The following is a 71,144-nucleotide window of genomic DNA, read 5'->3' as shown; positions in this document are numbered from 1 at the left end:
CCCCCCCCCCCCCGCAAAACACACACGCACACACAAAGACAATTCAACAAAATCAGAAAACAATACATGAAAAAAATGAGCAGTTTAACAAAGAGATAAAAATCATAAAAGACTAAAACAAATTCTGGAACTGAAGAATTCAATGAATGAAATGCAAAATGCTATGGAGAGCATCAACATCACAATGAACAAACAGAAGAAAGAACCTGTGAGTCAGAAGACAAGAACTTTGATGTTATTTAGATGGAGAACAACAACAACCACAATAAAAACAATGGAAAAGAATGAAGAAAGTCTACATAATCTATGGGATATCATACGAAGAAACATTCTGAAAATTATCGAAGTTCCAAAAGGAGAAGAGAAGGAGAAGGGGAAGAAAGCTTAAAGAAATAATTGCTGAGAAATTTCTAAATCTGGGGATATTTGGATTTCCAAGTTCATGAAGCTCATAGATCACCAAAGACCTTGAGGTCTTTCATCCATTTTGAATTTATTTTTGTGTATGGTGTAAAAAAGTGGTCTAGTTTCATTCTTTTACATGTCGTCATCCAGTTTTACCAACACCATTTGTTGAAGAGACTGTCTTTTGTCCATGGATAATCTTTCCTGCTTTGTTGAAGATGAGTTGGCCATAAAGTTATGGGTTCATTTTTGGGTTTTCTATTCTGTTCCATTGACCTATGTGTCTGTTTATGTGCCAGTACCATACTTCCTTGATCACTACAGCTTTGTAATATAACTTGAAGTCCAAAATTGTGAAGCCTCCAGCTTTTTTTTTTTTTTCAAGATTGCTTTGGCTATTTGGGATCTTTTGTGGTTCCATATAAATTTTGGGATTGTTTGTTCTAACTCTGAGAAAAATGCTGGTGGTATTTTGATAGGGATTGCATTAGATGTATAGATTGCTTTGGAAAGTATAGGCATTTTAACAATATTTGTTCTTCCAATCCGTGAGCATAGAATATTTTCCCATTTCTTTTTTGTGTCATTTCCAATTCCTTTTATCAGTATTTTATAGTTTTCAGAATACAGATCTTTTATCTCTTTGGCTAGGTTTATTCCGAAGTATCTTAAGGTTTTTGGTCCAGTTGTAAGTGGGAATTATTTCTTGATTTCTCCTGCTGCTCGCTATTGGTGTATAGAAATGCAACTGATTTCTGGATATGGAATGTGTCCTGTGACTTTAGTGAATTCGTTTATCAGTTCTAGCAATTATTTTGTGAAGTCTTTTGGATTTTCTGCAAATGTCATCTGCAAATAGTAAAAGTTTGACTTCTTCCTTGCTGATTTGGATGACTTTTCTTTGTGTTGTTTGATTGCTGAGGCTAAGACTTCCAGTACTGTGTTAAATAAAGAGTGGGCATCCCTGTGTTGTTCCTGACAATAGAGGAAGAGCTCTGTTTTTCCCCACCGAGGATGGGTTTTTCATATGTTTTTGAAAATGAAAGGTCATTTTCATAATGACCTTTATTATGTTGAGGTATGTTCCCTTTTTCTCTACTTTTTTGAGGATTTCTGTCATGAATGGATGTTGTACTTTGCCAAATACTTCTGCATCCATTGAGAGGATCATATGGTTCTTTTCTTTTCTTAATGTGGTATATCACATTGATTGATTTGTGAATATTGAACCACCCTCGCAAACCAGGAATAAATCCCACTTGATCATGGTGAATGATTATTTTAATGTACTATTGGATTGATTTGCTAGTATTTTGTTTAGAATTTTTGCATCTGTGTTCATCAGGGATATTGGCCTGTAATTCTCTTTGTTTTAGTGGGGTCTCTGTCTGATTTTGGACTCAGTATAATGTTGGCCTCTAGAATGACTTTGGAAGTTTTTCTTCCATGTCTTCTTTCTGGAATAGTTTGAAAGAATAGGTATTGACTCCTATCTATTATCTATCTATCTATCTATCTATCATCTAGCTAGCTAGCTATAATTAATTTTATTTATTTTTAAAGATCTTATTTTTAAGTAATCTCTACACCCAACATGGGGCTCAAACTCATAACCTCAAATTCAAGAGTCATACGCTCCACTGACTGAGCCAGATACATGCCCCAGTATTGACTCTTCTTCAAATGTTTGGAAGAATTCCCCTGTGAAGCCATCTGGTCCTGGACTTTTGTTTGTTGGGAGATTTTTTATTACTTATTCAATTTCTTTGCTAGTTATTGATCTGTTCATATTTTCTATCTCTTCCTGTTTCATTTTTTGTAATTTATATGTTTCTAGGAATTTATCCATTTCTTCTACATTGCCCAATATGTTGACATATAATTTTTCATAATTTTCTCTTATAATTGTTCAGATCTCTGTGGTGTTGGTTGTTGTTTCTCCTCTCTCATTTGTGATCTTTTCTTTTTGATAAGTCTGGCTAGGAGGTTATCAATTTTATTTCTTCAAAGAATCAGCTCCTGGTTTCATTGATCTGTTCTGTTGTTTTTTTTTTTTTTTAAGTAGTTTCGTTATCATTTATTTCTGCTCTAATCTTTATTATTTCCCTTATTCTGCTGGTTTTAGGCTTCATTTGGTGCTTTTTTTCTAACTTCTTTAGTTGTAAGTTTAGGTTGTTTGAGATTTTTCTTGCTTATTGATGTAGGACTGTATTGCTATATGCTTCCCTCTTATGACCCCCTTGCTGCAACCCTTAGGACCATCGTGTTTTCGTTTTCACTTGTGTCCATGTATTTTTTTTTATTTATTCTTTAATTTCCTAGTTGAACCATTCATTCTTTAGTAGCATGTTGTTTAAGCTCCATGTATATGTGGTCTTTCCAATTTTTTTTATGGTTGACTTCAATTTTCATAACATTGTGGTCAGAAAATACGCATGGTATGATCTCCATCTTTTTGTCCTTGTTGAAGTCTGATTTTTGACTTAGTATGTGATCTATTCTGGAGGACATCCCATGTGCACTTGAAAAGAATGTATATTATGCTGTTTTAGGATGAATTGTTCTGAATATATCTGTTAAGTCCATCTGGTTGAGTGTCTCATTCAAAGCCCTGTTTCCTTGTTGATTTTCTGTTTACATCATGTATCATTGTTGTAAGATGGCTATTGAAGTCTCCTATTATTGTATTATTATCTATGAGTTGCTTTATGTTTGTTACTAATTATTTAACATATTTGGATGCTCTCAAGTTGGTAGCATAAATATTTACAATTGTTAGAATCTTATTGTATAGTCCCCTTTATTATGATATAGTGCGCTTCTTCATCTCTTATTATATAGTCTTTGTTTTAAAATCTAGTTTGTCTGATATAAGTATTACTACTCTGGCTTTCTTTTGACATCCACTTGAATGGTAAGTGTTTCTCTATGCCCTCACTTTCAATCTGCAGGTGTCTTTAGGTCTAAAATGAGTCTCTTGTAGGCAGTATATAGATGGGTCTTGTTTTCTCTCCAATATGATACCCTTGTCTTTTAATTTGAACATTTAGTCCATTTACATTGAGTAATTATTGGTAGATGTGTATTTAGTGCCATTTTATTACTTGTTGTTTTGTTGTTTCTGGAGATTTTCTTTGTTCTTTTCTAGTCTTTGTCACTTTTGGTCTTTCCTTCCCATTCAATTAGTCCGCTTTAATATTTCTTATAGGGCTGGTTTAGTGGTCAAGAACTCCTTTAGTTTTTGTTTTTCTGGGAAACTATCTCTCCTTCTATTCTGAATAATAGACTTCCTGGATCGAGTATTCTTGGCTATAGATTTCCCCCATTCATCATGTTGGATATATCATGCCACTCACTTCTGGCTTTCCTAGTTTCTATGGAGAGATCTGCACCTAGCCTTATGGGTCCTTCCTTGTAAGTTAGGGACTTCTTTTGTCTTGCTGCTTTAGGATCTTTTCTTTATCACTATATTTTGAAAATTTAAGTATGATATGTCTTGGTGTTGGCCTGCTTTTGTTGATCATGATGGGAGTTCTCTGTGCATCCTGGATTTGGATATCTGTTTCCTTCCCCAGATTAGGGAAGTTTTCTGCTATTATTTTTTCAAATAAACCTTCTGCCCCCCTTTTCTGTCTTGTTCTGGGACTCCTATGATACAAATGTTATTATACTTGATGGAGTCAGAGTTCCCTTACTCTACTCTTGTGATCCATCATTCTTCTTTCTCTCTTTTGTTCAGCTTTATTATTTTTCATAATTCTATCTTCTATATTACTTATTCATTCCTCCACTTCTTCCATGCTTTTATTTATTATGTCCATCTGTTTTGAATTTCAGCTATTGCATTTTTCTTTTCTGTTTTAATTCTATCTCTGCAGTAAGGGTCTCTCTGATGTTTTCCATGCTTTTCTCAAGCCCAGCAAGTATTCTTATGATTGTTGCTTTAAATTCTCCATCAGGCGTATTACTTATATCTGTTTCACTTAGATCCTTGGCCCTGACCTTTTCTTGTTCTTTCTTTTGGGATGAATTCCTCCATTGTGGCATTTTGTGTTTCTTGCTCCTGAGAGTGATGTCTTTATAAAGAAGGGGTCATATAGTGTCCAGGGCCTGGTGCTTCAGAGAATGTCTGATGTGTGCTGTGTGCACTCTGCTGATGTGTTTTGGCAGCCTGTCCCTCAGGTCAGTCATATGCAGAGGTTCTCCTTGCCGGGAGTGGGTATTTTTGGACCTTGGCCAGAGTATGATGAGTTTTAACTAGGGGTACTATGGTCTCCTTGTTAAATGAGACCTGATGCTACTTCCACTAGAACTGAAGCCTTGTAGAACTCTATGGTTGGTAGGCAAGGTGTATGCATGGTTTGTTCTATTCTTCTGGAGAAGGAGCCTGCTGCTCTAGTCCCTAGGCACACTTGCCTGAAAAAAGCAGTATCAACAGAGCACAGCAGGGCAGGACTTGCTGTAAGCCAGTTATGCAACCAGTGTTGGTGTTGTGCTGTTTATTGAAGTTGGTTGATGCTGAGGGGTGGGGAAGGGAAATGGCACCAGCCAGCTGCTTTGTCCCCTAGAGGGGAGCCCATGCTTCTTGCTCTCAGGGAAGCACTCCCAGAAGAGTGAATAATTTCCCCTCCTGCATCCCAGGCATTTTTCAGATCATTGTTTTCATGCTGTCTGTCTCTGGGTTGCTTGCCCACCTGAAGCAGAACAGTGCACTTTGGGCTCTATCCCAGCCAAGCCTGGTGACTTTATAACTCCAAACTTTAGGGTCCTTGAATGGCAGGGATACTTGCACTAGTCTTCTGGGGGTGGGTCTCACCATGCTGCAACTGATGCAGGTTTGACCAACAAGGGCAGTGGCACTCAAGTTCAGGGGTATGGGATTTGGAACAAAGCAGACTAAACAGCCAGTATCTGGGTTAGTGGTCCTCAGCAGGTCTCTGCACCTATTCTGAGGGGCAGGGGAGGGAAATGATGCCCCCCTCATTCTTTAGTCACAGGAGAGGCTTCTCTGTGAATGCTACCTCTCACAGATGCACTCCAAGCAGAGCAAACATTCTCTTCCCGCGCACCTTAGGAGATCTTCAGATCATGCCTTCTGCCCCGAGGTTGCTTGCATGCCTTCTCTCCTGGAGCAGGGCAACACCTTCAGTGATCTATCCCAGCCAAACCTGCTGACGTCTGAAACTCCAGTCTTTGACCCCACTGGTTGCAAAAACTCATGAAAATATCAGTGCCTCTCGTTTTCCCAGCCACTGGCTTTGGGGAGGTGTTCTCCTTATGCATATCCCTGTGCACTCCATTCTGTCTTGCCTTTCTCCTCGACCAGGGCTCCCCCCCCTGCCCCCCCGCAGCACTTACAATTTGTTTCTTCTCCCACTTCCTTCCTGTGGCTGACCTCTTCTCTCTGTCTAGTTGTGCAGTTTGTTCTGTCAGTCCTCAGGTCAATCTTGGATATTCAGCATTATTTGATAGTTATCTAGCTGTGTTTGAGATGAGCCAAGCCTAGGGTCCTCCTCCTATGCCGCCATCTAGCTCCCACCAGAAGTCAGCGGTTTTAGAAGAGGATAATGCATCTCAAAGGGGGTTTAGTCCAGAAATGTAGAGATAACTTAACATTTGAACATCAGTTAATGTAATTCATACTACATTGAGAAAAGGGATAAAAAGCACAATAATAATCTTGATTGATGTAGAAAAAGTACTCAATAAAACTTAACATGTAACTCAACAGTGGTAAAAATGATCCATAAATTAGGAATAGATGGTAATTTAGTAATAAACAGACACCATACTTAATACTGAAAAGATGAAAGCATTCCCTCAGAAATCAAGAAAGGATGCTTGCTGTCATCATTTTTATTCAGCATGATACTGGAGGTCATAGCTAATGCAACAAGGAAAGAAAAGGAAATAAGAGACATATATATATATATTAGAAATGAGGAAGTTATCACTATTGACAGGTTACATAAATACAATTGCAGAAAACCTTAAAATTGTACAAACCATTAAAAAGGAATTTAACAAGGTTGCCAGATACAAGGAAAATATTATAAATTGATCTCTATACAGTAAGAACATAGAAAATGAGAAACATTTTAATACATTTTAAAAATCAGATACTAGGAATAAATCCAGTGAAAAATATGCAAGACCTCTACGCATAAAACTATAAAACATTCAACCATTAAACATGAATATATATTCATGGAATGGAGGAATTCATAAGATGTGGTAGTGACCCCAGATTTTCTCATGGAAAGGTGGGAGTCTATGTCACCTTCCCTTTGAGAGGGCTTATAACTGCTTCCACCAATGAAGTACAGCAGAAGTGACACTGTAACGTCAAAGGTTAGATCATAAAAGGTCATGCAGCTTTCTCCTTGTTCTCTTGGAACACTGCTCCCCAGATGCTCCCTCTTAGAGCTGAGCTGCCATATTGTGAGAAGCTTAAGTCACATAGAAAGTCTTTTAATAAGTGCTCTAGTAGACAATACTTGTCCAGATGCCAACATCTGAGTGAATAAACCTCCTGATGGTTTAAGCCTCCAGTCCCTAGTTGCTCCCAACTGAGGCCTAAGTATCATGGAATAGATAAGCCATCCCTACTGTGCCCCATCCCAAATCCTTATCAACAGAATCCATGAGCATAATAAAAAAGGTTTTTCCTTTACACTACTTAATTTGGGGTTGTCATTCAACAATAAATAACCAGAACAAAAGATGTCTTTACTAAAACCTCTCTATAGATTCAATACAATCCCAATTAAAATCTCAGCAGAAGTGGAAAAGCTGACCCTGAGATGCATTTGGAATCACAAGGGACGTGAAGAGTCAAACTATCACAAAAGAACAAATTTGGAAGACCCATAATTCCTGATTTCAGAAGTTACTACAAAGCTACAGTAATCAATATAGTATGGTACTAACATAAAGCATGTAGATCTGTAGAATATAGAGTCCAGAAATAAACCTGTGTCTAGTTGATTTTCAACAAGAGTACCATGACCATTCAAAGGGAAAGAAAAGTCTTTTCAACAAACGGTGCAGGCCTGATCTTTAGAAGGGCTTGCTTACAAGATTGACCCTCAGCAGGCATCTAGAACTTGGTTTTGAAATTTTCTTTATGTGCAAAGGTTGTATAGGCTGTGCTAGCCTGATAAGACTGTTTAAAAACAATATGATTTATGGTGAATACTTGCTTTTCTTTTGGGAGATTAGGATTTTGGAGGGCAAAATGTGCCTATATGATTTAGTCTCCAATAAAAACTCTGGACTTTGAATTTTAAACAGGTTTCCCTAGGGAGAAACAGTGTGCCCAGGTTAATGCATTGTTGGAGGGAGTGCACTCAATGTGGCCCCTTCAAGGACAGCATAGGAAGCCTGCACATGGATTCCTCTAGACTCTAGTCTTTTCCTCTTTCTGATCCAGCTGTGTATCTTCACTGTGTCACTATAATAAATTTTAGCTAGGAGTATGACCACATGCTTAGTCTTATGAATTACATTGACACGTTGAATGTGTGGGTGCTCACGGGACTGCTAAAACGAGTGGGTCAGAAGTGCTAACACAAGTGGTGTCACAACTGTTTCTCATAATATGTATATTAAGAATTTACAATACTGTATTTCATACACAACTCATCGTGATCCTTTGCAGTAAAGAGATCGTCACACAAATAAATTATATGGGGAAAGCATAACTCAGAATAATAAAGGCAACTTCCTCCTGAGGTAAAAAAAGGCACATCCCTTCCTCTACAAGTAGAACCTAATAGAGTGCTAAAGTAAGTTTTTAAAGAAATATATCTTATTGTATAAAAATGCCTCCAAATGCTAATAGTTTTAGGTGAATATTCCCTCCTTCTATTAGTTCAATTCATTTATAATTTAAAACTACATTCTTATATATAACAGGATAATGGCAGCAGAAATTTAAATGTAATACAATACAACTAAGTGGTTTAATACTCAGGTTGTCCTGAAGATACTTTTACACTAGATTATTTCTACAACCAAAAACATCAGCTGTCCACAAATTTTTAATTATCACTACTACTGAAAAAACTTCTGGTGAAAGCACATCAATTGTGTAGGAAGTTTGCCAACATCACTCAACGCGCACACACACACACACGACTAGTTATCTATACATAGCAATTTTTACAAGTGAAATCAGATGAATCGTCTCTCATCTGTGCAACTATTAGAACTATTAGAGAAGCACTATTAAAAAAATGAGAACGGGGCACCTGGGTGGCTCAATCGGTTGAGCAACTGATTTCTGCTCAGGTTATGACCTCACGGTTCGTGGGTTCGAGCCCCGCATCAGGCTGTGCTGACAGCTCAAAGCCTGGAGCCTGCTTTGGATTCTGTGTCTCATTCTCTCTCTGTTCCTCCCCTGCTCGTTCTCTGTCTCTCAAAAATAGATAAACATTAAAAAAAAAAAAAATGAGAACTTTAGGGGTGTTTGGTGGCTCAGTCGGTTATGTGTCAGACTTCAGCTCAGGTCATGATCTCCCGGCTTGTGAGTTCGAGCCCGTGTTGGGTCTATTCTGAGGGCTCAGAGCCTGGAGCCTGCTTGGATTCTGTCTCCCTCTCTCTGCCCCTCCCCCACTCACATTCTGTCTCTCTCAAATTAAATAAACATAATAAAAAAAATTTTTTTTAAATGAGAACTTTCACAAATGACCTGCATTATCCTTTAGGGCTAATGAATTGCATTTAAGCCTCTGTTTTAAGCAAACATTTTTTGAAAATCCTACTTTGATAGAGTAGGATACTCTACTCTATCAAACCAACAATCTCTTTCATGACCAACAATCTCTTTTAATCTAAGAGGAAAATTAATATCCCAATCTTTCCATCTTAAAAATACAGAACTGTGAGAGCAGGATCCTGCATAACATCAATGACTGAATCATATACAAAGATAAACAGATCACTGTGATAAAGTAATAAAAGAAATGAAAAACTACGTGACATTTTTTTCAAGTTTTTTTAAAAGTTACTCTTTTGAATATTAACTTTCAGGGTTCCTCTTGTTTCTGTGTTTCTTTCTCACCTGATACCTTATGATTCTTTGCAATTTATAAGTAGTTGATCTACAAAGTAAATTTTTCACCTTCCTTAAATAGTTTAAGGATGGGGGGCAAGGGGATAACTTAAAGCAAAAATGAATAATCATATATGGTTTACATAGGTAGGTGTAAAGCCTGTACCACAGGAACCACATGCTTTTGAGTTAGTTGGGGGATGCAAGTCAGGTTACCCTTACAACTTGTATTACTGATTTACTATATGTGGCAGTTACAAGTGTCCAGAATCCAATTTGAATATGGTTTCCAACTGTCTTGGACCACCCAAGACTTCAAAAGGTTAAAATCCTAAATCTCCAAAGACTATTCATTTTCTTCACTCCAAAGCAGTCCCTAAATTAATGATTAATCCATGGAGGAAGTTCCCTGCTTTGAACTTGCAGTTGTACAAGGTAATTGATGCACTCTTTGTCAGCATTAAGCAAAAACAACATAACCAAAATGGTGACCTGGCTAATCATTATGCCACTGTTGAACTCTTAAGGTTTTTATTTAAGTATGGTAACTTGTGTTCACTCTTCCAGAATCTGGTCGTATAATTCAGATGTAAGCAAAGGCAAACAAGAGTTAGACAACTTTCAAAAACTTTAATAAAGAAAAAAAAAAGCCACTTCCAAAAATAAATGCCACACAAATCAAAGTTTTAAAAAAGTGGAAGATATTCAAGAAACAAAATCCTTTACTATCAAAATACACTAAATACTGAAATCTAATGATGTTGAGTGTTCAAATTCTGGATGAATGTAGCTTATAATCATATAGGTAGTAAAGCAGTGTTTTTCATGATATGTCTGTTTCAAGACATTACTTAATAGTACTTTTTAAGCCTCTATTTTCTTAAACATCCACTTCACAATTCATTTAATTATTTTTACATTCATTTATAAAAACACATTTTCTAACAACAGGTTATTTTGTACTTTAATAATGATCCATGATAAAATACTTAAGTGATTTAAATGCTTCGCTAATGACTACATCAATCACAGATTCTTGTACACTTACACAGCTACTGCAATAATCCAAAGAGCTACAACTCTTCTTAAAAATGACACCCACTCAAGTTTGGTAAGCATGCTAAATAATTAGAAATGTATTTTTTTCAAGTTAAAACATTAAACTTTCTAGCTTTCTTTAAAATCTGCAAAGATAACCTGTTTATTTAAATCACTTTTTAACTGGAAATTTATAAAAACAGAGGAAAGCATCATTTTAGAATTTTCTTTATAACATCTTTAGTAAAAACTGGATGTCCTCTTTCAAACTGTGATGACACCAAATGATAAAAATCCTAGCTTTTAAAATGTTAAGAAATACAATGTCCATTTCATCTAGAGGGGCATTTTAATGAATTAAACTAATGTATTTTTCAGGTCTATGCTTTCTTCAATGTGGGTGACACTGCCTTATACTCATCACAGTACTTTAGTAAATAATCCATTTAAAATGTGATCCAAGACAAACCTCAGCATATTCTAAATTCTCTTCTATAACAAGGGACCAATGTATATCATCCTCTAGACTTTTAATACAGTAAACAGATACAAACCTAAAGAAATAGAATTTTTAGAATCAATGGCAATTAATGCTAAATACAACAGACCTCATTTCCACAATTTGGAATTAATTTTCATGCAAAATTTTATAGTTTTTATCCTTACTTATAGATAATTTATTTCTTTAAGTAATCAAGACAAATAGTAGAAAAAGCATTTTATTTATATGGAAAAAGCTACATTAATATCTGTAAAAGATGTCAATATAATATTGCCTATACAGAAAAAAAAATTCAAATGTGAATAGCAACAAATAAAAGTTACACATCTTCCTACTTAGCAGTGCAATTAATTCACATTGCAATAAAGTTAAGTCAAGTATAACAAAATCAAAACAAGTGTTTCTCCATAATCAGGATACTGAGAATTACAGTGTAAAGATCATTTCAGGTTTAAGAAATCTGCACTCAATCTACAGAATACCCTAAAACAAGGGAGACAGACAGTTAATTCATTTAATTACCAGTTGTTGGGTTTTTTCAATACTGTTCACAGGAAAAAGGTAACGAGTTTAGGTACATGTACATAGAATATATTTAGTCTATACAGTAAAAAAATACAAATTATAAAGTGAGCTAACAAAGAATGAAATCTGAATACAGATTTATAAAACTGATAACATCTTAGACAACACATACAGTATTTCTCATGTAAAAACATCTAGTTTCAGCAAAAAATAATTTGGTTGCTTTTCAGATGCACTACAGATCTTGTAAGCTGAAGATGCAGATGTCCAAGTATCTTAAAAACCATAATAAATGTCTTTCTCAATGCATACAAAATGACAAATGCTCTCATCACAGTCTTAAGGGTATTTTTGGAAGTCTGTCTTGCTTCAGAAATACATGTAAAATGGATAAAAATCAAAGATTTCATGGTACAATGAAACAGTAAACAGTGCTCAATTTACTGCTAATGTTGGAAAAAACCTAGATTTTACAGTACTCTGGTATATATGAAATTTTTTTTTGTTTTTACATTGCATATTTCTGAGTCCATTCTCTTGCATGTCTGTTGTATCTGTGGGCATACAAAAGGGATATAGTAAAAACATACAAATTGAACCTTTTAGAAGACCTGTTTACATAAAACTGTATATTCTACCATCTTACACTTAATTGCAATAATCGTTCATATGCCAATTATTGGGTCAATGTGACTTAGACCATACATTAAATAAAACAGAAAACAAGTGATTTTTTAACTGATGGATTTCTCTACAACCAATATAAAAAAATACCTAAGTTATTAACAAAAAAATGAAGAAACCAATTTCTAACAAATCTATAAAAGCCAACCCTGAATGGGCATTAATCTGTAAACTGTAAATGAATCAATGGTACCAGCAAAATGAGGCAGCTTGAAAATTAGGTCAGGGTGGAGGCAGTTAGGGATATCTTCTCTTCTGGGGAGAAGATAAGGAATATAGTATTCAATGCTTTCCAATTATCAAATACTTTTATTTTAAATTTATTACCTAGAACTATGGATAGTTCTTTCTATCAAAAAACATGACATATCATGCAAATATAAACATGTACTATTAAATAGTAAAGGATTAAACATTATGTAGGAAGGAACAATATTTTTTATAAAAATATTTTTAAAAGATTTAAAAAAGATTTTAAAAAAATTTTAAAAGGAACAATATCTTCCATTGAAAAGATAATAAGCACAATTAAATGGACTTAAATATATTAATAATACTTATGTTTTGGCAGACTACCTAGAAATACTTCTAAGCAGAAACTAATATAAGTAAACACTTACTTTTCTTTGTCTGATTTATAGATTTGTGCAATATCTGGTACTAAGGGGTCATCAGGATTAGGATCACAAAGTAGAGAACATATGGACAATAAAACTAGATTGAAAAGAGAACATCACATTAGATAATGATCTATTTTATACAATCACATGTATGAAAATGACTTTACTGAATATAGACAATGAACTTACAAAGAAAACAAAATAAAATAAACATATTAAATTACATTTTAGATTATCTTTGGTTAGGAGCAAGTATTTTTAATATTTAAAATTATAAAATTACCATACAATGTATATAATAAAAAATTACTAAAACTTTTGAAGTTTTAAATTCTATTTGAATTTCTACTTATTTAAAAAATGTGCATCTCTAAAGTAACTATTAACAACATTTAAACTCAAGAGTTCTCTACAAAAATATTTTTAGGTAATATGTATACACCCCAAATATGGTACCTAATTCAAAACATTGTTAGAACGTATCCTAACTTTAGATATTTCTTAGAGATATTTTTGTATTTTAATGAGAAAATTATCTAATGCAGAAGATCTATGTTCTAATCAATTCAAATTAAAGCAATCAAATTACAGTTAACAGTCCAAAAACCATTTCGGACTCATGTTTATGCACTTTTTTACTTTGGTGCTATAGTTTGCCTACCAAGAAGAAACATTTGTCAGATTTTTTAATGAATCTTTTATTCCATACACATTTGTATCACTCATTTAAACATAATGTGAACAGTTATCAATACATAGCTTGTATAGTATATTAAAATATAAGTGAAAATTGAAAAAGTAGTTGTTTACTGCCATGTCAAAATACAAATTCAAATAGCTACATTTAAAAAAAAATCTAAGTATCTGAAAAAGTAAGGAACAAGGACTCTGGTTCCTCATTTTTCTGCTTCAATTGCATGCTACCACTTCTGAGGGGGTACAAGGAGTCTTTGGAACAATATTTCATCTTCACCCACCTCTATGTTCCTTTACCTTTTCCTACTCTTACAAATCCACAAGTGAATGTATAAAGCAGAGTTAATTCTTAAATGATACAGACAAGGGGTTGCTCAGGGCTAATGAGAAAACTAATATTTTATTCATCTTCCTTATCTGCCCAGTGAAATTTTATGCCTTGTATATTAAACCAATAGGGTAGATTATCTGGGCCCACATCCCTAGAAAGTTTCCATACTAAACTCATGATAAAAAGCAAAATAAACCATTTAAAATATTAAAAAGTGAAAAATGCACAAATGAACAAAAGTATAAGCTACCCTATAAAATAACCAAGAGGGAAGTTCTTCATTCCCCACTCTTGCTGTCAAGAGCCAGGTGCCCTTATTTCACGATCATGCACACAAATCAAATGTTTTAAGATAAGGAAAAAGGTAGTAATAGTTAACATTCATTTGAGTGCTTACTATGTGCCAGATGCATAGTGACCTTATATGGTAATACTATTATAATCCCCATTTTACAGATGAGGAAACTGAGGCTATTAGAAATTCTTCTTAAAGGATAGTTTCCAGAAGCCAACCATACTAATTAATATTTATAAAAAGCTGCAAGAGTTAGGAGATAAATGCTTAACATCTGGCAGTCTGCCATTTCTTTTATATGTGTAAGTACTTAAGCACTTATGCCAAATGAATTTCATTTTGTGATACCATTCCAGGAAAAGAGTATATTAATTTGAATAACCCTTCAACAGAAAATTTTTCCTACATCTACTGCATAACAGTTACACTATGTGAGATTTTTTAAAAAGGCACTAGAATCGACATGAACATTTTAAACAAATATTTTTGGTCAGAAAAGCTGCCAGTCATAATAACTAGCTGACCTGAAGGGCTACTACTTACCTAATATTTGAAATAATTATGGCTGTGGATGCTGCTTCCTATAATCCTTATCACTTTTATAAAAAATAAGTTAAACATTCAGATAGCATTTATTTAAAAGACATTTTAAATGACCATAGATTCCTCCCCTGAATCCTTCAAGAGAAATAAGTTTTCCTAAATTTTAAAAAAATTTTACAAAAAGGGAAAACTACCAAATTACTTCAGGGGCAGATGCTTCTAACTCAAAACAATATTTTGAACAGTCAGGTTCTCTTCTGCTAGAGAAACAAGACATGAATTAAGAGGGCTGGCACAGCAAATAGTATTGGCTAATAACAAAAAGGCTTCAGATAGTCTAGGGTACATATCTGATAATTTAGCAAAGAACAAAACTATATATCTGTGAAAGATGAGAATCCGCAGGGATTATGTTATCAGTCATTACAATAATGTTATTGATTATTCAAAGTTTAGAATAACATGCTAAATGTAGTGCATTATTCTAAAGAGTGAAATGTGTCATTCATTTTAAATCAGTTATCAGCCTAATCAGGTATTTCCTAGATGAAGTAAAAGATATAAAGCTTTACTCATTACATCAACAATCCCACATAATAAATGAGGCAGCTGGTCCCAAAATCTTATTTTTACTCTATCTCTGTCTCTCTCTTTAAAGCCCAAACTAAAGGGGCAAAATGTCAACAGGCTTATCCAAATTTCTAGCTCTAACATTTAAGATTTCTCTCATTTTATCATTTATATTTGCCCATCAACCCCTCCCCATAAGTTAATTGCTAAAAGCAAAAGAGTAATAGAAGAACTAGGTAAGAAAAGCAAAATCAAAGCAGGAGAAAACACAGATTTTTTTTTTTAACTTTAGTCCCTGAATACTTCCGCTAATACTTCCCTAAATATTTAGTCCCTAAATATTGTCTCACTGTTATCAGCTGTTATAAATCTGATAAATGAAATTACCTTTTGATACAGTCAGAGCTGGTGACCATTGTGACCTCAGGATATCAAGACAAATACTTCCATTACTGTTTATGTTTGGATGGTAAATTTTTGTTGTGAAAGCAATCTAAAAACAAAACAAAAATGTGACAATCCATGATAGCTGGTATGACTGGCTGAGTAGTACCTGAATAATTAACCATGGCTTCCATCATCCCTCAAAGTAATCCTTTTCTTAATTTGAAAATCACTGATACTTACAAGTGATGCCTGGATCTACAAATAGAGTGCTGACATTGTTCCAGAGGCAAGTTGAGGGGCCTCAGCCTATTACTTATCCTAAGGAATCTGCTAACAATTCTAATCTTCCACAAGAGTTATTGTTATATTGTTTCATAAATATAATGTTAATCAGGTGTTCTTAAAAATATAAAATAATTATTTCAAGTGACAGAATTTGTTAACAAATCTGTCCCTCCTTGATGTCACCATCATTTATTTTCTCTTCAGGTCTAGTCTAAATTTAATTTAATAAGAACATGTTTTTATTTTCCCTACCATACTTAATAAAGGGGCTGTGTCATATTTACTTTTGTAGTCCCCAATGTAACAGAACATTGGAGGTGCTCAATAAATTTTTGTTGAATACTTAAGAACTGAGAAATAAGGTCAACTTTGGAAAGATAATCCTCTGAACAGAAAAGTCTGATTTTTGGGGGCACCTGGGTGGCTCAGTCGGTTGAGTGTCCGACTTCGGCTCAGGTCATGACCTCACGGTCTGTGAGTTCGAGCCCCGCGTCGGGCTCTATGCTGACAGCTCAGAGCCTGGAGCCTGCTTCGGATTCTGTGTCTCCCTCTCTCTGCCCCTCCCCCGCTCATGCTCTGTCTCTCTCTCTCTCTGTCAAACATAAATAAACATTAAAAATAAAAATTAAAAAAAAAAAAAAAAGAAAAGTCTGATTTTTGACCATTAAAAAATTTCCCAAACTACATATATATCTAATGAGGAGGGGGGAAAAAAAGGTAAAGAAGCTAATTTATAGTATATCAGATACCACCTTTTGTTTTACAGATATAGTCCAATATTTGAGTAAGAAAGCATATTTTAGATACAGTGATTTTACAGAATAGTTTGAACATGCTAATCTACCCAAAGTCTCTGATATCATGAACATATCTTGGGGTAGAAAGTAAAATCCCTGATAAAGGAGTCACACCAATCATAAAACTAAAAATACCTTTGGTGGCTTAAAAGGATAGTCTGTCGGAAAATGTACAGTGAGAAAGAAGACTCCACCTTGATAGGCGCTATCAGGCTGAAATTACAAATATTTGCATCAGTGTTTGGTTATTATATTTATTTAATAACCTAAGATGATTTCCCCCCAAATATATTTGAAAAAAAAATGCCATCATTTGGTCATAAGTTCAAATCATTTACCTTGAAAACAGGTTTCCCTTTGCAGGTATGAAGGAAGACAACAATCATGATGGTTAAACATAAAAATCGCACACACACAGTGGTGTGACTTACTCAAACAGGTCTGTTTGTGAGTAAAGATTTTTAAAGATCAGTATACACGCAAGATTGCTTTGAGAAAAGAAGAATTTTCTGCAACAGTAATCAGTATGGGAAAAAAGGTTAGGGCTATGTTTACCTTTTTATTTATAAAACTTAAGTTCTGATGGTCCTATAAGAAAGGGGCAAGAATAGAGATAAACTAAAAAGACCAAGTTATAAAAAGGAAAGGCTAAGTAACACACAATGCAGACCTCCAATCTTCACTTAGTAACAGTTAAACCCTAAAATTCTATTTTGACTCCTTTATATTTAATTAAATTTATCATGTTAAACTACCACTTTGGTAATAACAGCAAGACTATCATTACTTCCTTAAGTTTCTGCATATACATTAGAAAACTGTACAGTGTAATTATTCTTACTAGTTTAATTCTAGTTCATCAAAAATTATAAGGAATGTGGAAAATGTAAGTAATTACAATCAACAGATATGGTCTGCTCAGATATTCAAATCATATTATAGAGTGGCATGTATGCATTACTAAAATAAAGGGGGGATGAGTAACATCATTTGTAACCATTTGCTACATGTGATTCACCTAAGAAATATCTGTGAAGGGCTATAATTCAAGTGGTTAGGGTGGGCCTTTTAATAATAGTATTTTGAAGGTTCTTAGTAAGCAATGAAAAACAAATACCTAGATTCTTACTGTTGTTATTTAAATAAATATATTGCATTTTACCCTTTGGTAAGCTAACTTAATATAACAATTTAGTAATTTGAGACATTTTCCGAGGACTCCAGCTCTGAAAATTCAGTAATTGCTATTGTTTTTAAAAGTGAAACACAAGGCAATATGATTAAAACCTCTATGGCTTACTAGATACAGCTCTTTCAGGGGAGGGAAGAGAGAATGATGTTCATGGAAACATGCTACTAGTATACTCTCACCCAGAAGGTTGTCAATGCCCATTCTTATGCAATCAGTTTTTTGTGCACGAAAGAAAAGCCTGTTTCAAGTCATAACTGCCTCTTAGGTATAGAAAGAAATAATCTTAACAAAGGTGGTTAAGTGTTAAGAAAAGCCAATCATAAAATCACAGGTAATTCTGAGTTCAGTACAATACACCAAAACTAAAAACAACCAATCGTGAGGTGGCAAAGACAGATCCATTGCAATATCTCATCCGTTCTCTCACACATGCGAACAGTGAAGAAAGTTATTGTAAACTGGTGCTTGTTACTTGCAGGTATTCCATTACTGAGTTAATGAGACTCATTTCTAACCTACAAAACTTGGTGATGTGAGAATAATGCTTAGTTCTGAACAACTGACTTTTGTGTTTAAAAACAGATGGGGCGCCTGGGTGGCTCAGTCGGTTAAGCGGCCGACTTCGGCTCAGGTCATGATCTCGCGGTCCGTGAGTTTGAGCCCCGTGTCGGCTCTGTGCTGACAGCTCAGAGCCTGGAGCCTGTTTCAGATTCTGTGTCTCCCTCTCTCTGACCCTCCGCCATTCATGCTTTGTCTCTCTTTGTCTCAAAAATAAACGTTAAAAAAAAATTTTTTTTTAAACAGATAAAGCAAACACACAGCTGGTTGCACTATGCATGATCCATGACTATGTGTAATGATCAAGGATGTGGCAAAGGAAAAATCACGGTGATCCTAGCAAGTATTTGCCACCATTGCTTTAGAAAATTATCATAAATCCTTTAACTGTATTTTTCTTCCTGAGTGATTCAGAGTACAAAAAAACTCCACCTTAGCTACAAACATCTGATCAAAGGTGAAATGGCAAGAATGAAGTATGGCTGAGAGAATTAATTTCATATTTGTGAATCATACTTACAGGTCCCATAATAGTTGCTTGCCAGTGGAACACTGAAACAAACAAAGGAGTTTTGGAGTCATTAACAAGTGTTCAAACCTATATCATTAATGGTAGCAAAATCCTAGCAAGAAAGCAATGCTTACAGTCATCTCCCACAGGTCCAGCTGAACAATGAGCAGGTGGGTCACGTTGTAGATCACTTAATTCCTGTAGCAAAGCAAAAATACTTAAGGTTAATTGTTTTTCCAGTGACACAATCATAATAATTCATGAAGACACAAACTATTGTCTTTGTATAGAATAGACACAAATTACTTCAAAATAATTTTAGGCAGTTCTATTCAAAATATGAAACAGCCAATGTACTGTTACTGATTGGTAGAAGAGGATGGGAGGTATGAAATTCCTTCGTGAGATAGCTCCAAACCTTGAAAAAATTAAATTGATTACAATAGTTTTTCTCTAATATTCCTAAGGCAAAAATATTTATGAGTATCTACTGTACGCAAAGTAATTTATGTAAGTGCTAGATATATAAGAATGCTATAGAGGTGTCTTGGTAACTCAGTCTGTTAAGCATTCAACTCTTGATACCAGCTCAGGTCATGATCTCATGGTCATGAGATTGAGCCCCATCCCTGCTTGGGATTCGCTCTCTGCCCCTCCCTTGCTCATGCAAATGCTCTCTCATGTAAAAAAAAAAAAAAGCACCTATACTATAAGAATATATGAAGAACGACTTCAGTAGGTTTACAATCTACTTTGGGAGTGATGGCTGACAGCCAAATGGATATTGAAAGAACAACCTGAAGATTAAATGGAAAGAAAGGAGAGAAGTCAGGCCATATTTGAAAGCCTGGCACATTGATTCATATGCTCTTTTCTGCTCTCAAGGAAGCAAATGAAGGATCATGGAAATGACAGTTGGCCAGTCCTGGGTTGACATTCTAGTTCTGCCATAACTAGCATCACAAGCCTTGGAGAAACTTCCTTACCTTCACCCCAAATTTGAAAGGTATAAATTCAATATAAAAGATTATACATTAGGACTGAAGTACCCACTTCAAGTTTGGAAGATCAGAATGTCTTTGAGGAAGTGGCATCTAAGTTGAAAAATAAGGATGAATGGGAATTTGTTTTGGGAGAAATGAGTGACACTGTGAGGTAGAGTGGCAAAAGATGAGGCTGAAAATGTAGGCCAGGCAGACAACTGAGAACAATACACATCATACCAAGGATTGGGGGTTTTAGGAAGCTGCATGACCTGATTTGAAAGATGGCTGACTGGTCTTTGTATAGAACAGATTAGAGATGCAAAAGAGGAGAAGCTATTAGTATAGGTGAGAAAAATGAGGGCTTGGGGTGGAGAAGTAGCAATGAGATAAAAGTGGATAGAAATGAGATGTTTTGAAGAGCTTACCTCTCACAGGGTTTCATGATGAAATTACATGTATAGAGTTAAGGAGAGAGGTCACAGATATTTATCATGAAGATTAGTGGCAGCTAACATGTACTCCATGTTTTATTGTCCTAACCACTTCAGGGGGTAGGTGTTATTATGGTACCCATTTTACAGGTGAAGAATAAAGGCAAACGTTTCACTGTGTCTCTTTATAACTAGTATAGGGTAGAAGTAGGATTCAAAACCTGGCAAACTTCTAGCTTTTTAGCTTCACAAATGTAGATTCCATTACTGAGATGGAATACTAAAAGACAAAGTTTGTTTGGAAAGTACACATATTGAAACAGGGATCCCTGTGGTATCAAAGGGAGATTCAGTTAATCATGCATGCAGATCTGGACTTTAAAAGAGAACTAGGTTAGAAACTGGAAAATCGTTGTCTCTACCTGGTACTTAAAACTGTTGGAATGATATAAACCTTTCCATGGGAACACATTTAAATACTGTGTTTCATCAAATCTAAGATGCCATCGAACATAAATTACATCCTTATTTTCTGTACCAACAATTAAGAAGAAATGCTACCAATTAAGATACCATCAATTATAAGATGAATCCAGATTTTAGACATGCTACAATGAAAAATATGTGCACCTTAGAATCACTGTATAATTACAGCAATGAGTTCAGTGTTCTAACAGAGACAAATATGGAAGAGGATGTGGTAGGAAAGGCCTTCCTAAGAAAGTGACATATGAGCTTAAAACTGAGCCAAATGCAAACTCTGGTCTCCTTCTTCCAAATCTTCTCCAGTATATCTTGGTACTTTCATTTTGTTTTTGTTGCTGTTATCTTCACAGCTGGTGCTATATTCTTCTTCCTGATAAGAATTTAACACAGTTAGCAGCTTCTTTGCTCCAGGTATAGTTGAACAATAAAGAGGAAGATTTCAGTCTTTGACTTAGCAAAAATGGTCAAAAAGCAAGGCTTGGAACTTCAAGTCCAGGTGCCATTACTCACTTGCCATATGATCTTGGGCAAAACATTTTTTTTTCCTCTCTAAACCTTAGTTTTCTTCAATGTAAAGTGGCATTTGTACCTTTATCCATAGTTTCTATAACAAACAAGAGAAATGATACATGTGAAATGTACAGCAATCCCTGACATGTAGTAAGCATTCAAGTAAATGTTACGTTAATATGGAATGGATAACTGTCCAATTCTCTAGTAGCAGAATGCAATTATTGAACAGTTTAAATGACTGGGGGAGGGGTGTTCCCAAGTCAAGATCCATTTTAGATGACTGTGCTTTATTTAATAGTTTTCTAATCTGGGCTTTTAGGAGATTACTTCTGAAAATATTAATCACGTTGAGTTTTCTAAACATTAGTGTAAATGGATAAATAGGACTAGTTTGCCCTTATCTTAACTACAAAACTAGTTATTTAGAAAATGAGTTTCCATAGTTAAAAAACTGGAAGTTATAAATAACTTCCATACAGCTTTTACAGAACTATTGTATGTGTGAATATATCAAATATATATAAATACACAAATTTATTTTGTATACTAACAACTCCATATTAATTTTATTTTTAATAGCCTTGAATCATGTTCAAATTTTAAATGTTAAACTGTTCTTCAAATCTCCTTAACATATTATAGAAAAATAAAGGTTATCTTGTTTTTATATTTTTGTGCCCTGATTCCACCTCCTGTTAGGAGCAGTTAGAGCTCAGGACAAGAGAGAAAATCTCACAACTGAACTGTAAAGGTTACGTTCTTAAGTTGTCTATTTAAAGCTCACTTATTATAGGAAAGAAGCAGCTGACAATACATCAAACATTCTTAACAGTGAGATTGATCATTAGTTACTAATAATGACACTAATGCTTAGGTGAGGAGACTAACACATCCTAGACTTTTTAGGTGTCTAAATATCTAAGGTTCTATACCTTTCTTAAACCACATCTCTAGAAATATGCCCTGATATATTTGGAAATATATAAATGAAACTATTTTGTCTAGCTACAGACAGAAACAACAGAAAACAAAAGGCTCAAAATATACTCTCCCTCACCCAGAAAACTACAGATTCCAAAACTGAATAAAGAAAAATGAGGAATTCTGAGACTTGCTAAGGGGGTGAAATATATAACAAACAAAAACTAAAACCAAAGAAACCAAAACCCCACCCTTTTGTTCTTAGTCTATTCAGCAGCCAGTGTACTTTTAAGATAGGACACACACACACACACACACACACACACACACACACACACACAAAACAAGAACCACTGATCCTTGTTAAATTGTCTCTTCTGATTTAGTTTACTCCAAGTTTTTCAAAAACTGTCTTATTATTGATTTATAGTTTTTCTGATTTAATTGGCATTCTTACTTATCTACTTCTATCATCACAGCCACATAAATTTTCTATTAAAAATAATTTAGTGATTCTTATGTTATTTCAAAAGGAAATTCTAGGATTAGTAATCTCTTCCTTTGCTCCTCTCTCCACTGTCTCTTTAAGAATCATCACTGAATTATACAAATTGCTCAAGTCCATAAGATCCTCATGTAAGAGCCAAAACCTAACTTCACATTTCTTACTGCTCATGGAAGCCACTCTAAAATACAGTTCACAACCCGACCCTGGCTCTGACTTCCTGAACACTTCTTCCTATTCCACCAAGTACCTCGAAATCTAGGATGTACACTATAGGTAGTCTCCAAATAACTGCTTCATTTTAATCCCTTGCCTAGGCCTCCTCATGGCCATGCTTTTACCTCACACTGACTAAAGGTAAAAGGTCTCAAAGACAAAGCATTTAAAACCATTTATTTTTTAAAAATATTTTTATTATTTATTTTTGAGAGACAGAGAGACAGACTGAGAGCAGGGGAGGGGCAGAGAGAGAGGGAGGGGCACAGAATCCAAAGCAGGCTCCAGGCTCTGAGCTGTCAGCACAGAGCCCAACCCGGGGCTTGAACTCACAAACTGCAAGATCATGACCTGAGCCGAAGTCGGACGCTTAACTGGCTGAGCCACCCAGGCGCCCACTTTTGTAACTTTTTAAAGAAAAAATAGTGAAATTTTACTCAGGTTCTTAGGCATTTTTAAAAAGATGAAAAGACACTTTTTTCCACTACACTTATAATAAACATCTTCTCTTTTCACTAAATAATTTTTATAAGAGGAAAACCGAGGAACTATCTTAGTACATATCTTAGTACATATACAATATATGTACTAAGGAGACATAACAAATAAATTCAGTGTGGGGTCCCAGAATGGATCCTCAAATAGGAAAAGAACAGTAGAAAAACTGGTGAAATCTGAGTTAGGTCAGGAGTTTAGTTTATAGTATTGTACTTAATGTTACTTTCTTCATTTTGATAGATGTACTATGGTTATGTAAGTTGTAGATATTAGGGAAAAATAGGTGAAGGATACATATGAATTTTTTGTATCATTTTTTGTAACTTTTCTCTAAGACTAAATTTATTTCAACGTAATAATAACGTAAAACATTTTTTTTGTAGATTTTGTACATTTTTCTAAAACTTAATCCACTACTTTCCTTCTCAAGCTTACTTCTTCTCCTGTGTTTCCTAGATCTACTAATAGAGTATTAGTCTCCCAGTCACAAGGCTCAAAAATCTCAGCATCATTTTGACTCTTTCTCTTGTCCTTCATGTATAGTCAGATGAAGAGTACAATATATTCTCAATATCTGTTACACTGCTTATCACAGTTACCTCAACAACCAATTATAGTACAACTACAATTGCTTCCCAAATCTATGCATTATGTGTAGAATAATCTTCTAAAAGCACAGCTCTATTTCATCTTCCCTTAGAAAATTTCAGTGGCTCCCACATTGTTTATTAAAACCAAACTTAACCAATGAACTCAACCCTACATACTCAATTGGGTTCTCTTTCACAAGCTTGCCCAATAATACTCCAAAGAAGTCCCATGGGTTTTCTAAAACACCTTCAGGAGGTCTATGCAGACAGCATTAATTTCATGATAAAACTAACATGTTATTTACCTTTTTTCACTCTCAATATCTCATGAGTATACAGTGGAGTTTTCCAGTTATATGGCATGTGATATTGTAACAGACTGAATTCCTAAGCAGATATGAGGATTCAACTATCATCTAATTCTTAGATTTTGATTTTTTTAATTCTTATTTATTTTGAGAGAGAGAGAGCACAAGCGGGGGTGGGGCAGAGAGAAAGACAGAGACCGAATCCTAAGCGGGCTCTGCACTGACAGTGCAGCTCCAATGTGGGGCTCAAACTCATGAACCGTTAGATCATGACCTGAGCCAAAGTCAAGAGTTGGATGCTTAACCAACTGAGCCACCCAGGTGCCCCTGGAAAAGTTATTTTTAATAAAAATGTTACTTGATGTTAATATGTAATGGTTTTGTTATTTCTAAATTACTATTTTTAAATTTGTTTTTGTTTCTCATATGGTAAATATTAATAGATATAACCCATACAAACAAAAAAGCTCTTTGAAGCCCTCAGTGCTTTTCATACAAGGAGGTCCTAAGAACCAAAAGTTTGAGAGCATCTAGTCAGGTTTCACCTGATTACTTGGTTGTAATAAGGCTAAATTTTCTGGCCTTCACAATTTTCTTTCTCCTAAAATAATCTTCTTTCTGTTTCCCTATGCCCAAAATTTACCCATTCTCCTTAATAGTGGCCATCTTCTCAACAGTCACTGACCACAAGTTTTGGGGTCAGACTTGGATGAAATCTGGCCTTGCACTAACCTTTACTAGTTGTGTGACTCTGGGCAACTTAACCTCTTTGAGTATCAAGTGCCTCATCTGGGGACATCACTGGTAACCCTGAAGAACTATATTGAAAATTGAATGAAAATGCAAAAGTACCTAAATATTTGGCATGTATAATAATAAGAACTTATTTCTTCCCTCCTTTTCCTCTTCTACCAGAATGTTTTTTTTTTTTTTTAAACTAGGGTTTTAGTGCATTTTATTGATGGATTCCTCCATAACCCTTAGCACAATGCCTTTCATATAGGGTGTGTGATATGATTTCAGCTAACCAATAAAATTTAAGGAAAAACATGATCAGCAGGGAATAGACAACTCAAATTTAAATCTTTTAGAAATACAAATGATTAGGGTGCTTGGGTGGCTCAGTCAGTTAAGCGTCCCAACTTTGGCTCCATTCATGATCTCATCTCCAGTTGGAGCCCTGCATCATGCTCTGTGCTGACAGCTTGGAGCCTGGAGCTTGTTTCAGATTCTGAGTCTTGCTCACTCTCTGCCCCTCCCCCGCTCATGATCTGTCTCTCTGTGTCTCTCTTTCTCAAAAATAAATAAAAACATTAAAGAAATGCAAATAATTAGACTTGGCAACAGAATCAGAATCAATTATTCCCTTAGGTAGCCATGTAGACTACATATAATAAAAAGAGTATTGTAATAACAGGTGTTAAGAGAGAAGAGTGCAGTTCACTTAAAAACACCGAGGTGAAAAAAAAAAAACAAAAAAAAACACCGAGGTGGCCTTTTAAGTAACATATAATCATACCTAAAAATGAATCTCAAAAGAATATTAATCATTAAAGTATTAAAAATCATGCTACTGCTGCAACTATTTTCAATTTACAGAATGTATGATATTCTAGTAAAATAGCCAAAGCCACACAAAATTCTCATTAGTAATTTTTGTTTTTTTTTTCTGGTTTAGAAGACCTCATAACTCTAAATATTCCATCCTTATTGTTTATTTAGGATGCTGCTGACCTAATGTCAGGATACAGCTTTTGGTTGCTTTTCTGACAGGAGTTAGGGGTTTGTGCTGGGTTGACCAGGCTCAAAGTAGGGTATCTTCCAACCACTGGCAATCCTTGGTGACAGAGCTGCCCAGGGATAGGGTCGCAGTTTGTGGCAATGACAGAGTTTTTTGTTTTTGTTGTTTTTTGTCCCATGATTAATTTAACCAGTGGACTAATTATAGCAAACGTTTATTAAGCAGTTCCACATCCTATCTAATAGGGATTATGATTCTGTTTTTATACTATTATCCCACCTTTACCCTCTCAATGTTTTAAAGACTTAATGATATCAGGTTATGATGCTAATAAAAATCCTCCTAAGTCACCAGTCAGGCATATTTGTTGATGATTAAACTGAGGCATGAAATTCAAGGAGAACTGATTTGTGGAAAAAAATAACTTCATAAGACACAGTTTAAAAGCTATAGTAAAGAGGGCCTCTAGATTCTTAGAAACTTAAAAATGGTTCTGTCTCCAAACAAATACATTTAAGAGTAGCCATACACCTCAAGAGTCATCTTCTGAATGTGTCTACTCAAGTTTAGAACATTCTAAGGATCTTAGAAAGTTTCTTCCTAGGACAGAAGTGTGATCTAGTAAGGAACTGGCATAGAATATCTGGACTGACACTAACTACCTTTTAAATAAAAAATAAGTACAAGTATGAAACATTAATAAATAAGGTTATATGATCTAGTAAATTCGGGAAAGCCACATATACTACCTCAAAGACTATCTCCTACTCTACCCCTTTAAACCTGTGGCACACTACAATACTATACTTAAATAAAAATAACCCTTATTTGCAAAAGGTGGATTGCTACAGCACAGAAAACTTAATGTATTTTGTTTTTGTATTAGCCAGTTATTACAAGTAGCAGTTAGGGCTGCCTCATTTTGCCCCACAGGGCATAAGCCAAATCCAGGGGGTATCTTTCACACACTTTAATGGGGTGGTATCTCCCTAGGGCTCTATAAAGTTTAACTGCAGAGAGTTGCACATGAAAGAAATGGACAATATATCCTTTAAACCCAACTTAGGATATTATCACTATTTCTGATAAACAAATAGCACTTTTGATGTAGAAGCAAAAGTGATGGTGTCTGACATATGAGTGGGACCATGAGTATTTACGTTATTTATCAATGTATTTCAAATGGAAAGAAAACAATGGCAAACCTAGCCTTCAAAAATTAAAAGTGAAGTCAGCAGGATTCTAGTGGAGGAAAAGAAAAATTTTTTCAATAGATGGTCATCTAAGTATCCATATGGGAAAAAAATAAACCTTGACCTCTCCCACTTCAAACCATATCTTTGGATATGGTTCTATGGATTCTAAATAGATCATAGGTTTACATTTAAAAGATAAAATAATGCTTTTAAAAGGAAACATAAAATGTCTTCATGACCTTGGAGGAGACAGAAACTTCTTAAGCAGGACACAAACAAAGAGCACTACCCATAAGGGAAAAAATTAAAAATTTGGACTGGACTAAAATCAAGAACATTTGTTCATCGAAAGACACATTAAAAGTATTACACGGCAAGCAAACCATCAAACAGAAGAAAATATTTGTAATATACATATCTGACAAAAGAACCACATCCAGAATACATAAAATCTTTATCTACAGATCAATTTTTAAAAGACAGATTCGAATAGGCACTTTATAAAAGAGACTGTGAAAGAAAGAAAGAAAGAAAGAAAGAAAGAAAGAAAGAGGAAAGGAGGGAGGAAGGAAGGAAGAAAAAAGAGAAGAGAAAAGGAAAGGAAAAGACAAGACAAGACTATCCAAACAGCCAATACATATATGAGAAGGGGCCTGGCTTCATTAGGCATCAACGAAAAATGTAATTAAAACCAAAATGTGATGCCACCACAAACCCAGCAGAATAGTTAAAGTGAAAAAGCCAGAAAAAATTTAAGTGTTGGCAAAGATGGTAGGCAACTGGAACTCTCATGCTGCTGGTGAATGAGGCAAAGTTTGACATTAACTACCAAAGGTAAACACAGGAATACTTAATGACCCAGCAAGTTTACTGTCAGGTATATACCTAACAGAAATATGTAGAAATCTTCTAATGTTAACAGATGTCTATCAAACAATGAGACTAGTTATGAATCCATATATGAAAAGAAATTCATTATAGTCAACACACTATGTTGTGTGTGTGTGTGTGTGCGTGTGTGTCTAATGTATGGGTGTATCTTCCAATTTCATTTCCAGTGACTTTTAAAATCTAAAATTGAAATACATAGTTGATCCAATTTCCTTCTTCTCCTTTGAGACAAAGTAAGCTTAAAACAAACTAACCTTATACCTAAACACAGATCAGGCAATAAATACCATCAAACTGGTGAAAGATGCTCCAGACAAAAGTAATCTGTCAGTGAAGCAATTTTCTATTCCAATGTGATTAACATTCAAATAAAAAAACTAATTGGGGTATCTAAATTTAAAGATAAAAATATAAGATATTGTATATGAAAGGCAGATTTTGACTGGAACTATAGAAGCATTATACGTCCACAAAAATGTGTACTTAATGGATTTATATAGCCTTACATGGCTAAGCACCTCTATTCCAGTTCAGATTTCTATAACCAAGTAGACACAAAGGAAAGTACTAAGAGGTCTGAAACTGAATTTTAAATTGATACAGATGGCATGTTTATAACACCCCCACAATATGCTGAGCGTTCTCCATAAAACCAACCTAGACACAGTCCCTGCCTCTAGGGAATTTAAAAATCTAAAAGTAGATGAGGCAGCCTAATTCAAAGAAAGTAAACAAATAAAAGGAAACAAAGAAGGGAATCTAAGAGAAGAGAGGCTTGCATTAATCTCTCAGTTCCCAGAAGGCTAAAAGTCCAACCTGAACAGTGGAGAATGAAAGCTAACAAGTCAGAGCTGCCTTATTTATTTACCATCAAACTTAATATGACACTATGCAGTAAATATTCTCTAAAAAATTATGCTGACCAGACTGAAAAAGCTTGGTTGTTCTCTAGCTTCAATGTTCAGAAGGTCTAAATCTCTGTAATAGATACAATATATACCCCCACTGGATGTGTATAAAGGACATTAATGCACAGCCTGTTCATAGGGACTGATTTACAGTCCAAAATCTAAATTACTGAACCCAAAGCATATGAAAACATTATTTCATAAACCCTGGCTCAACAGGCAATTAATTCATGTGACACAACTATCTTTACCTGAAAACTCCTAAAACAAGACAGTGATTCTTACCACACTGTATTTTTGATGTTGTCTCTAAAGGGATATATGAGCTATATTTGATTTGTCTGTAAATAAACATTCACAGGCTTACAGTTCAGACTCTGGTCTCCTTATCCAGCTGACTAGAGCTATTTCAATAGAGATATCAAACAATTGTCAGAAAGGTCTCCATATACAGAACCTCCTTAAACTCTTGAATTAAAGAACAGCTTTATTATTAACCATGCAGATTTTTCCTGGAAGACTTCAAAACGCTGATGGCATCCAATTGATTAAGTCATAGGAACTACTCATTTCAACACAATGGTCCTAGCTGCTTCACTGTCTCTGGATCAGATATATCTGGTAAAGGCTATTTATTAAAAAATCAGTCAATCAATCAATAATAATAATGCAGCCAAATTCTGCACAAAAAAAGATGAAGAAAGCAGTTATGCTACTGACTTTGTTACATCAAAATAGTATTTATTGAACCAGAGTTATAAAGAGCATAATTTGGAATAAATGTTTGAGGTCAAGATTAGGGACATCATCTACCCAATATCTCAGATCTGCAACCACTTTTTCCCAGTGATTTCTACAGCAGTCATAATGACTTTCAATTTCCCACGATATTATCTTGCCTGTAGGTTAAAACATAGCTTCCTCTTAAAGAGAAGACTCCCAGTCACCTCCTTTACATATATTTCCATCACAGGAATTACATAAATAAAAATGCATCTCAGATAAATCTAAGATATCCCAGTAAAAACTGTATTTCAGTCTTCTTTATGAAGTATTATGATAAAAATATACTTTTTCCAGTAATCCAAACTCTAAACTTTAGAATCACCATCTGATTCCTTCATCATATCCCACCCCACTCTCCCATCCCTCATATTAATCAGTACAAGTTGTTCAGATTCTCCTTCAGTCCAAATCCCTCCCACTGAAAGGGTCCCAGAATATAAAAAACTGAGGTCCAATGGACAAAAAAAGTCTGAGAAGAGCAAGATGAGACATTTCAGCATAAGAAGCCAAAGGTTCAAATCAGGGAGACACTATTAAAGTATCTGAGAACAGATTGGGTAGTAGGGGTCTGAAGAGACTGCCTTGACCACCAAGCCTTAGAGATCTGATCTGAAAGGCCAAGTAGGCATGGGTGGGTCAGACCAACTCAAAAAGGCCAGGGTTTCTCATATAACCCTCTTTCCAAATGTCTTCTGCCACCATCCTAGGTCAGACCCTCTTTGGATCTCACTTAAACAAGTGTAGTGGGTTAACTGACTTGTCCTATTTCTATACCAAGACACTGTAGTTAAAATCATCTTCTCAAAGTACCAAGTTGAACCCTTTCAATATTTTTCATTAGCTTTAACATAAAATTTATAAATCCTTAAAATGGCTTATTACCAGGCCTTCTAGCATCTGACTCCTTCTCTCTGCAACCATTTTCCCCCAATGCTCTCCATACCAATCATAACTTTAAAGTCCCCAAATGCTATTTTGTCCCTTGTTTCCTTTTAGATAGAAGACTCCTAAGCACCTCCCCACCACACACACACTCATTCACTTTACCTACTTTCCTTTTACCTTTAAAGTCTCATCTTAAACACATTTTTTTAAGGTTTTGCTTGAACACTTCAAAGGGTCCCTGCTATATTCCCAGAGAACTCTATACTATGACATTCATCAGATTTGTAATTACAAATGGTAAACAATCCTATGTTCTATGAGGGCAAGAATGGATACCTAAGAATATGATTAAGAATGTTACTTCCTTACTCAAAAAAACTTCAATGGCTTCCCAAACTTTCCCAAATTTGAAGCATTAAGTACACATTTCTCATGATGAGTCTTCAAGGCCCTCCACTGTATGAACTTGTATGTCTACTATTCCCCAAATGCTTCCCAAAGGCAGGATTATCTGTTCCTTCCTAAACAAGACAAGTACTTTCTGGTGCTTTCATTTCTGTAGCTTCCTTTATGAACCTCATCTTTAAAAATGCTACCCATTCTTCCAAACCTATATCTAATTCCATCTGCATAATATTTTTCCTGATCTTCCCTAAATAAATTTGGTCTCTCCAACCTTCAACTCTCTTTCTGTTCAAATATGTTACATTTTCCTTATTGTACTTTCATAAGTCTACCCAATAATTATGGTATCTTTCTCACTATTAATAGTTTTAAATTTCTTAGGTTCATGCTAGCTATAACATCACTTTTCCATGTATCTCCTTATTTCATTTTGTATATGCCTTATATACAGAAGGTACTCCATAAATGCATTAACTAGAATCCAAAAAAATCTACTACATGGAAGGTAGCTGTATAAGGCAGTTTTCTAAATATGTGGATAAAACGATCTCTATACTTTAAAGATACCTGTGAAACAGATGGAAGCTAAATGGAATTAGAAAAGCTTGTTATGTGATACTGGTACAAAAACAGAAATATATCTTATTTGCATCACAAATAACTGCTTTTTAATCAAAGAGTAAGACATCTTAAAAGACTCATTATAAATCAGAAAGGACCACGGAAACGATCTAGTTCAATGCATCATTTCTAGATAAAGAAAATAAAGACTATGAGTATCTTGGCCAAGGTCATAAAGCCAAAGTTAGAACAAAGGCTCAGACCATCTGATTTCCACTCCAGCACTCTCCCCACCCTGAAACAATACTCACCTCAAGGCTACAGTAACTACAGCCCATTATTCTCAATCAATATTGGAGTCAACAATACTCTGGTACTTGAATTAAGGTCATTTGTACAGTTTCAGCCATACTCAAGAAACACAAAAGTGTGACAAGTGAGGAAATGAAAAGGGATTCTTTTTCTTTTCCCAGGAACTCTAATTTTACAAAAGGTTAGAAATGAACACTACTCCATAAGCTTTGAGGAGTGTTTTTGTTTAAAGATACTCTGAGAGGCAAGAAAAACATGATAGAAAATTACAGACAACTTTTCAAAATGCATAATACAATTCTAACACATAATGTAACATGCAACATAGAGCATTTTCAATGCTACATTATTAAAAGTTACTATTTACTTCATAGTAACAAAGAAAGGTGCTTCAGGAAAAAAAAGAAAGAAAAAAAATGAAAGAATAAAAAGCTAGCAGCCTATTTCTTAAAAACTACTTAAAAGACCAACATATCTTTCAATATTTGTCAAATATTTATTATGTATCACTTCTTACAGTTCTATCCCAAATAACTGTTATACAGCAGGCACTTAATAAGTATTTGCATAATAAATCAATTAATCTTAGTATCACTCAGCACTATTCTTGAATACTGTGGTTATATATCACAAATGCTACAACTTTTAGTAGAAAACAATGAGCATTGGCGGTTTGTAGCAAATAGAACGGTTTCCAAGGCTACAGTACTTTATACTGTATATGTGAATATATATATACATATATATATGTGTATATGTGTTTCTATGTGTATGTATGTCCATTTGCTCTCTCTATATATACACACATACGAATGTGTGCATATATTTCTGATAATATTAATTTTACCTAAGGATCTTATGCTATTGAACAATGTTTTTCATACTTTTCTTACAGCAATTCATAACAAGAAAAATATGATACATATAGTACAACCTAGCACACATACACACAGGCACAGGGCACAGGCACAAATATATAATTAAAAAAAAAAAAGTTTCATGAAACACTACCACTCTTACTATACCTAAAGCATTAATATTCCATTTTCTATTCCATTTTTTAAAATGATGTTTATGACCCACTAAATTGGTTTCATCACTCCTGTTCTGGAAGCTCATAAAAGTGCAAGAAGACATCGGGAAGGTTTGGCATTCATTCCTTAGAAATAACCTAGGCTCCACAGACACCAACCAGAAACTGGCAAAATGAAGTCTGGAATTCATTAAATATTTTCATTCAAAAGCTATGTTGGGCATCTGAAGGGCATCACTATTATGGAAGGATAAAGTACAGACCATACACTGGGCCATAAAACAAATCCCAAATATTGAAAAGGAGTCAAATAACAATTTCTTTGTTCATAATGGAATTAACTCAGAATCAATAACAGAAAGCTATCTGGGGGCGCCTGGGTGGCTCAGTAGGTTAAGGGTCTGACTTCGGCTCAGGTCAGCTCCTGGCAGTGTGTCATTCTGAGCCCCACCTTGGGCTCTGCTGTCAGAGGGAAGCCCACTTCAGATCCTCTGTCCCAGTCTCTGTCTGCCCCTCCCATGCAGGCTCTGTTTCTCTCAATAATAAACATAAAAAAAAAAAAAGACCGAAAAGAGAAGAAAACTATCTGTAAAATCACAAGTATTGGGAGAATAAATAATATACTTCTAAATAACTCAAGGGTTGAAGAATCAAAAGGGAAATTAGGAAATATTTTTAACTAAATGAAAATACAACACATCAAAATTTAGGGGAAGCAAAAACACAGGCCAGAATTTTACTGGTTTAGAGAAGAACAATGAGCACAGGCCATCAGGTCTTTTTGGTTCCCTCTAAACAAAATCCAGACTCCGCTCACATAAGGAGGGTAGTCATTTGCACTGAGAATCGTCAGATTGTTTGCACTACTAAGTAAGTTTAAAGTGAAGGAAGCAACACACCAACCTTATCCCTGTTGGAAAGGTTTTCATAAATCCAAAACGATACTAGGCATCTAATAAGCAATGTGGTACACTGAAGAGAAAGAGCCACAAAACAAAACAAAACAAAACAAAACAAAACAAAAAACAGAATAATAGGAATAGAGAGCAGTGGAGGAAACATCCAGAAACACGATGGGTAGCACTAAACTAAGCTTCAGGATGGTAGCTTCCTCCCCATACAAAGGACAACTGCAGAACATAGTAGCCTCTAATACTGTGTAATGTGTTTAACAGAACCTTCAAATTCATCCCAGAACCAATTAAATGCAGAAAAAGTTCAGCTTTTCAGAGGCCATCTTGACCAAGAGTGGCTAGAAACAGAACCTGTTTTGCCTTCAGACAGATGTTCTGAGGTAGCCTGAGGATCCCTCCAATTCCCTGAAAATCTGGATTGTATATTCTAGCATCTTTTATTCCAGCATCACAAGGTTAAAAGGAGACAGGACAAGTATCTCAATACCTGTTTTTAATTAATGTAATATCAGTTCACCCACTGTTAAAAAGAAGGTGGGAAGACAGGAGAGCTAATACATTATAGACAACCATTAATTCAGTTTGATGGAAAGTATCAGGCTTATTATTTTGATTAGTAGCACTCATTAAATATGCTTTCTATGTGTATTTCAGGGAACTAAAGCATGTAAGGATGCTACTCTGCTTTAGTGGGGGCAATCCCACATCCTGCTAACTTGGTTTTTATAATATGTGTTTGGCTTCCTAAAATAGGCATAAACAGCTTCATTTAGATCTATGCTATTTATTTCCACAGAGAAGGACCTCAGAACTCTTTACCTGTAATAGGTTATCTTGTTTTTTTACACTTTTGTTGTGATTAAGAAAGAAAAATACATGATACCCAGGGTAAAAGGAAGAGTGAGCTTAATTGCAAAGATTTAGAAGCCAAAAAAACTGACATTGTGGCTTTTTAGAAAAAGAACACTTTCTTCCTTTCATCTCAAGGAAAACCACTTCATCTACCAAGAAGCATAAATACTGTGTTCTTCCTTTCTAAAATTTTTGTTAAAGTTATATCCTTCTTTTTTTTAACGTTTATTTATTTTTGAGAGACAGAGACAGAACATGAGTGGGGGAGGGGCAGAGAGAGGGAGACAATCCAAAGCACGCTCCAGGCTCTGAGCTTCTAGCTCAGACCCTGACGTGGAGTTCAAACCCACGAACTGTGAGATCATGACCTGAGCCAAAGTGGATGCTTAACAGACTGAGCCACCCTGGTGCCCCAAAGTTGTATCCTTCTTTACTGAAAGAATCTGGAGTCCTAGACCTAATCTTGTAATCTGCAAGTCTTCCTAACATATTTGTGTCATCTGAACAGTCGACTGCTACTCAAAGCCACTAGAGGGACTAAACAGCTGTATCAGTTCATAAATAGTTTTCTCAAATGAAAACTTCACAATGAAATGATACTTTGACAGAATATTTATAACTTCCAAACAATTATTCTAAATCCCTTTGGAGGAGAAAAATTTTAAGTGATAGAACAAGAATAAACAAAGTTATATTACTCATTTACCATGTTAAATGATTCAGCATATGTTACTTGAGACCAGAGATTTAAAATGCACAACAACACAGTGTGATGCATCAGTGAAAATGATTAAATATGCCAAGGTTTAAATACCACTTTACATATGTATAGAATAGTCCAGTTTGCAAATCACGACCATAAACTCACTTGACTCTATATGTCTATCAATTTAAATACAATAGATATAAGTCCATTTGGATAAGAAAAGCCATGTACTAAAATGGTTAATAGCATGGAATCTAAAGCCAACGGCCTGGTTTTGAACCCTAGCACTGCCACTTATTAGATATGTGATTCTCAATACATTACTCAACTTTCTGTGCCTCTGCTTCATCATCTGCAAAACAAGGATAATAATTATTTCAACTTCTTGGATTCACTAATGGTTATATCAATTAATATATGTCAAACACTTAGAACAGCATCTATCACAGAGTAATCATATATTACATGCTGGTTGTACTTAGCTACAGTATCATTATATGGATAGGGAAACAGACTAGTAAGTCACAGAGCGAGAAATAAAAAAACAGATCTTCTTCTCTTTGATGCTCTATCCACAAAGGGCTTGGTTGTTTTTTTAAGTATCCTAAGATCTCCCAGACTGATATAAAGAGTGTACTGTGGAATTGTACAAATAAAAAAATTCAGCAGCTCAAAACATTTATAAAGTTGTATTTTAATCTTCTTACATAAGAAGTTTAAGTCAAATTACTATTAAAAAAGCAAATATTCCATTTTGAGGATAGAACTGTACACTAAGGAATAGTTATCTGTGTTGCTATATTTGCAAAACAAAACTTGTTTCACTTTTCAAAAGACCAAAAAAGCAATAATATCATATCATGATAGTATGATGATCATAACTTCAATTTATCAAATAAAAAAATCTAGAAAAAAATATACTAAGATGATAATAATGACTATATTAGGATCTCCTGTTTTTCTTCTGCTTTTCAAAACATGCAGTATTATGATATAACATTCATAATTTTAAAAGTGATTTCCAACAAAAGCTTATCAAGGATTAAACATAGTATTGATAAGAGAAACACTTAGAAATAATTCTAGAAAATAATAGATGCCCAGCTAAAAAACTATCCTCTTTTTTCAAATATATCTTAGGTATCTTTCCTCAGACTTTGTCCAAACTTTCTCCCTTTAGTGATTTAGGTGACTGTGATAACATCTTCTACTGTATCAAAAAATAGGGCATGGGTGTGTAAATTTATGAGCTGAAATGCAAAACTGGCACTGGATGTCTAAATAAGAGTATTAAGTCATTTAGCATACTTTACTATAAAAATATATTTTAAGCATTGATATCTACATGCTTCGTATATACATACAATTTTAATTCAATCATTTTTAATCTTTTCACATGAGGTAAAGAAATGTGAAGTCATGACTTTTTCAACATTCTCAAGTCACTTCTTCAGAGATTAACTTAAACAAAGCATTCCTTCACTCCTGGCCTCAGGTTCCTTCTCTGAATAATAATTCTCAACCTTCTTTCCACCCCAGCCTATCTGAGGGATTCAACATCTTTCCATTTACAACAGTGGGGACAGTCTGAAAACGTCCCACAGTTATTTCTAATATGCTACCCTAGAAGCAGTTCCAAAGCTATTCTGAAGCTGCTACCCTCTATTCAACTCCAAAATGCAGAGTTCTCAGTAGTTCTACACAACTTTAAGGTCTGCCACTTTAGGAAAGGAAAATCACAACCCAATGACCTGGAAGGTATTGGATAGTGTTATTTTCATACATTTACAGAGAAAGGCCAAAAGTTAATATTCATCTTCTTTAATATTCATCTTCTTTGGTTGGAACATGCCAAGATTCAAATATAAATTTATATACTGATGATATAAAAAAAGGCTTTGTTACTGTTCATAAGGCAAACAGCACACCTTACCTGGAACTGGTTTCTAATCAAGGTGTGAAAAGTAAGAAAAGTGGAAAATCAAACAAAATAACACCCCTTAAAGTTTGAGGGAATGGAACATGTGACTAGTGGAAAGGGAGATTTGTGCAAGTCAACTTCTCTGATAACAAAAAAGGAAAGCCAAAGACTGACACATAGAGATGCGACATTATGTGATCCCTAATTTATTCTCCAAAATATCAATTTGTTACAGGCCTAACATCAATTTTATGTGATTTTATTTTTTACCAGGCAACTCTGTTATAAATTAAAAATATGATTTGGGTGTATTCCATATTATAAATATAAGCCAAATACATTGGTTCAGCATGGTGACTGACAACTGCCCAGTAAAGTATTCACAAATAGTGTCCATTTTCTTTGTCTACTTGCTGTGGACAAATTCTAAATTATTTAAAAGCTATGGTATATGCAAAGTCTTATGAAGAATTGTCACAAGTAGGAAAGGAGGAAATGGAATTTTAAAACTTCCTTGGAACATGTGTGTTGTTTAATTCAAATGTAAGCCAATATTACATCATCATTTGTAAGTATACAAGGCATGGCAAAGATGCTGATTAGGGCTTCAAAACTAGGATAATTTTGAATGTATAACTGCATTATCTTCAAATCAGAAAACATTAATCAATAGATGTGGAGTGTTAGCTTTTATAGTGAAAGTTAATTAGTTTTAATGATGTTAGTTTTATAGTGAAAGACCCTCAAATGGCACGCGCGCACACACACAAACACACACAGTATTTTACAGATTCAGTGTTTGAACAACAAAAAAGTCTGGACCTGAAAGTTGCTGTCCTCTGTACTAGAAGATGACAGCACAATGTATATATATCTCTATCACTTCATGCCTGAAAAACCTAATAAAAATTTTCTGTAGCACTGATTTCTTCTAAAATTATTTACAAGGCATGCTGTCTGTTGTTGGCTTAACTTGCTGAAACACTCCCCATTTAAGATATAAATTCTCAGTGTTCTCCACATAAACTGTAGCTATAAAACCTTTTTAAAACTTGTGTCAGTGAACAGACCAATAACCCAACAAAAAATAAAATTGAACAGAAAAAAAAAATGCCCCAACCCCAATTTTGTGGGATGTTCACATCTGAAACAGTAGCAATAAATACAGTATTATGCAAGAGAAGATAATTCCTTACACAGAGTTGGAATGGATAAATATTTGTCGAATGAACATACACATTTCTTCTTCATTCTATACTCATGTGTCAAAGCATCAAACAACTTAAACTGTGGCAGTTTCTTTGTGTTTCGAACTTTACATGTAAGTTTATCATAAGGGGGAAAAAACCTGTTTGGCTTGACTCACGATGAATCACAGCCAGGAGGTCATCTTGTTGTGTATCAGCAACTATGTTTTCACTACAGCTATGTGACCTGAAGTGGCAGCAGAAGAGGTACCAAAATAGAAGAGGCAAAGAGGCTTCTTCTGGCTCCTGGGCCCCAAATGGGCTTTTCCAGCCCGTTCGGGGATCTGAGCAGGAGCCAACCGCAGAGGAGAAAAAGAACAAACCCACAGTACCGAGGAGAAAGGCTGCAGGCCCACCACACCTTCCTTGCCCTCTCCCGGAGCCCGGGGAAGCAAGAACATAAGAGAACACGCTTAAGAAACAGCGTGGAGGAAACAGCATGACAGGGGCCAAAACTAGACCGGTATAGGGCAAAATCCAGTCGTGACCGTGAAGCACAGATTTCGGGAAGGTCTGAAGCCCGAGAAGGATCTCCACCCTAGGGCTCCTGGCTCAGCTCCTGCGCGAGCCCGCAGCGGGGCCCCCGCCTCCAAGCACCTCCGGCCACCCGGGACCTGCTCCTGCTCCCACTTCACCTATCCAGTGCCCTCTGGCCGGTCCGGCATCTCTGGCCGGATCCCCGCCCACCCTCCCATCTCGTGCCCTCTCAGCGCGTCTTTCGGAACCATCGCCCGGGTGAGTGTGGACAGGGAGCCGAAGCGCACCCCGCCGCTCCAGGCCTGGCCTCCGCACTCACTTTCTGAATCCTCTTCAGCGCCATGGGTCAGGGAGGGCGGCGGGGACACCGGCCGGTTGGGGGCGGCTGCAGGGTTCGGGGACGTAGGGTCGTCGTGGGCTCTGTTCGCTCTCCGCTCGGCTGGATCAACCCTGCAGGTCCCCGGCTCGGGGCTCGCCAACTCGCTCCGGCAGCCGGTGCCTGCTCCGAGTGCGCCCGAGCGCGAGTGTGCGCGAGTGTGCGGGAGGGGACGCCGGCGAGACTCTTTTGTTTCCGCTTTTGCTTCTGGGAAGGAGCCTGCGCCCTCCCCGCTCGCGCCCCGCCCAGCCTAGCACACTGGGAAGTGTAGTTCCAGCCGTGTCCCGGGCCGCCGGCCGCTGGCGAGGTCGAGTTACTGCTGACTTCAACCTAGGTTAAGAACTTCGCGGTCATGAGTTGGTCTTTGCAATTTGATTTTGATCAAGTTACTGAACCTGAAGTACCCAATCTGTAAAAGAGGGATAACAAATTAGGAATTTGTAAGCTTACAGGGATTTCCAATATGTGCTGCAGCTGATCCTTTATTTTTACTTTTGTAGATTTCACTTTCAACCGTATAAACTGCCCAAATTTCTCACACATGCACAGACCTACCAATTATGACTCCTTTCTTACCTCCTTAGTTCCTATTTCAAAAGGCGCCCACTCTATCCTGCTCTATCCACTGCTAATCCCTCATGCCTGCTCCTCCTTGGAACTCCAAATTCTGAGGTATGCCATCACTATTGGCTCCTTCCCTTGTTGTCACAGCCCATACTCAATATGGTCTACTGACACTCCTCACTCCCTCAATTCTTATGAACTTGTGTGCTCATTAAAACCTGGCTTCTACTGGGGCGCCTGGTGACTAAATCGGTTAAGCGTCTGACTTCCAGCTCAGGTCATGATCTCAGGTTTGTGAGGATTTGTGAGTTGGAGCCCCTGGTCCGACTCTGTGCAGACAGCTTAGAGCCTGGAGCCTACTTCAGATTCTGTGTCTCCCCTTCTCTCTGCCCCTCCCATGCTCACTCTGTCTCTCTCTGTTTCTCAATAATAAATAAACATTAAAAAAAAAAAATTTAAACTTGGCTTCTACTTTCAGCACCGGCAGAATTGGTTTTCACAAAGGTCACACTTGAGCTTCTAATTACCAGATCCAATTCACTCCTCATCCTTCCTGATGTTTTTGAACCATTTGACGGCTGAACACCCTTTTGCTTTTCAAAGTACTCACCCACACCCATAGCACCATGGTGGGTCTTTCCCTTTTCTTTGGCTAGCTCCTCTTCTCAAGAGCTGGAGTGCCCCAGAATTCCAAGTCTTGCTCTCATCATTAATATCTTCCTAGAAGATAGACCTTCTGAACTCCCATAAACTGGGAGGCACCCCAGGGTTGATGGAGGGGCATGGGCTTTGTAGACTGATCACTCTGACCCCTACCCATTGCATGACAGTGGCTAAGCCACTTTAAACTCTTTAAACCTCAGTTCCCTCCTCTGTCAATACATCCCTGGATGTATCAAAATTAATTGGTATTGATATATATAATGTGCCAGTACCTAATATGTTGGAAGTTTTCTATAAAAATTACTTCCCTTAGGGGAGCACCTGGGTGGCTCATTTGGTGAAGCGTGGGGCTCTTGATTTGGCTCAGGTCATGATTTCATGGTTTGTGAGGTTGAGCCCCACATCTATGCTGTCAGCATAGAGCCTTCTTAGAATTTTCTCTCTCCCTCTCTCTGTCTCTCTCTCTCTCTTGCTTTCTCAAAATAAACTTAAAAACCTTACTTTGCAATCCAAAGCAATCTGTACATTTAATGTAATCCCTATCAAAATACAAACAGCATTTTTTTTCAGAGAACTAGAACAAACAATCCTAAAATTTATATGAAACCAACAAAAAAACTTGAATAGCCAAAGCAAACTTAAAAAAGAAAAGCAAAGCTGGAGGCAGCACAATTCTGGGCTTCAAGTTGTATTACTTGAAGCTATAGTAGTCAAAACAGTATGGTACTGGTACAAAAAAAAGGCACACAGATCAATAGTACAGAATAGAAAATCCAGAAATAAACCACAGTTATATGGTCAATTAATCTTTGACAAAGCAGGAAAGAATATCCAATGGGAAAATGACAGTCTCTTCACCAAATGGTATTGGGAAAACTGGATAGCAACATGCAAAAGAATGAAACTGGACCACTTTTTTACACTATACACAAAAATAAATTCAAAATGGATGAAAGACCTAAATGTGAGACATGAAGCCCTAAAAGTCCTAGAACACAGGCAGTAACCTCTTTGACATTGGCTGTAGTAACTTTTTTCTAGTTATGTCTCCTGAAGCAAGGGAAACAAAAGCAAAAATAAACCATTGAGACTATATCAAAATAAAAGTTTCTGCACAGCAAAGGAAACAATCACCAAAATTAAAAGGTAACATACAGAATGGGAGAAGGCATTTGCAAATGACATATTCGATAAAGAGTTAGTATCCAAATATATAGAGAAGTTATAAAACTCAACACACACGCAAATAATCCAATTAAAAGTGAGCAGAAGACATGAACAGACATTTCTCCAAAGAAAACATCCAGATGGCCAACAGTACATAAAAGATGCTCAACATCACTCATCATCAGGGAAATGCAAATCCAAACTATAATGAGGCATCAACTTATACCTGTCAGGATGGCTAAAATCAAAAATACAAGAAACAACAAAGAAACAAGAAACAACAGATGTTGGTAAGGATACAGAGAAAGGGGAACCCTTTTGCACTGCAAACTGGTGCAGCCACTGTGGAAAACAGTATGGAGGTTCCTCAAAAAGTTAAAAATAGAACTACCTTATGATCTATTAATTGCACTACTGGGTATTTTTGCCCAAAGACTACAAGAACACTAATTCAAAGGGATACATGCACCCCTATGTTTATAGCAGCATTATTTACAATAGCCAAGACATGGAAGCAGCCCAAGTATCCATCAATTGATTAATGGATAAAGAAGAGGTGATTACACACACACACACACACACACACACACACACACACACACAGTGGAATATTATTCAGCCATAAAAAAGAATGAAATGTTGCCATTTGCAATGACATGGATGGAGCGAGAGAGTATAATGCTAAGCAAAATAAGTCAGTCAGAGAAAATGAATACCATATAATTCCACTCATGTAGAATTTAAGAAACAAAACAAATAAGCAAAGGGAAAAATAAGACAGAGAGGGGAAAAAATCAAGAAACAGACTCTTAATTACAGAGAACAAATTGATAGTTACAAGAGGGGAGGTGTGTAGGGGGATGGGTTAAATAGGTGATGGGGATTAAGGTGTGCACCTGTGATCATGAACATATGGTGATATATGGAAGTATTGATTCACTATATTGTACATCTGAAACTAAGATAACATTGTATGTTAACTAACTAGAATTAAAATAAAAACTAATAGAAAAAAATTACTTCCTTGTTTTTATCTATATGATGAAGATGATCTCTTTCCAGCCCAAACTCTCACTCCAGTTTCAGTCTTATATTTCTAAAAGCCTATTTGACATGTCCACCTTTCTTCCCTGTGGCCAGGGATCAGAATCTTTTACTACAAGGTAAGGGTGGTGGAAAGCTTTTCAGGAAGCTCAAAACAATAGCTACCATAGCATTCTAAAGGCTTACAAAGAGTAAAGAACAGAATTCTACTCATGTAACTTAAAGGAAAATGTCCAAGGGAATAGGCTAGTGGAAAAATGATAGAAATAATTTATGGGACTTTAAAGTTAATTTGGAATTCCTCCATGTAACCTCGCCCCCCCCCCCAAAAAAAAACCCTAAGACAGGTATGGAGGCTGAGTACTCTTACTTTCCCTTTCCTGGGATCTCCATTCTCTCTGCACATTGGCCCATTCTCCTTTTTTCAGCTCCTTCTTAGCTTCTATTATACTTGGCTTGGGTTTGCACTTTTTGACACTCATTTTTTGACACTCTTCCAAAAACTGCTCCTGCTGCTAAATGGTCAAGTACCTTTTAGTACTCCCTATTTCATTGCCCCAAAAGGAAGAATGTCAATGATACAAATCACCTTGTTACTCTAGGCTATGAATTGTCAGCTAGTGAACAAAGTCTGGGTTGACCTACCCCTGGTCCAATCAGGTGTGTAGAGTTTGAAATATTTCTGGACAAAGAGACTTCTGAAACACACCAGCAAGATCTCATCCTGCAGAGAGATATATTTGGGCTATTTTGATGAACCATTTTTGTGCTTTAGAAAGTGGGATCCTACCCCCATATTACTCTTCCTTTTTATAGGGAAAGTATGGTAGTGTCCTTGTACATAAGGGAGAAACAGTCTGGAATTGGTCACCAGTTACTTTGGGAAGTTGCTCTCCCAAGCTGATAGCATTTGGGTACCATGTCAGAAGTGAGGCTATGTTTAGATGCTACCACTATGGAGAAGCACTAGTTGCAGGTAGCTCATTGCAGGGAAACCCAGAGAAAACCTTTAGGGTCATTCAGTGTACAGTCCTGATCATCATTTGACAGATAACTAAAATACACACTCAAGCAGGGGATATGCTCAGAGCAATTTCATTCAAAAGGCATTGAGAGTCCAGGACATGGGCATCAATTTCTTCCTATTCCAGGGTATCCTACATACTACTAAAAGACACATTAATCATATCATTCCATTGCTTTAAAACCTCTACAGGTTTGTGTTATGGAAGCCCAATGCTTCAGCTTACTCCAAAATGCCCATTGCAATTTGTCCTTGAACCCCTCCTTTCCATCTTTAGCTTACACTCTATAGTCAATGTCATGTGCCTTTGCACAATGCATTCTGTCTGCATAGAATGACCTCCCACCATTCACCTGAAAAATTGCTACACAACCTTCAAGATCCATTTCAAATGATACATGCTTTATGAGATCCTCTTCTACCTCTATTCACTGAGGTGGTTTTATTAATATTTATATTATTCTTTTAATTCCAGAAGCAACATATTTGCCATTTAGGGATATCACTTATCTTATTCATGACTGATTATCTCAGTAGAATATGAATTCTAGGAATATACGGAAAAATATCTTTTCAAAAATGAGTTAAAATTTACACACAGTGAGACACATACATCTAAATGTACAATTTTATGAGTTTCGACAAGTGAATATACCTGTATAACAACATCACAATCCAGACATAAAACACTTCTATCACTTCAGAAAATTCCCTAGACACCCCTTCTGGTCCCATAGGGAATCACTTTTCTGATTTCTATCACCATAGATTAGTTTTGTCTGGTTTTCAATGTCATGTGCATAGAAAAATACAATACATACTCTACTGTTTTAATTTTTAAGCTTACATAATGTTTTTGAGGTTTTCCCATGTTATATGATCAGCAGTTCATTCTTTTTCATTGCTGAGTAATATTTATGGCATGACTATACTAATTTTTTTTTCTCCTATCTCAGGTTGATGAACATTTGGGTTGTTTCCAGTTTGTATTTATTATAAATAAAGCTGCTATGAATATTCATGTACATCTTGTTTTATAGACAAATTGTTGACATTTCTCTAGGACAAAATCTTAGGATTGGAATTGCTGGGCGATAGAACAGTGTATATGTTATGGAAAAAAAAAAGAGACAATAGTATATATGTATATAAGAAACCATCAAAAAGTTTTCCAAAGTGGTTGGATAATTTTTAGTTTTCACTTGTGCTCTTCTTCAACCTTTCTATGTGTTATTTGGAGTTATAATGTTTTGCTTTGTTGTTGTTGTTTTTAATTTAAATTCAAGTTAATCAAAATACAGTGTAGTATGGTTTAATTTCTAAATATTTAGGCTTTTCTAGACATCATATTGTTACTAATTTCTAAGTTGTTGTGGTCAGAGAATATACTCTGTAATATTCAATCTTTTGAAGGTGATTCTTATTTCATGCCCCCACTGGGAGAACATTCCATATACACTTGCAAAAAATGTAACTTTTGCAAGTGTTGGGTACACACTTGAAGAACTATCAATCAGGTCAAATCTTCTTTGTCCTTAGTAATTTTTGTCCAGTTCTTCCAATTACCAAGAAGAATGATAAAAATCTCCAACTGACTATAGATTTGTCTATTTCTCCCCTCAGTTCTTTCAAATTTTGCTTCATATATTTTGAAGCTCCAGTATCAGATGCATATATATCTATGATTATTAAGTCTACTTAATGACTGACTATTTTATCTTTCCAATAAGGTCCTTCTTATTTGGGGTTGTACACTTTGTCTTGAAGTCTAATTGTGTGATATTAATATAGTCCATTTTTGTGATACTTACTTGGTATAATTTTTTCTATCCATTTACTTTTAATTTATTTGTGTCTTTATATTTAAAGTTAGTTTCTTTTAGACACATACAGTTGGGCTCTCTTTCCAATCAGTCTGGCAATCTATGCTTTTTTAACTTGAATGTTTAACTCATTTATATTTGATATCACTGAGTTTAGGTCTACCATTTTGCTATTTGTTTACAATTTACGTTGTCTTTTCTTTCCCTGTTCTTTCCTCCCTAATTTTTTAAATACTTAAATATTTGTTAATATCAATTATAATTCTTTGAATAGTTTTTTTTGAAGTCTTACTTGTATTATCTCATTTAATCCTGTAACAAACCTATCTCTTATAAATAATTAAAATGCAATAAAACAATAGCCAAATTATGGAAAGAGCCTAAATGTTCATCAACTGACCAATGGATAAAGAAATTGTGGTTTATATACACAATGGAATACTACATGGCAATGAGAAAGAATGAAATATGGCCTTTTGTAGCAACATGGATGGAACTGGAGAGTGTTATGCTAAGTGAAATGAGTCATACAGAGAAAGACAGATACCATATGTTTTCACTCTTATGTGGATCCTGAGAACCTTAACAGAAGACCATGGGGGAGGGGAAGAAGTAAAAAAAAAAGTTAGACAGGGAGGGAGCCAAACCATAAGAGACTCTTAAAAACTGAGAACAAAATGAGGGCTGATTGGGGGTGGGAGGGAGGGTAAGGAAGGCGATGGGTATTGAGGAGGGCACCTGTTGGGATGAGCACTGGGTGGTGTATGGAAACCAATTTGACAATTAATTTCATATAAAATAAAATAAAATAAAATAAAATGCAATACATAGAATTTGGCTCATAAATGGTGGAGCTGGTATTAGGAAATGGGCAGACTAGCTAGACTACAAAGTTTCTAATTTAAAAAACAAAATCTTAGGCTTAAATGAAAGTTGAAAGTAGTATAAAATACTTTTTCTTGAACAATATCAGAGTAAGTTGTCTACATGATACCCTATCACCCATGAGTACACTAGTTTGTAATTTCAATGAAGAAGGATATTTTCCTTCATAACCACAATACAAAGATCAGGGAGCTAAAATTGACATAAACTACCATCTAATTCTCAGATCCCAATCAAATTTTTCCAGTTTGTTCCAAGAATCTTTTTTACAGAAAAAGAATCCATATCAGGATTTTGTGTTGCCTTTAAATTTTTTTAACATTTATTTTTGAAAGACAGAGAGAGAGAGAGCACCAGAAGGGGAGGAGCAGAGAGAGAGGGAGACACAGAATCTGAAGCAGGCTCCAGGCTCTGAGTTGTCAGCACAGACATGGGGCTCAAACTCATGAACTGCAAGATCATGACCTGAGCCGAAGTCGGATGCCTAACCAACTGAGCCACCCAGGCGCCATTGTGTTGCCTTTAGTTGTCATGTCTTTTAGCCTTCTTCAAGCTGGAATTGTTCTTCAGTCTTTCCTAACTTTATTGACCCTTACTCTTTTGAAGATTATAGGTCATTTACTTTGTAGGATGTTCCTTAATTTGATATCTTGTCATGATTAGATCCAAGTTATGCAATTTGGGCAAGAATACTAGGGAAGTAATGCTGTAACACTTCTCAACTAATTTGAAATTCAATCTGACCCACTAATGATGATGTTCTTTTTGATCATTTGATTTAAGGTGCTGTCTAGGGGATTCTACCAGAAAAGTTACCCTTTTTTGTTTTGTTTAATAAGTATTTTATGAGTGAGGATTTCCAAGATGGAGAAGTAGTATAGAAATTCTCAGCTTGTCTTTTTCCTGAAGCACAACTAGATCAATACCAAACCATTTTGCACACCTAGGAAATTGATCTTAGAATTAACACAATAATATGCATAACTTGAGCCAAAGAACTCAGCAAGCATACAGTGCAGAGAGGTGAACTGGAGGAGAAAAAGCTGCAGAGAGCAGGGACCTGTTTTTGGAGAGAGGACAAAGAGAAAGAGGGAGAGTGCAGCACACTGGGATCATGCAGGAAAAGCACTCCTCCTGAAAGTAGCAGGAGAGAAAGAGAAAGAGTGGAAACACTCACAAGGAACTGAACAAGAAATATATTCCCTAAAACCATTGATAGGGAAAAAGGAGAAGATTTCAATTACCATTAGGATTCTATAAAGAGTGAAGCCCAGAGTCAGAAATTCTGAAGCTCAATACCTGGCAGTGCTCTGGTGAGGATTGAATCCCCAGGAGCAGCCAGTGAGGTATGAGGAGTTTGTGCATCACACAGGGAGAAGCAGTTCCCCTGCTTAGAGTGCATTTGGTAGAGGCCATATGGCCTCCCCACAGGCAAAAGTCCCATTGGAAACTGGAGACCTGCCATGTTTGCTGGTAGTGGGACAAAGATGCCAGAATGTGGTGAAACCTGGAGCTGGCTATGTGTTATGATTTGTCATAATCTCTGAATCTCTGCCACTGGGTAACCACATGAACCTATCCTGGGGCAAACCAGGACCCAACCTTTGTGGGTCCAAGCCACAAGGTTCTCTGAAGTAAGGAGTTTGGAAACATAGCCCCATCTGAGATAAAATTCGGGAGGGAGGTGCCACCAGGCAGACTGATGGCTTGGACACAGACAGGGTACGGGTGCTTGACTGCAAATCAATGAGAGCACAAATTTCCTGTGCCAGACACTAGGAAGTTGGATGAAGCCATTACCACCCCTCCCATGCACACACATACATGCGAACATACACGTGCCAGACAGATCCATCCCAGTAAGCAAGACAGTGCCACCAGGTGGAGAATGGAGCCATTACACCAAGCTCCACTCATCTGTGCCCTCCAAGTACATCGCACTAGAAGACCAGCACAAGTCACTCTTCCTGCTTAGTGTACAGACAATAGAGTGCTTCATAGTTTGAGTTCTAGGGGAAATTGGATGTAACTTCACTTGGTTTTCATTCTGTTTGCTGGTGCACCTATTTGGGTTAGTTTGTTGTTTTTTGTTTTTGCTTCTGTCTTTGTTTAAATTGTTTTTTTTTCTCCTTTCTTTTCTTTTTCTTGGATACAGAAAGAGAAAATTTTATTTTTATTTTCTTTTTTTAAGTTTTCAAATTCTTTTTACTATATTTTCTTTTTATAAATCTTTTTATTCTATTTCACTTTCTGCATTTCATCTTATTCTATTTTATTATATACACTTTTTATAATTCTTAAACTTTTTCTTACCTTTTTTCCCTTTTTTCTTAACTTTTTTCCCTTTTTTTCTTTTCTTTCTGTTCTTTCCCTTTTTTCTCTATTCTATCAAGTTTTGTTCAACAACCAGACCAAAACACATCTACCATCCAGGTTTCTTTATTTGATTTTTTGCGTTGTTCATAATTTTTTAATTCTTAATTCTTATTTTATTATTTTATTATATTATTATTATTTTCTTATTATTTTTCTTCCTTCAAAGTGATGAAATGAAGAAATTAACCCCAAAAGATAGAACAGGAAGAAATGAGAGCTAAGGGCGTATTCAACACAGATAGAAGTGAGATGTCTAAACTAGAGTTTAAAACCATGAATACTAGCTGGGGTTGAAAAACACATAGAATCCCTTTCTTCAGAGATAAAAGAAGGAAAATCTAGTCAGGACAAAGTTAAAAATGCTATAACCAAGATGCAATCTTGAATGGATGCCATGGTGCAGGGATGGACGAAGCAAAGCACAGAAAAAATGATATAGAAGAGAAAATTATGGAGAATAATGAAGAAGAGAAAAAGAGGGAAACTAAGGCAAAAGAGAACAATACAATAATTAGAGAAATTAGTGACTTATTAAAAAGGAATAACATCTGAATCATAGGAGTCCCCGAAGATGAAGAGAGAGAAAAGGGGGTGGAAGGTTTAGGTGAGCAAATTATAGTGGAAAACTTTCCTAAACTGGGGAAAGACACAGACATCAAAATTCAAACACAGAAAACTCCCATTAGATTCATCTAAAACTGACCATCAGCAAGGCATATCATAGTCAAATTCATAAAATACACAGACAAGGAAAGAATTATGAAAGCAACAAGGGAAAAATAGTCTTTAACCTATAAGGTAAGACAGATCAGGTTTGCAGCAGGCCTATCCACAGAAACTCAGCAGGCCAGAAAGGAGTGGCAGGATATATTCAACCTGCTGAACTGGAAAAATATGCAGTCAAGAATTCTTTATCCAGCAAGGCTGTCATTCAAAATAGAAAGAGAGATAAAGAGCTTCACAAACAGAAACTAAAGGAGTTCATGACCACTAAACCAACCCTTCAAGAAATTTTAAGGCAGACCCTGAGGGGAGAAAAGAAGAAACAAAACAAAAAAGACCCAAACCAACAAAGTCTAGAAACACCATCAGAAACTCCAACTCTACAGGCAACTTAATGGCACTAAATTCATATCTTTCAGAACTCACTCTAAATGTCAATGGACTAAACACTCTGATCAAAAGACATAGGGTATCAGAATGGATAAGAAAACAAGATCCATCTATATACTGTTTACAAGAGGCCCACTTTAGACCTAAAGACACTTTCAGATTGAAAGTAAGAGGATGGAGAACTATCTATCATGCTAATGGTCATGAAAAGAAAGCTGGAGTAGCCATACTTATATCAAACAAACTAGATATTATTTTTTTAATATAATTTATTGTCAAGTTGGCTAACATACAATGTATACAGTGTGCTCTTGGTTTTGGGGTAGATTCCCATGATTCATTGCTTACATACAACACACAGTGCTAATCCCAACAAGTGCCCTCCTCAATGCCCATCACCTATTTCCCTTCTCTCCCACTGCCCACACTAACCCTCAGTTTGTTCTCTGTATTTAAGAGTCTCTTATGGTTTGCCTCCCTCCTTCTCTGTAGCCATTTTTTCCCCTTCCCTTCCCCCATGGTCTTCCATTAAGTTTCTCAAGTTTCCTGTAGAGTAAAAACATATGATATCTATCTTTCTCTGACTGACTTATTTCACTTAGCATAATACTCTCCAGTTCCATTCATGTTGCTGCAAAGGACATGATTTCATTCTTTCTCATTGCCAAGTAGTATTCCGTTATATATATAAATCACTTCTTCTATGTCTATTCATCACCTGCTGGACATTTAGTCTCATTCCATAATTTAGCTATTGTTGAAAACACTGCTGTAAACCCTGGGGTACATGTGCCACTATGAACCAGCACTCCTTATCCTTTGGATAAATTCCTAGCAGTGCTATTGCTGGCTGATAGGGTAGTTTTATTTTTTTTTGAGGAACCTCCACACTGTTTTCCAGAACGGCTGTGCCAGTTTGCATTCCCACCAGTAGTGCAAAAGGATTCCCGTTTCTCCACATCCTCTCCAGCATCTGTTGTTTCCTGATTTGTTCATTTTAGCCACTCTGGTGTGAGTGGTATCTCAGTGTAGTTCTGATTTGTATTTCCCTGATGATGAGTGATGTTGAGCATCTTTTCATATGTCTGTAGGCCATCTGGATGTCTTCCTTGGAAAAGTGTCTATTCATGTCTTCTGCCCATTTCTTCACTGGATTATTTGTTTTTTGGGTGTTGAAATTGGGAAGTTCTTTATAGATTTTGGATACTAACCCTTTATCTGGTATGTCATTTATAAATATCTTTTCCCATTCTGTAAGTTGACCTTTAGTTTTGCTGATTGTTTCCTTTGCAGTGCAGAAGCTTTTTATCTTGATGTTCAATAGTTCATTTTTGTTTTTAATTCCCTTGCCTTTGGAGATGTGTCAAGCAAGAAATTGCTGCGGCTGAGGTCAAAGAGGCTTTTTCCTGTTTTCTCCTCTAGGATTTTGATGGTTTCCTGTCTCACATTTAGGTTTTTCATCCATTTTGAGTTTATTTTTGTGTATGGTGTAAGAAAGTGGTCTAGTTTCATTCTTCTGCATGTTGCTGCCCAGTTCTCCAGGCACCATTTGTTAAAGAGACTGTCTTTTTTCCATTGGATACTCTTTCTTGCTTTTCCAAAGATTAGTTGGCCATACATTTGTGATTCCAATTCTGGGTTCTCTATTCCACTCCATTGGTCTATGTGTCTGTTTTAGACAAGCTAGATTTTAAAATAAAGACTGTAACAAGAGATGAAGAAGGGCATTATATCATAATTAAGCGGTCTATCCACCAAGATCTAACAATTGTAAACATTTATGCCCCCAACATATAGTACCCAAATATTTAAATCAATTAATCACAAACATAAAGAAACTCATTGATAATAATACCATAATAGTAGGGGTATTCAACACCCCACTTACAACAATGGACGGATCATCTAATCAGAACATCAACAAGGAAACATTGGCTTTGAATGACGTACTGAACTGGAAATAACAGATATATTCAGAACATTTCATACTAAAACAGCAGAATACATATTCTTCTGGATTGCACATGAAACATTCTCCAGAATAGATCACACATTGGGAGACAAATCAGCCCCAACAAGTACAAGATTGAGATCATATTTTCAGACTATGATGCTATGAAACTTGAAATCAATCACAAGAAAAAATTTGGAAAGATCATGAATACTTGGAGATTAAAGAACATCCTAGTAAAGAATGAATGGATTAACAAGAAATTAAAGACAAAATTAAAAAGTACACGGAAGCCAGTGAAAATGAAAACATGACAGCCCAAAACCTCTGGGATGCAGCAAAGGGGGTCATAAGAGGGAAGTATAAAGCAATCTAGGCCTTCCTAAAGAAGGAAGAAAAGTCTCAGATATACAACTTAACCTAACACCTTAAAGAGCTGGAAAAAGAACAGCAAATAAAGACCAAAACCAGCAGAAGATGGGAAATAATAAAAATTAGAGCAGAAATCGGTGATATCAAAAAAAAAAGAAAACAAAACAAAACAGTAGAACAGATCAATGAAACCAGAACTGGGTTCTTTGAAAGAATTAACAAAATGGATAAACTCCTAAACAGTTTTATCAAAAAGAAATGGATGCAAATAAATAAAATCACGAATGAAAGAGGAGACAACACAACCAACATTGCAGAAATACAAACAATAATAAGAAAATATTATGAGTAATTGTATGCCAATAAATTGGGAAATCTGGAAGAAATGGGCAATTTCCTAGAAACATAAACTACCAAAACTGAAACAGGAAGAAAGAAAATTTGATCAGACCCATAACCAGTAAAGATATTGAATCAGTAATCAAAAATGTCCCAAAACACAAGAGTCCAGGGCCAGATGGCTTTCAAGGGCAATTCTACCCAACATTTAAAGAAGAGTTAACACCTATTCTTTTTTAACATTTTTTAAAATGTTTATTGACTTTTAAGAGAGAGAGAGATGTGGAGTACATGCGGGGGAGGGGCAGAGAGAGAGGGAGACACAGAATCCAAAGCAGGCTCCAGGCTCTGAGCTGTCAGCCCAGGGCCCGATGTGGGGCTCAAACTCATGAACAGCAAGGTCATGACCTGAGCTGAAGTCGGAGGCTTAACCAACTGAGCCACCCAGGTGCCCCATAACACCTATTCTTTTGAAGCTGTTCCAAAAAATAGTAACTGAAGGAAAACTTCCAAGCTCATTCTATAAGGCCAGCATTACCTTGATTCCAAAACCAAAGACCCCACTAAAAGAAGAACTGCTGGTCAATTTCTCTGATGAACATGGACGCATAATTTCTCAACAAGATACTAGCCAACCGGATCCAACAATACATTAAAAGAATTATTCACCACGATCAAGTGGGATTTATTCCTGGGATATAGGGCTAGTTCAATATCCACAAATCAATCAATGTGATACATCACATTAATAAAAGAAATATTAAGAACCACATGGTCCTCTCAATAGATGCAGAGAAAGCATCTGACAAAATACAGCATCCTTTCTTCATAAAAACCCTCAAGAGGGGTGCCTGGCTGGCTCTATCAGTTGACCACAAAGTAGCAGAGACATCACTACAAGCATGAAACCTACAGATAACACAATGACTCTAAACGCATATCTTTCAATAATAACACTGAATGTAAATGGACTAAATGCTCCAATCAAAAGACACAGGGTATCAGAATGGATAAAAAACCAAGACCCATCTATTTTCTGTCTACAAGAGACTCATTTTAGATCTGAGGACACCTTCAGATTGAAAGTGAGGGGATGGAAAACCATCTATCATGCTACTGGAAGTTATATCAGACAAACTAGAGTTTAAATAAAGGCTGTAAAAAGAGATGGAGAAGGGAATTATGTAATAATACAGAGTCTATCCATCAGGAAGAGCTAACAATTATAAATGTCTATGCACCAAATTAGATAGCACCCAAATATATAAAACAATTAATCACAAACATAAGCAATCTTACTGATAAGAATATGGGAATTGCAGAGGACTTTAATACTCCACTTACAACAATGGACAGGTCATCTAGACAGAGAATCAGTAAGGAAGCAATGGCCCTGAATGATACATTGGACCAGGTGGACTTGACAGATATATTTAGAACTCTACATCCCAAAGCAGCAGAATATACTTTCTTCTCGAGTGCACATGGAACATTTTCCAAGATAGATCACATACTGGGTTACAAAACAGCCCTCAATAAATATAAAAGAATTGGGATCATACCATGCACACTTTCAGATCACAATGCTATGAAAGTTGAAATCAACCACAGGAAAAAGTCTGGAAACCCTCAAAAAGCATGGAGGTTAAAGAACATCTTACTAAAGAATGAATGCATAAACCAGGCAATTAGAGAAGAAATTAAAAGATATATGGAAACAAATGAAAATGAAACACAACAATCCAAACCTTTCGAGATGCAGCAAAGGCAGTCCTAAGAGGAAAACACATTGCAATCCAGGCCTATCTCAAGAAATAAGAAAAATTATAAATACAAAATCTAACAGCACACCTAATGGAACTAGAAGTAGAGCAGCAAAGACACCCCAAACCCAGCAGAAGAGAAATAATAAAGATCCGAGCAAAAATAAACAATATAGAATCCAAAAAACAGTAGAACAGATCAATGAAACCAAGAGTTGTTTTTTTTTTGAAAAAATAAACAAAATTGATAAGCCTCCAGCCAGGCTTCTCAAAGAGAAAAGAGAGAGGACCCAAATAGATAAAATCATGAATGAAAATGGATTTATTACAACCAACCCCTCAGAGATACAAGCAATTATCAGGGAATACGATGAAAAATTATATGCCAACAAACTGGACAACCTGGAAGAAATGGACAAATTCTTAAACACCCACACACTACCAAAACTCAAACAGGAAGAAATAGAAATTTTGAACAAACCCATAATTAGTGAATAAATTGAATCAGTTATCAAAAAATCTCCAAATAAGAGTCCTGGACCATATGTCTTCCCTGGGGAATTCTACCAGACATTTAAAGCAGAGTTAATACTTATCCTTCTCAAGCTGTTCCAAAAAACAGAAAGGGAAGGAAAACTTCTGGACTCATTCTATGAAGCCAGCATTACTTTGATTCCCAAACCAGACAGATACCCAGAAAAAAGAGAGAACTACAGGCCAATATCCCTGATGAATATGGGTGCAAAAATTCTCAACAAAATACTGGCAAATCGAATTCAACAGCATATAAAAAGAATTATTATTCACCATGATCAAGTGGGATCATTCCTGGGCTACAGGGCTCGTTCAACATACACAAATCAATCAGTGTGATACACCAATTAATAAAAGAAAAGATAAGAACCATACGATCCTGTCAATAGATGCAGAAAAAAGCATTTGACACAATATATAGCATCGTTTCTTAATGAAAACTCTCAAGAAAGTTGGGATAGAAGGAACATACTTAAACATCATAAAAGCCATATATGAAAAGCCCACAGCTAATATCATCCTCAATGGGGAAAAACTGAGAGCTTTCCCCCTGAGATTAAGCACAGGACAGGGCTATCCATTCTCACCACTGTTGTTAAACATAGTGTCGGAAGTCCTAGCATCAGCAATCAGACAACAAAAGGAAATCAGAGGCATCAAAATTGGCAAGGATGAAGTCAAGCTTTCACTTTTCGCAGACGACATGATACTCTACATGGAAAACCCGACAGACTCCACCAAAAGTCTGCTAGAACTGATACATGAATTCAGCAAAGTTGCAGGGTACAAAATCAATGTACAGAAATCGGTTGCATTTTTATACACCAATAATGAAGCAACGGAGAAATAAAGAAACTGATCCCATTCACAATTGCACCAAGAACCATAAAATGTCTAGGAATAAACCTAACCAAAGGTGTAAAAGATCTGTATGCTGAAAACTATAGAAAGCTTATAAAGGAAATTGAAGAAGACACAAAGAAATGGAAAAACATTCAATGTTCATGGATTGGAAGAATAAATATTGTTAAAATGTCAATAGTACCCAAAGCAATCTACACATTCAATCCAATCCCAATCAAATTTTCACTAGCATTCTTCTCAAAACTAGAACAATCAATCCTCAAATTTGTATGGAAATGCAAAAATTCCTGAAAAGCCAAAGTAACATTGAAGAAGAAAAGCAAAGTGGGAGGCATCATGATCCCAGACTTTAGCCTCTACTACAAAGCTGTCGTCATCAAGACAGTATGGTATTGACACGAAAACAGACACATAAGCCAATGGAATAGAATAGAGACCCTAGAATTGGACCCACAAATGTATGGCCAGCTAATCTTTGAAAAAGTAGGAAAGAGTATCCAATGGAAAAAAAGACAGTCTCTTTAACAAATGGTGCCTGGAGAACTGGACAGCAGCATGCGGAAAAATGAAACTAGACCACTTTTTTACACCATTCACAAAAATAAACTCAAAATGGATAAAGGACCTGAATGTGTAACAAGAAACCATCAAAACCCTAGAGGAGAAAGCAGGAAAAAACCTCTCTGACCTCAGCCACAGCAATTTCATACCTGACATATCTCCAAAGGCAAGGGAATTAAAAGCAAAAATGAACTATCGGGACCTCATCAAGATAAAAAGCTTCTGCAATGCAAAGGAAACAATCAACAAAACTAAAAGGCAACCAATGGAATGGGAAAAGATATTTGTAAATGACATATTGGATAAAGGGCTAGTATCTAAAATCTATAAATAACTCTCCAAACACCATACTCAAATAACAAATAACCCAGTGAAGAAATGGGCAGAAGACATAAATAGACACCATTCCAAAGAAGATATCCAGATGGCCTGCAGACACATGAAAAGATGTTCTACATCACTCCTCATCAGGGAAATACAAACCAAAACCACACTGAGATATCATCTCATGCTGGTCAGAGTGGCTAAAATGAACAAATCAGGAGACTAAAGATGCTGATGAGGATGTGGAGAAATATGAACCCTCTTGCACTGTTGGTGAGAATGCAAATTGGTGCAGTTGCTCTGGAAAACAGTGTGGAGGTTCCTCAAAAAGTTAAAAATAGATCTACCCAAGACCAGCAATCGCACTGCTAAGAATTTACCCAAGGGATACAGAAGTGCTGATGCATAGGGGCACATGTACCCCAATGTTTATAGCAGCATTTTCAACAATAGTCAAATTATGGGAAAAGCCCAAATGTCCATCAACTGACAAATGGATAAAGAAAATGTGGTTTATATATACAATGGAATACTACTTGGCAATGGGAAAGAATGAAATCTGACCATTTGCAGAAACGTGGATGGAACTGGAGGGTATCATGCTAAGTGAAATAAATCAGTCAGAGAAAGACAGATACCATATGTTTTCACTCATATGTGGATCTTGAGAAACTTAACAGAAGACCATGGAGGAAGAGAAGGGGAAAAAAAGTTACAGAGAGGGAGGGAGGCAAACCATAAGAGACTCAAATACTGAGAACAAACTGAGGGTTGGTGGGCAGTTGGGGAGAGGGAAAAGTGGGTGATGGGCATGGAGGAGGGCATTTTTTGGGATGAGCACTGGGTGTTGTATGGAAACCAATTTGACAATAAATTATATTTAAAATAAAATAAAATAAAAAGCAGAGAGTTAATTCATATTCATACACTGAAAGACACCATATAGTTTATGAGTAAATTACCCTCATATTGATCCATAAATTCAATATAATTTAATAAAAATCCCAGGAAAAAAAATCTAGAGGAGAAAACAGGCAACAACCTCTTTGACCTTTGCTGCCGCAACTTCTTATCTGCCATGTCTCAGAGGCAAGGGAAACAACAGCAGAAATGAACTATTGGGACCTCATCAAGATAAAAAGCTTATGCATGGTGAAGGAAAGAATCATCAAAACCAAAAGGCAACTGATGAATGGGACAAGATATTTGCAAATGACATATCTGATAAAGGGTTAGTATCCTAAAATCTATAAGGAACTTATCAAACTCAACACCCAAAAAACAAATAATCCAGTGAAGAAATGGGCAAAAGACATGAATGGACACTTTTCCAAAGAAGACATCTAAATGACTAGCAGACACATGTAAAAATCCTCAATATAGCTCACCATCAGGGAGATACAAATCGAAACCAGAGTGAGATACCACTTCACACCTGTCATAATGGCTAAAATTAACAACCCAGGAAACAACAGATGTTGGCAAGGATGTCGAGAAAGAAGAACTCTTTTGCACTGCTGGTGGAAATGCAAACTGGTGAAGTCACCCTGCAAAAGAGTATGGAGGTTCCTCAAACAATTAAAAATAGAACTACATTACAACCCAGAAATTGCTCTAGTGGGTATTTATCCAAAGGATACAGGAGTGCTGTTTCAAAAGGGCACATGCATCCAATGTTTGTACCAGCACTATCAACAAGAGCCAAAGTATGGAAAGAGCCCAAAATGTCCATCAACTGATGAATGGATAGAGAAGATGTGGTATATATGTACAATGGAACATTACTTGGCGATGAAAATGAATGAAATCTTGCCATTTGCAACAATATGGATGCAACTACAGTGTATTATCCTAAGTGAAATACGTCAGTGAGAGAAAAACAAATACCATGACTTCATTCATATGTGGAATTTAAGATACAAACAGATGAACATAAGGGAAGGGAATAAAAAATAATATAAAAACAGGGAGGGGACAAACCATAAGAGACTCTTAAATACAGCGAAGAAACTATGGTTACTAGAGGGGTGTTTGTGGGGGGATGGGCTAAATGGGCAAGAGGCATTAGGAGGACACTTGATGGGATGTGTACTGGATGTTATATGTAGGTTATGAATCCCTAGATTCTATTCCTGAAATCGTTATTGCACCATATGTTAACTAACTTGCATGTAAATTTTAAAAATTAATAAATGAAAAAAATAAAAAAATAAACATTTTATGAGGAAATACTTTTAGACTAGGTAAGCTGTTCCTCTTCAAACTGCTAATTTATTCATTTATGTATGCATATCACTATGGACTCCTGGCTTCCTAGTTTTTATTCTGTGCACTATCATCCGTTGCTATCATTAATTTTGATGCTCCAATTATCCCAGATTTGGAGAGTTGTAGCCCCTTCAAAATGACTTACTTGTCTTTTTGTTATGTCTTCTCATTCTTTGAGATTTTCCTTACTTTTTGACATAAAACAACTAGCTCCAGGCTCATCTTCTACTTTTTATCTCCCAGGTTTGGAGTCAGCCATTTCCCTCCGGAATCCTATTTCCTTTTAATGGTAATATTATTTAGAGACCAAAATCTGGACATTTGGTATGTCATTATTATTGGAACATTAGTTTTCAGATCCTCACAGTGGACAGAGTTGGTAAATATATGCAAGTGTGTGTATGTATGTATTTATAGACATTTACATTTATAGTTATTTCTACATCTATGTAGATAGTAAAAACCAGGAATTTACATCAACATCTCCAATTCAATTTCAACATTATAAAGTTCATTCCTATTTTTCCTTTTCATATTTTATTTATTTATTTGTTTGTTTATTTATTTTGAGAAAGACGATGAGAGCACACATGAGGGAGGGGCAGAGACAGAAAGAGAGAGAATCCCAAGCAGGCTCCTTGCTGTCATTGTGGAGCTTGATGTGGGGCTTGAACTCAAGAACTGTGACACCATGACCTGAGCTCAAAAGCTGAATGCTCAACTGACTGAGTCACCCAAGCACCCCTACTTTTCATTTAAACTCGCTTCTCTGGTAATAAGATTATGTCTCCCATTATACTCACAATATTTTCTTATTTAATCAATTCCTCTGACATAATTAATCTGTCACCACTGCTTCTCATCCCCTGAACAAATTTCCTGTTTATCCCACTTAGGTTCCAACATTCAGCACTGGAATCCTCAACCCTCATATGGATGCCCTTTTCATCCCATTCTTGTTCCAACCCCCTGTTCTGAGCTCTCACCACATGAAAGCCCTCTTCACCTACTTGGGCTCCAACATGTAGTATCAGGTTACTCTCTCTCTAACATGGACACTTTCCTTAATGGGCTTAACTCTGGCACCCCATGTAAGTGTGCTTCTCCATGTGAATACTGTCTTTTATCCACTTGGCTCTGATACCCCAACCCAGGCAGTACCATCATCAAAGCACTTTCCTCACTCAACCTGCTCTATGACAAACTGGGCTTTTCTTTTCCATGGATGCCCTCACCCATCTTGAGCTCTCTCTCCTAGTACTGAGCCACCTCTTATGCAGATACATTCTTCACCTAGCTCAGGTTCTGACAACCAGAATTGGTCTGCCTTCCCATGTGGACATCCTCCTCATTCAGCATAGATTGCAGTACTCTGTACTGGGCTACCTCCCTCTAATATTGATACCTCTCCATTCTGGCTAGGCTATGACAAGTCACCAGTGCTATGCTCCTACACTGACGCCCCCTGCATCCATCTTGGCTATGATAACCCTGTGCTGAGCCTCCCTTTTGTGTAAATGCCCTCCTACCTCCACTTGAATTCCAACACCCCAAGTTGGGATACCTTCCTTGAGGATGCCTTCCTCTACATCCCACTAATATTTCTATACTTTGCATCAGGCAGCCTTCCTTTGCAGATACTCTATTAGTTTTCTATTATTGAGTAACAAATTACCACAATCTTTGTGGCTTAAAATAACACCTATCTATTAATTCATTATTTCTGTAGGTCATAAATCCAGGCATGGCATAGATAGATTCTCTGCTCAGCGTCTCATGAAGCTGTTAAATTACTAGGGGGAGAAGCCTTGAGGGATGCTACAAGTTGAATATTATTACTCCCCAAAAAATCATGTCCACCTTGAACCCCAGGAGGTGGCCTTATTTGGAAATAGAGTCTTTGCAGGTATAATTCATTAAGGATATCAAGATGAAATCATCCTGGATTTCAGGTAGGCCCTAACTCCAATAACTTGTGTCTTTATAAAAGAAGGAAATAAGGAAATAAAGGAAATAACTTGTTTCCTTTATAAAAGGAAAAAGAGGGAGATTTGGACACAGGAGACAGAGACAGAGAAGATGATCATGTGAAGACAGAGTCAAAGATTGGAGTTATGCTGCCACAAGCCAAGGAAAGCCAAATACTGTTGGCAACCACCAGAAGCTGGGAGAGAAGTAAGGGAAAGTTGTTTCCTCAGAGCAGGCAGAAAAAAACAACTCTGACAACCTCGATTTTGGACTTCAGGCCTCCAGAAGTATAACATATGTCATTTTAAGCCTCACAGTTTGTGATACTTTGCTAGAGTTTCCCTAGGAGACTAATACCAAGGCCTATTAGAATACTGGTTACCACACCCTGCTTACCTAAACCCCAAGTAGACATCCTCCTCAACCTAGCTGGGCCCTGATATCATCCTCTGGGCCACTGTTTTTCTCCCAATTCTGGCATAGACACGTACCTTGCTTGGCCCTACCTGTTGGCTTTAGTTCTGAATTATTTAGGAAGGGAAAGAAAAGTATGTGGAAGAGGAAAAGAAAGAAAATGAGAAAAATCCTCTTTTGGATTTTTAGCTAATCTTTTTTACAGTTCTCTCTCTGTGTGTCTCTGTTATTTACTTTAGGGGTTAAAATATGCACCCTAAATTTATCAGAGTCTATTGAGAGTTAGCACTGTATCACCTCATGTAAAATGTGAGAAGTTACCTCCCTGCCCTTTGTGCTATTGGCGTTTTACATTTTATATCTACAAACATTATAAATCCCACAATACATTTAATTTTGCATTCAGTGCCAAAAATGGACAGTTTTTTATATTTGCCCACATACTTACCATTTAGGTACTTTTTATTCCTTCATGCAAATCTGAATTTTTTCTTCCTCTTGAAAAACTGAAGGCAAGGTGTCAACAGGTCTCCATTTCCACCTAGAGTTTGAGGTCCTCTCCTAGGCTCATTCAGTTTGTATGGGGAATTCAGTTCTTTGTGGTTATAGGACTGAGGTTCCCATTTTGTTGCTGTTTGTCAGCCACATGTTATTCTCAGTTCCTAGAAATCTCTCTCAAGTTCTAACCACGTGGTCTCTTACAACATGACAGCTTCTTCGAGGTCAACAAGAGACTATCTCCATTGTCTGTCTCTCTCTCTCTCTCTCCTGAGACAGAGTACTATATAACAAAGCAATCAAAAGGGTGACTATTTTGTCATATTCACAGGTCCCACCAGTGTTCAAGGTGAAAGGATTAAGCAGGACAGCAATAGAAAATTAATATAGAGGTTAACTTCCACATTCTCCCAAGTTTCTACCTTCTGCTCACTTTCTTGTCAGTCTACAGTGTTTTACTATAAGAACTTCATTATGTTAGTTTGATGTTTTGATCCCCATTAAACTATAAAAATTTAGCCAAACAGTTCTAATTCATCACCTATATAACATTAGTAGGAACTTATTATGAGTTCTTTGATAAAGGTAATTTTTTTTTTTTTTTTTGCAGAGAGAAGTATGATCATGGTAGGGTTGGTAAAAAGGAGGCATTGCCAAAAACGGGAGTTTAAATAAAACTACATTCTCATAAGCAATTAGCTGTAAATGTGTGACTTGAACTCTATCCACTGATGCACCAAGAAATATCTTTCTATTCTCAGCTCAGCTTCTGCCCCACAAAGAGCATCTAAAAGTCATACTTTGATTTAAAATCTACTCAACAACTATAGAATTTAGGCTATCTTATTTATTTATTTACTCAAACTAACCCAAACCTTTGCATTTTTCTATTTGAAAAGATGTCCCATGTGCAAAAGTGATCTGAGCCTGTACGAAGGGAGGAGTATAGGGTAAACAGGGTCATGCAAGGCAAGATGCTTGAAAACTAGAGAACTTTAAAGAAAGTCCAAATTTCCATACCGTAACCCAGGCTGGGAATTGGAATCTTTAAAAATCTCCCTAGATGAAACAATTCCTTTCTTCTCTCCCTTCCCACTCCCTGTCTGTGTGTATGGAAGGTAAGGGGGCGCTTGGCTGTGGGGTGGAGGGAGTTGTGATGAGATTATTAGGCAGAATCCAAGCACATGTCAGTATTCTGAAGTGCTGGTGTTTAAGAACCACAGAAAGAGTGGAAAGAGGATGTCACCAGCATGCAAGAGTCTTAGGTCCTGCTAAGAATACAAGTACCACCTTAGGCCAACATTTTCAAACTACCATTTGCAATCATGAATGCATATTAGAATCAACTAGGGAACTTTAAAAATGTCCAGGCTTCAATCACGGATAACTAAATCAGACTATCTGGTAGGCTCTGGCAAGAGGTTTTCAATCAAAGTTCTTAAATCAGTAGTTCTCAAATGTTAATGTGTTCTCAAATTTTCACATGTATCAAAGTTTCTGATTCAGTAGGTCTGGAGTGGGGCCCTAAAGTTGTGTTTCTAACAAGTTCCAAGATGGTGGTGATGCTGCTCGTTCTGAGACCACATCTTGAGAACTGCTGCTTTGAATGTTTCATATTCAAAATGTGGTCCATGGACAAGAAACATCAGCATCACTTGAAAACTTGTTACAAATGAAAAATATCCCATGCTGCATCTGAATTTGTAGTTTAGTAAGATCCTTAGGTAATTCAGATGAACATTAGAGTGTGAGAAGCACTATGCCAAAAACCACAGATAATACAAGAAGCCTCTAAAAATGCAGATTCCTTTAAAGATTCTAATTTACTAAGTCGTGGGTAGAGCTCTGGAGTCTATACTTTTGAACAAACTTCCTAGTGTATTACAGTGCCTGAGGCATCTGTAGACAACACTTTGAGAGAATCTCCACCTTAGGTAAATCCTTAAATCTGTCTAAATCCCCAATTTCCTCATTTATAATGAAGTCAATAAATGGTATATTTGTTTAAAGTGAATGGAGCTTAAACTTTTTGTGCTCTTCCAACTCAAAGGTCTATGATTTGTACTCCCCAAAAAAGATAATTTTTCCTATCTTTATAAGAAATAAGAAACCTAAAAATAAAACTTATGAGGTTATTTTTATCTTTTACAGGGCAAATTTGCTACCCACCAGAAAGAAATCACACTTAAAACAAAACTTTAGCATCTTAAAATAATAGTTTACACTTTGGAATTGCTTTCAACTTTTCAAAACATTTCATATACATTTTTCCAACATGCAAATACATATGCAACATTTGTATTTCATATGTAGTTCAAAGTTTTAATTTAGTCTCTTGTTCTTTCTCCTACCCCATGGTTTCCAAATGTGGTTTGTAGTCAAATGCATAACCAATTCAAAAATATTACCTAGTAGCTACTATATCCCAGGCACTAAAGATACATGATGAAGAAAGTAGATAAGATCTCTATCCTCAAACAGTACATCAAAATCTTATGAGATGGAGAGAAGGATGAAAGACTTATTAGAAATACAGATTTCTGGCCATCAGCCCACACTATCAAGAAACAATCTGTGCCCCCAGGATTACATCTATTTGGGGCATTACACCATGCTAGGTGATAAGAATTATGCAAAAGAAAAATTAGATGAGTTCCTACCTTTCATAAAGTTAAAATCTACATGGAAGAAAGATGTCAAAAAACATGGAATGAGTAAGTAGCAGCACAAGATAATGTCATTCATTCATTCAACAACAAAATTTCCTGAGAACCAAATAAATGGTGCAGAGGATAAGAATTGAAGGTATTCACAAATGGTATTACTATGGACTGAAGAGTAAGGAAAACCTTTGTAGAAATAACAGAACTTGAATGGAGTGAAGCATTTGGATTAGGAGAGCAATAGGTGAAGAGCTTTTTAACATAAGAAAATGCACATGGAAATGAGCATGAAATGTTCCACAGGGAGGCCAAGTTTCCTGTTGGGAACTAGCAAGGAGATACAACTAGATATATCAATGATCGGGAGCAGATAGTGAAGGAAATTGACTGCTAGGTCTAGAAACATAGAGTTGAGCCTAAGTGCAACAAGAGGAGGTTTTGATTATAGGAGTGATATATTAATTAGAAAATTAGTCTAGTAGAGGGACATAGGATGGACTAGATGAGGAGAAAATAGGGGGAGGAAAACAAGTTCAGTTGCTACCACAGTATTTAGGGCCAAGAAAATGAGAGCCTATACAAGGATGGCAGCACTAGAAATACAATGAAAAAGGTTTTGAAGAAAGAAGACATGGAACCTGACTACAACTAGATAAAGAAATTGAAAAAGAAGAGTAAATTTGAACTCCAAATTTATGAGAATGGGTTACTGAAATAAAGATGCTAACATTACAAACCTTTTAGAGAAAGGATGGTAAACCGAGGCTAGGACATATACAATTTGAAGCTATCAAATGAATGAGGTATCCAAGGTAAATTAACCTAATGGTAGAAAGAGACATGGACTGAAAATACAGATCTGAGAGAAATCATGTGAGTGTATGGATTTGAAACTAGAAAATATAAATTGCTCCCCAAAGTAATAGAGAGAAAACAGAAAAGAAAGTATGATACTAGAAACTGAACTCTGGGGGATAGCTATAGTAAAGGAGTAAAGGGGAAAGGAAGGATTGGTGGTAGAAAACCAAAAAACTTCTGTGTAGTGGGAGCCAAGAGAAGCAAACAAAAGTCAGCTGACTCTTACAGAAAGGCTCAGATAATGAAACTCCAGTTCCTTGGAAGGAGAGGGTAAGGAGTTGAAAGGAAAGGATTGAAAGTCTGCATAAATAGCAGTTGGACTCTTACCTTATACCATATACAAAAATGAACTCAAAATGGGTTTAAGACATAAATGTAATACCTGAAACTATAAAACTTCTGGAAGAAAAAATAGGAGAAAACATTCATGATACTGGATTTAGCAATGTCTTGAATATGACATCAAAAATGCAGGCAACAAAGGCAAAAATAGACAAATGGATCTACATCAAACTTAAAAACTGTGCAGCTAAGAAAACCATCAACAGAGTGAAAAGGCAACCTGTAGAATGGCAAAAAAAAATATTTGCAACCCATATATATGATCAGGGGTCAATATCCAGAGTATGTAAAGAATTCCTACACCCTGACAACAAAAAATCCCAAATAACCCAATTATAAAATGGGCAAAAGACCTTGAATAAACATTTCTCCAAACAAGATATACAGATTTTCAACAAACATGAAAAAATGCATAACATCATTAATCATCAGTGAAATGCAAATCAAAACCAAATAAATGGCCACTATAAAAAAAATCAGACAATAACAAGTGTTGGAAAGAATGTGGAGAAAAAGGAACCCTTGTGCACTATTTGTAGGAGTGTAAATTGGTGCAGTCACTGTAGAAAACAATGTGGAGCTTCCTCAAGAAGCTAAAAATTGAACTATCATGTGATACAGCAATACGACTTCTGGATATATATCCAAAGGAAATGAAAACAAGATAGCAAATAGACACCTGCACTCCCATGTTTGTTGCAGCATTATTCATAATAGCCAAGATATGGGAACAACCTAAGTGTCCATCAATGGATGAATGAATAAAGAAGAAGTGGTGCATACAGTGGAATATCACTGAGTTACAAGAAACAAGGAAATCCTACTTTTTGTGACAAGATGGATCTTGGGGGCATTATGCTAAGTGAGATAACCCAGACAGAAAAAGACAAATACTTCATGGTATCACTTATATGTGTAATGTAAAGAAAAAAATTCAAACTGATACAAAGAGTAGAAAAGTGGTTGTCAGAGGCTAGGGAGTAAGTATAATAGAGAGAGGCTGGTAATAGGGTATAAACTTTCAGCTCTAAGTTAAATACATTCTGCAGATCTAATGTACAGCATGGTGACTATAGTTAACACTGTATTGTATAATTAAAACTTGTTAAGAGAATAGAAAGGGTTCTCACCAAAAAAAAAAAAAAAAAAAAGATAAATATGTGAGGTGAGGGATGTGTTAATTAACTAGATGGGGGAATACTTTTACACTGTGTATGTATAGCAAATCACAACAATGTCCACTAAATATCTTGGAATTTTGTGAATTGTATCTCAATATAGTTGGGGGAAAAAGAAATCAAATGGAGTCAGCCAATACTTACACTTTGGAGAAGTGTGCTGGTGAGGGAGAAAGGGGCATGAAATAGGAACTAAAAGAGGCCTGGTGTTTTTGGGGTTTTTTTTCCAAATAAAATCTTTTCATGCTTGAAGGTAGACGTGAAGGTCTATTATTTATTTCTCTCAAACAAATCAACCTAAAAGTTGCTTAACTCAACAATCAACATTTATTATCTCAGAGTTTCTATAGTATGAATTTGGGAGCCTCTTAGCTGGATGGTTCTAGCTTGAGAACATTCATAAGATTGCAGTCAAAATGTCAGCAGGAGTTGCAGTCATCTGAAAGTTTTACTAGTGACAGAGAATGGTTCCTCCAAGATGGCTCACTCACATGGATAGCACCACAGTCTTTGTTTTGGCCATCGGGACTTTTTCATAGGGCTCCTTAAGTATCCTCACAACATGGCAGCTAGCTTCACCTTATTCATTCTTCCAAAGAAAGAGCAAGGTAGAAGTCACAATGACGTTTACAAACAAACCTAAGAAGTCACACTGTCAATATTACTCAGTGTGGAAAGGAAGTACACAAAGGTGTGGACACAAGAGGTGACAATCATTGGGGAGCATCTTGGAGGCTGGTTCAGGGAGAAAGGAAAAGCTAATAGAATTGGAATTAAGGGATGGGGCTAAGCCATTACTACACAGAGTATGGTTCATGGAGTGTTACAATTTGGGAGATTGTTGGAAGTATAGAAGCTCAGATCCTATCTCAGGCCTACCAAATCAGAATTTGCATTTTATAAGATCCTCAGGTGGCTTATCTGCAAATTACATTTTGGGAAACACTGATGCAAAGTAGAGGAATAAGGATTGGTTTTAGAGAAGGAAATTGCATCCTCTGTAGGAGAAAAAAAAGGGTGGAAGTGAGTCTCATGACAGAGCTTAAGGGAAAAGTCAGAGAGTGCTTATAAAGGAAGTGACTGCCACATTGAGTTAGTTCAGAGAAGGCCTAGTGACAACTAAATTTGAAGACTTAATGAAAAATAAGCCTGTTTTCTTCAGGAAATAATATAACAGTGGAAAGAACATAACCTTGGAATAAAATAACTTGGATTTTATATCTTGATTCCAAGAATGTTAGTTGTTTATATTTTAGGTAAGTTTCTTAACCTCTCTAAGTTCTTGATTTTTTTTTTCATGTATAATATGATGGTAATAATACCTATTCCAGAGGATGAATGAAACAAAACAAATTATATAAAGGATCCAGTTCTTGGTAATCATCTAAAAAGATTATTTTCATTCCTTTGCTTTTCTTCCAACTCTTTAAACTCTCCTTTTAGGGCCTTTTAGTCATAGTTGCTAGTAGTGGGGAAATTCCTTTTGAATTCTCCACATTCTCCAATCTCAATCTTTATAATTTTATTAGAGTACATTGATTGGAGAGAGCATATTACATTTACTAGCACTATATCTAAGAAACCATATATATTCAGGAAAGACCCTGATTCCTCCCTCATTTCATCAGAGTTGATGTAATAATAGGTGCTATATTGAGCATGAAGTTTTGGCCAAACAGTACAGTCCCATTGCACAAGAGAGGTAGGAATTTTGACTGGTGAATCACACAAGATTCTATACCCTAGGCATCACTTTCTGGAATAGTCCCTATCCCCATCTTAATACCTAGCATTGGACATTCATCCTCATTGTGGTTCTCCTGCACCCTCTTGGAAGCCTATGACAGGTAGACTATTTCTTCCTCTTTTTTTCTTCTTTTTTCCCCTAAATTCACAGACACCCTTCCTTTGAGACTTTTCAGAAAGCATTTTAATACTATTAACAACAAGGAAAATGCTGAAGCTAACAAATATAATCAACAACAGTGACGTGGCAAAGTTATATGAATTCTTCAACACAAATATAAGGCAAAACCATTAAGGAGTTTCCAGGGAAGATGGCGGCATAGGAGGACACTGGGCTCACTGCGCGTCCTGCTGATCACTTAGATTCCACCTACACCTGCCTAAATAACCCAGAAAACCGCCAGAGGATTAGCAGAATGGAGTCTCTGGAGCCAAGTGCAGACGAGAGGCCCACGGAAGAGGGTAGGAAGGGCGGCGAGGCGGTGCGCGCTCCACAGACTGGCGGGAGAGAGCCGGAGCGGAGGGGCAGCCTGCCGGCCAAGCAGAGCCCCCAAGTCTGGCTGGCAAAAGCGGAGGGGCCGGAGGGAGTGTGTTCTGACAGCAAGCGCGACTTAGCGTCTGAGAGGTCATAAGTTAACAGCTCTGCTCAGAAAGCGGGAAGGCTGGAGGACAAAGGGAGGGAGTGTTGCTGAGCCCCCGGACGACAGAGCTCAGCTTGGCGGGGAACAAAGGCGCTGCCAGCGCCATCTCCCTCGCCCATCCCCCAGCCAAAATCCCAAAGGGAACCAGTTCCTGCCAGGGAACTTGCTCGCTCCGCGCAAACACCCAACTCTGTGCTTCTGCGGAGCCAAACCTCCAGCAGCGGATCTGACTCCCTCCCGCTGCCACAGGGCCCCTCCTGAAGTGGATCACCTAAGGAGAAGCGAGCTAAGCCTGCCCCTCCTGCCCCCGTGCACCTTGCCTACCCACCCCAGCTAATACGCCAGATCCCCAGCACCACAAGCCTGGCAGTGTGCAAGTAGCCCAGACGGGCCACGCCACCCCACAATGAATCCCGCCCCTAGGAGAGGGGAAGAGAAGGCACACACCAGTCTGACTGTGGGCCCAGTGGTGGGCTGGGGGCAGACATCAGGTCTGACTGCGGCCCCGCCCACCAACTCCAGTTATACACCACAGCACAGGGGAAGTGCCCTGCAGGTCCTCACCACTCCAGGGACTATCCAAAATGACCAAACGGAAGAATTCCCCTCAGAAGAATCTCCAGGAAATAACAACAGCCAATAAACTGATCAAAAAGGATTTAAATAATATAACAGAAAGTGAATTTAGAATAATAGTCATAAAATTAATCGCTGGGCTTGAAAACAGTATACAGGACAGCAGAGAATCTCTTGCTACAGAGATCAAGGGACTAAGGAACAGTCACGAGGAGCTGAAAAACGCTTTAAACGAAATGCAAAACAAAATGGAAACCACGACGGCTCGGGTTGAAGAGGCAGAGGAGAGAATAGGTGAACTAGAAGATAAAGTTATGGAAAAAGAGGAAGCTGAGAGAAAGAGAGATAAAAAAATCCAGGAGTATGAGGGGAAAATTAGAGAACTAAGTGATACACTAAAAAGAAATAATATACGCATAATTGGTATCCCAGAGGAGGAAGAGAGAGGGAAAGGTGCTGAAAGGGTACTTGAAGAAATTATAGCTGAGAACTTCCCTGAACCGGGGAAGGAAAAAGGCATTGAAATCCAAGAGGCCCAGAGAACTCCCTTCAGACGTAACTTGAATCGATCTTCTGCATGACATATCATAGTGAAACTGGCAAAATACAAGGATAAAGAGAAAATTCTGAAAGCAGCAAGGGATAAACGTGCCCTCACATATAAAGGGAGACCTATAAGACTCGTGACTGATCTCTCTTTTGAAACTTGGCAGGCCAGAAAGCACTGGCACGAGATCTTCAGTGTGCTAAACAGAAAAAATATGCAGCCGAGAATCCTTTATCCAGCAAGTCTGTCATTTAGAATAGAAGGAGAGATAAAGGTCTTCCCAAACAAACAAAAACTGAAGGAATTTGTCACCACTAAACCAGCCCTACAAGAGATCCTAAGGGGGATCCTGTGAGACAAAGTACCAGAGACATCACTACAAGCATAAAACATACAGACATCACAATGACTCTAAACCC

The 71,144-nt window shown here is 36.5% G+C and overlaps 1 protein-coding gene across 4 annotated transcripts; it reads right to left on the bottom strand.

The window, feature by feature from the left end:
- Positions 1-11,201: 11,201 nt before the first annotated feature.
- On the bottom strand, positions 11,202-39,865 carry UBE2D1 (ubiquitin conjugating enzyme E2 D1). 4 transcript variants are annotated; one of them, XM_049645080.1, is made up of 9 exons: positions 39,603-39,859; positions 21,408-21,501; positions 20,406-21,267; positions 19,129-19,192; positions 19,004-19,035; positions 16,869-16,946; positions 15,652-15,757; positions 12,830-12,923; positions 11,202-12,079 (listed from the first exon to the last, which is right to left on the bottom strand). In XM_049645080.1, exons 5-9 carry the CDS (start codon positions 19,010-19,012, stop codon positions 12,034-12,036), a joined length of 333 nt encoding a protein of 110 aa, XP_049501037.1. In that variant the 5' UTR covers positions 19,013-19,035; positions 19,129-19,192; positions 20,406-21,267; positions 21,408-21,501; positions 39,603-39,859; the 3' UTR covers positions 11,202-12,033. The 4 variants fall into 4 exon arrangements, with proteins under 4 accessions (XP_049501037.1, XP_049501036.1, XP_049501034.1 ...); XM_049645079.1 differs by having other exon boundaries at positions 20,406-21,501; XM_049645077.1 differs by lacking the exons at positions 20,406-21,267; positions 21,408-21,501.
- Positions 39,866-71,144: the final 31,279 nt, after the last annotated feature.

The sequence above is a fragment of the Panthera uncia genome, chromosome D2 (genome assembly GCF_023721935.1).
Source record: "Panthera uncia isolate 11264 chromosome D2, Puncia_PCG_1.0, whole genome shotgun sequence".
NCBI lineage: Eukaryota > Metazoa > Chordata > Mammalia > Carnivora > Felidae > Panthera > Panthera uncia.
The sequence above is the reverse complement of the archived record's forward strand: the minus strand, read 5'-3'. Positions and strand labels throughout refer to the sequence as shown.

Bases quoted from the DNA above. Each gene is read 5' to 3' on its own strand.
- UBE2D1 (XM_049645077.1), bottom strand. From the start codon at position 39,626: ATGGCGCTGAAGAGGATTCAGAAA. The intron at 19,036-19,128 runs GTAAGCATTGCT...TGTTTGTTTCAG, and splicing joins TGGACCTGTGGGAGATGACT to TGTTCCACTGGCAAGCAACT. The intron at 15,758-16,868 runs GTATTTTTAGTT...TTTTGTTTTTAG, and splicing joins ATCCTTTTAAGCCACCAAAG to ATTGCTTTCACAACAAAAAT.